Source organism: Procambarus clarkii, chromosome 83, assembly GCF_040958095.1.
Source record: "Procambarus clarkii isolate CNS0578487 chromosome 83, FALCON_Pclarkii_2.0, whole genome shotgun sequence".
Taxonomy (NCBI): Eukaryota; Metazoa; Arthropoda; class Malacostraca; order Decapoda; family Cambaridae; genus Procambarus; species Procambarus clarkii.
Window position 1 is genome coordinate 11,231,676 of NC_091232.1, and position 72,089 is coordinate 11,303,764.

The 72,089-nt window shown below is 37.1% G+C and overlaps 3 protein-coding genes across 8 annotated transcripts in view; 2 read left to right on the forward strand and 1 right to left on the reverse strand.

Moving 5' to 3' along the window:
- Positions 1-2,943: 2,943 nt before the first annotated feature.
- rump (heterogeneous nuclear ribonucleoprotein rumpelstiltskin) lies at positions 2,944-57,363 on the reverse strand. Of its 5 annotated transcripts, XR_011225397.1 has the most exons (12): positions 57,213-57,363; positions 48,345-48,458; positions 46,011-46,111; positions 45,624-45,778; positions 40,560-40,607; positions 36,879-37,091; positions 35,313-35,430; positions 34,309-34,503; positions 17,561-18,177; positions 16,483-16,618; positions 15,366-15,550; positions 2,944-4,790 (listed from the first exon to the last, which is right to left on the reverse strand). XR_011225397.1 is itself a non-coding variant. In XM_045759322.2 (11 exons), exons 1-11 carry the CDS (start codon positions 57,251-57,253, stop codon positions 15,495-15,497), a joined length of 1,794 nt encoding a protein of 597 aa, XP_045615278.1. In that variant the 5' UTR covers positions 57,254-57,363; the 3' UTR covers positions 14,737-15,494. The 5 variants fall into 5 exon arrangements, 4 of the variants coding, with proteins under 4 accessions (XP_045615278.1, XP_045615279.1, XP_045615280.1 ...); XM_045759322.2 differs by lacking the exon at positions 2,944-4,790 and having other exon boundaries at positions 14,737-15,550; XM_045759323.2 differs by lacking the exons at positions 2,944-4,790; positions 40,560-40,607 and having other exon boundaries at positions 14,737-15,550.
- On the forward strand, positions 6,547-7,131 carry LOC123768801 (proteoglycan 4-like). The gene has a single exon (XM_045759586.2). It carries the CDS (start codon positions 6,547-6,549, stop codon positions 7,129-7,131), a length of 585 nt encoding a protein of 194 aa, XP_045615542.2.
- A 4,783-nt stretch (positions 57,364-62,146) lies between the features above and the next one.
- Positions 62,147-72,089, forward strand: part of LOC123768661 (dimethyladenosine transferase) — a 9,952-nt gene continuing 9 nt past the window's right edge. Inside the window, exons 1-6 of one of the 2 annotated variants that reach the window (XM_045759321.2) lie at positions 62,147-62,245; positions 65,730-65,949; positions 66,247-66,456; positions 67,046-67,252; positions 69,309-69,452; positions 69,777-72,089. The exon at positions 69,777-72,089 is cut by the window's right edge and continues 9 nt beyond it. In XM_045759321.2, coding sequence (XP_045615277.1) covers positions 65,731-65,949; positions 66,247-66,456; positions 67,046-67,252; positions 69,309-69,452; positions 69,777-69,971 — 975 coding nt within the window. In that variant the 5' untranslated portion in view covers positions 62,147-62,245; position 65,730 and the 3' untranslated portion in view covers positions 69,972-72,089. Of the gene's footprint in view, positions 62,246-64,361; positions 64,499-65,729; positions 65,950-66,246; positions 66,457-67,045; positions 67,253-69,308; positions 69,453-69,776 lie in introns of those variants that run through there. The other variant, XM_045759320.2, reaches the window with a different exon arrangement.

The window sequence follows — 72,089 nt, forward strand, 5'->3', positions numbered from 1 at the left end:
ATTCGTTGCATAATACGTTGTGTATTTTTTTTCTCCTTTTCTGTTTAGGGTGTGCTGCTGAAACTTGGACCAGTTGCAGCCCTTTCTATAACCATTTCATAAATAAATTTATAAACAAATTGAACAATTTTTACGAAACCCGTAATAAGCCCCCTTAACTGCGTGTAACTGGGTTGTTTCTGGCCTAGTACTCACCTAGTTATGCTAGCGGGATGGGCTTTGGCTCTTTGGTCCCGCCTCTCAACCGCCAATCAACTGATGTACAGATTCCTGAGCCTACTGGGCTCTTAATATCATATCTACATTTGAAACTGTGTATGGAGTCAGCCTCCATCATAACACTTCCTAGTGCATTTCACTTACTTAGTACTCTGACACTGAAAAAGTTCTTTCTAATGTGTCTGACTCATTTGGGTACTCAGCTTCCACCTGTGTCCCCTTGTGAGTGTACCACCCGTGTTAAATAATCCATCCTTGTCCTGAGAATTTTGTATGTGGTGATTATGTCTCCCCTAGCTCTTCTGTCTTCCAGCGACGGATGGTCCTACGGGCCATTGCATTCGCCTTCCGAAACAAAATAAAAGACTGCTGTCTGCCGGTGTCGGTGTATCTTCCAGCCCGCACGTTTACAGCAGACAGCTCGAGCACAGCCTGCATTCCACCAGGTAACGCACTTCCGCGTGCCCCGGGAGGTAGAGCGAGGAATAGAGTGGAGGGCAGAGTCGAAAATGGTGTCATGAAAAAGGAGGACGAGTCGAGGAAGAGGCAGAGGGGAGAGGTCGGAAAGTGTAGCATCGAGGGGTTAATAGAGTGCAACCTTGGCAAATTGTCACATAGGGGAGGATGAAAAGAGAAAAAGGTGACAAGGATGGGGAAATGGTCACTTAGATCATCAAAAACCCGCCAAGTGAAATTTAAGTAAAGAGAAAGATCAAGACAGGAGAGGGTGCGAGTGCTGGAGTCCACATGAGTGGGTTCACCAGAATTCAGAAGACAAATGAGAGGACAAATGGTTCGAGAAGACGGTCCCGGGTGTTTATCAGAGCATCATCCCAGAGGGTATGCCGACAGTCGAAATCACCCAACAGGACAGGCTCTGGGGTAAGGAGTCCAACAAGTGCTTAATAAAATCAGGAAGAGAAAAGCAGGACATTTGGGGGGTAGATAAATGGAACAGACTGTATACCACTTACTCACAAAGATACGGGCCGCAGAACATTGAAAAAGTATGAGGGACGAAGGAAATATCAGTACGAATCAAGAGCAGTAGAGTTATGAGCCCCAGCCAAAGCTGGAGGGAGGGAGAGAAATTAATCCTCCCGCTCAAGGGAGCGGGAGGATGTACCAGGGGCAGACGGATAGGGGGTCCTGTGCTGGAGGAGGTAATGGAGAGGGGTGGTCAAGGGATTGGGGGAGGCAGGAACAGGGAAGCGCACCTCAGCAACGGAGAAGCGAGGGCTAAAGAAACCTCCATAGCCGAGACGGGGAGCTCGACTTCCGAAATGGGAGGGGAATACAGTGATAGTCGGCGTCAGAGGGTGGGGAAGAAAGCGACGCTTTCTTACCTGCCGGGAAAGGAAGGAAGAGGAGTTTTGCTTGCGTTTCTGACTTTAAAAGACAGGTGTGCCAGCAGTAATTTCGGACTGGGCGAGTCTCCATAGTCTCAACCCGAGGAGAACGGGAGTGACCAACAAGAATGTTGGGAGGCTGATGGACAACAGCCTGGACAGACAGGCAGTGTAGAGGGCCAAGCGACAGGGAAGAGATGGGAAGCATTGTTTAAGGCATATGCCATAATACTATATTATGCATACTTCTAGGAAAAAGATTTAGTTCAGAAACCTAGTATTTAGGGAGTGATCAACTTTCATACAATTTCCAGTGGTAAAAATTTCCGCAACTCAGAATTTTCATAGCATTGTCAGTTAATTGCGATGGACAGATAGATGTTGATGCAATGTATTTTTTTCTGCCCAGTGCTCTGAATGTCAAAGTGAATAAAGTCAATCAAGCGCGGGTAAACAGCAGGATTAACCGACAATTGCTGACCCGGGAATATACACCTAGTGGGAAATCTACCTGCCACAAGTAATTCTGGAAATAATTAATCACGCTTTTTGTCTTGTACTAATGTTTCAACAAAATTTATATTGCTAAAGCTATCAGACCTTCGTGCTTGTGGCCCCTCTCCAGTCAAGATCATATTTCATGGACCATTGTGGCTTTAACAATAAAGATGTGACTACCTAAATAATTTTTAAGACACCACTAGGCCAGGAATACATTTAACATCATCCATGAGTCTTAAGTCTGTTCAAGGGTAGAGAACCATCTACTTACTATTACATGTTCAACTATTTGACCCTCCCTCGACTTACTATGCAAGACGCTGTACTTGGATCTATAGCAATGCACAACTGCAGTCCCCATATATGCAAGCTGAATCACAACGTGGCTGAAGATATGATGACCAAGTAAGTAATTATCAATAGAAGGCACCAAACCGGGAAGGCTATGTAGCACCATCAAATATATATGATGACCAAACCACTTGCCAGAAAATGAGACAACGGCGACGTTACGGTTTGTCCTGGACCATTATTAAGTCGTATGTGACTTGTCCAGGATGGACCGAAACGTAGTCATCTCCTGGTGTGTAGTTTGATCATACATATATGCTATCAACAGCGATTGTTGATGACAGTTCAACAAATGTCAGTAGAACTGTCATATTACAGTATCTCCTGGGAGTTGGCCCAGCCCAAAAATTAAAGCCATCATCGACATGGTTGGATACCCAGCAAAACTGTCATCTGCTGAAGATCAGGCAGAACCAGTGTTGTACTTCAAATAAACAAATATTTAAGCTTAAAATCCAAATGATTTTTAAAGTAATTATCATAAGATGAACTTAAATTCGTAAAGGTGAAAAACATACACGTATAGTTCAAAATATTTATTATTTATACATTAGTCAACAAATCTATATAATACTAGTATTAAATACTGGTACTAATTAGTAAAGCTACAAAATTTCCCAAACTTAAATGCAGACGAAAAATATGTAGAAGTATTGTCATGCATTAACAAACGTTCTGTATTGTTAATTATTAAATTTTTCAGTGATCTCAATAGTTTCACCTTTCTGAAATCTCAAAGACACCTTATTCCAAGAACTTCCTCATATGTTCATCCTCCATAGATTTTCAATCTATTATAATTAAAAACCCCAAATTGTTTTCTAAATGCAATGTCTATAAATGTCCTAACACCCAATTAACAAATGTAAATACATGTAGTAATGTGGAGATTAAGGACTTCTAAATGTTGTCGCTTGTGCTACCATTTGTCGTATGCATTTATTGGTAAGAGACGGAAACACATTTTATCTGCCACCTCTAGACAAGAATTTGGATTAAGAAAAATACACACATGTATATATTCACACGCACTGTATTACACTATTATGTTATAAACCACATCAACTGCATTAAATCTCCACATTACTCATTGCATTTTGACTTGTTGATAAGGAATCATCAATGCATTGATGATTTGATAAAGTATTCTCAACTTTGAATTAAGAACTAAGTATTTATCAGCGTTGATAAAGAATTCTGAATGTGTTTGTGTAATTCTCAAATAATTCTCTAAAGTTTTATATTTAAGGCTTGAAGGGGTATCTATGAAATTATGATCACTTTCATTCAACAATCAAATAACCCACTTTTTAATCTAGCTTTTATTAGCCGATTGCTATTATAATTTTTCAAGAAACTGGATTTCTCTTTACCATCTCTCTCTGCTCATTCCCCAGACTTTAAAATAACAAAAGCAATACCGAGTTAACTATTTGACTACAAAATTAACCAAACAAGCTATAACGTACAAATATAATCTTTGTATTGCTTAATTCACCAGGTATAGCAAACTAAATTTTCTTATTCTCTGAATATATGGAAATGTATGTGCAAGGCACTTAACGAATTGGACTTAAAAGGTAGTGTTAGCTCCTAAAGCTATTATTGCACCTGTCAGCATAGGTATGCCTAATGCAGCAACTCCTGACCATACTGTTTCTTCCCTTACCTGCTTTTAAAACCTTATTGTATTAAAATCAGTAATTCAATTTCCGTATTTCCCTTTTCTCAATACTAAAAATGCACTTTACATTCAAGTGCCTAATCTGCACCCTGTTCTACAATGCCTAATAATAACTAGGTCGTCGTCACTTCAATTAGGTCCCTACTGGGATGTGAAGTGATCTAGCATCATCTACATCTCAATAATTGAACATTTCAAGTTCTGCTAAAGAACACTTCCTTACCCATTGACTTTTTTTTTGGAGATTCCAATTCAGGGTCATACCTCAGAATTGGCCTCTCGTACATAATATCAAGGCCTACTTGGCTAGCTTCTTGATGCAATTTTATTCTTGTCTTGATGGTTTTGGATTTGTGTACGTATATCTAAATGAGCTTATCTGTGTGTGCTGTTGACAAAATCTACCTATTAGAATTCATTTTTCCTGGTATTTACTGTAATAAGTGAATGTTTATGTGCATATGAGGAGCTTCAGGGACTGTGCTAGTGAAGCTTTAGGCATTACAGTACAAATATACAGTACCATTTCTGCTTTCATTTCCTTCTATTATAATAGATGTGTGGTTTTTGTTTTAGAAAAAGAACAGAAAGGAAAGTAGAGAAAAATTAGGTGTGTGTGTGTACATATGTATGTAACCTTTACTGTACTTTCCTGCTTACACTCACCTGTGTCATCCTGTGCTCACCTGAAATGATACCAAAGAATTAGTACAAGTTACAATAAAAAATGCAAGTACACACATAATTGACTAAAAATTATTGGCATGACAATTTTGCTAAAATCCTAACGGACCCCTTCACAATAATTATGAAAATAAACTGGATAAAAATAGACTTTAGCAACAATTTAGTCGGTAAACTGAAATTATTACCACCAATTTACAGGTGCATTTGATCTTTTATACTTTATATTACAACCCAATAAGGGGAAAAATTACACACAGTAAATAACTATGCCTTAGATATATGTTACAAGTTCACATAACCAATGTATGCACACTGTATTTTACTTTAACTTTCAAATTTGTTTTATTAAAAAATCTTTATTTAAAAACTTTCTTAAAAGTATACCACCACAACAGTACATTGGTGCTTGTTATATACAGAGTATATATATATAGTCTTTTTTTTAACAAAAGGTTCAGACCAGACAAAAGAAAGTATCGAATTGTATAAAAGAAACAAGATATACATTATACCAACAAAACGAGTTCCAAATATAAAATATAATTAGTGAATTTTCTTGTGTACAATAATTGAGCAAATACTGAAGCTATTAAGTGACCTCATCCAGCAAGCAGGTCCTGTCTAGAGAACTTTTAACCAAGTTTTGATCTACAAGAATTCACTTCAGAACTTTCCACTGCCTGAAAGCACCTCAACTAATGATTGATTGTTAAACAACATAATAGTTCATTTAAAGCTTGCCATTAGGAAACTTAGTCATGCCAATAAATACAGGGATACCATAAAACCACCTTCAAAAACTTGAAATCTAAAATAGTTGGGAAATCAAGATGGTAACGAAACACCAAATCCAGTTTCCATCACACAGGGACATCAACCACACATTATGAGTATCGCCACCACCAACTCATCCCAGGAGCCAATCAACAAGACATTAAGAGAAAAAAAATCCCCAGTCACATCACATTCTGGAAGACAGGAAGAAAAATGGTACATAAACCAGACATATCAATTGCTAATAGGCAATTTCAGTATTTCTCCTTTCCTATCTTTAACCATAGCAGTAAATTTTATTCAATTACTTACGAATATCAGTGCCAATTCTCAAAATCTATTGCACATTTGTAGAAAATGGAAAAAATATAGAAATGGTAGTTATTTGGCATTTTTAAGAAATGTCTTACCTCATGTAACTGAATCAAATATCAAAGATTGAAAAAAATAAGACTAAAGTAAATGTTCTTAACTGAAAGTTAGCAAGGAGAAGGTACAGTCAGGAATAATTCTTTTAAACTAAACTATGGCATGGTCAATATATCACATGAAAAGGGAGAACAAATGGCACGTGTACTTGGAAGGCCGAGGGGGGGGGGGGGCCCGGAGCGCACGGGGAAGGCCGAGGGGGTAAGGGCCAGAGCGCACGGGGAAGGCCGAGGGGGGAAGGGCCAGAGCGCACGGGGAAGGCCGAGGGGGGAAGGGCCAGAGCGCACGGGGAAGGCCGAGGGGGGAAGGGCCAGAGCGCACGGGAAAGGCCGAGGGGGGAAGGGCCAGAGCGCACGGGGAAGGCCGAGGGGGGAAGGGCCAGAGCGCACGGGGAAGGCCGAGGGGGAAAGGGCCAGAGCGCACGGGGAAGGCCGAGGGGGGGAAGGGCCAGAGCGCACGGGGAAGGCCGAGGGGGGAAGGGCCAGAGCGCACGGGGAAGGCCGAGGGGGGGGGGGGCGGAGGGCGCGGGCATGTGCACGCGGGAGGCCGAGGATGGGGGGGCCGGAGGACGCGGGCATGTGCACGCGGGAGGCCGAGGGGGGGGGGGGGGGGGCCGGAGGGCGGGAGGCCGAGGGCACGTGCACGCGGGAGGCCGAGGGCACGTGCACGCGGGAGGCCGAGGGCACGTGCACGCGGGAGGCCGAGGGCACGTGCACGCGGGAGGCCGAGGGCACGTGCACGCGGGAGGCCGAGGGCACGTGCACGCGGGAGGCCGAGGGCACGTGCACGCGGGAGGCCGAGGGCACGTGCACGCGGGAGGCCGAGGGCACGTGCACGCGGGAGGCCGAGGGCACGTGCACGCGGGAGGCCGAGGGCACGTGCACGCGGGAGGCCGAGGGCACGTGCACGCGGGAGGCCGAGGGCACGTGCACGCGGGAGGCCGAGGGCACGTGCACGCGGGAGGCCGAGGGCACGTGCACGCGGGAGGCCGAGGGCACGTGCACGCGGGAGGCCGAGGGCACGTGCACGCAGGAGGCCGTTCAACCAAGACTTAGCACATCAAATGGTACTTTAGATAACTTATCTTTTATTTTGCAAAATGGCCTACAGAGTAGACACTTCCCAATTCTAAAGTGAAGAAAGTTAATCCAAAGAAACATTTAGTATATAACAAAATTGGTATAAGATGTTTAAAAATAACCAATCATAGAGAAGATGCCTTAATAAAAAGAATTAAGCTAATTCATACAGTATAGAATTCCAAAAATGTACATATTGATCATGCCATAAAATAATGTTATATATAATGAACTTTTTCCAATAATTCATGAACCTTTCAGGAGCCATAAAACATATTACTTCATAATAATGAGATTGCAATATATGGAAAATAAACTATCAGTATATGATTTACTTTAAATTATATTTCATTCCTGCTATTTATCCATAAAAATTTAAATTTACTAAATATAACCCTACTTTCTTCATATGGTAAATTCTTGGCTGGAGGAAAAGATTACAAGAAATTAATACAGCTAACATACTTTACTAATGAATCGGAACATTTACCACCTTGCAACAAAATGCGTATGGATTACTTTGCTGTGCTGATATATATTCAAGATTTTTATAATTTGAAAAAGCACATGTTTATTCAAGGGAAGTAACTGGCCACTCATTAAAATGCTAGAACAGCATTTCCTTTATTAAATCATATCAGCATCCTCAATTCAAGCAGATATCCTGTCTGCTTGCAATCCTAAACACAAATCAGTGACATGTGTATTTAGAGTCTGGAATATGAAGCATGAGCACCTTATCATACCATACCCACAACACACTGTGGTCTTGCTTCTTTGGCAGATGATTAAATTTGACCAGTTTTGAAATTCACATCAAGAGTGGCCAAATCAGGTTAACACTAACAACCCCATTTTGGATAGGACATTCCAACTGGTCTTTCTAGCCATTTTGCTCAAAGTCAATTAATTATACATGCTAAGTTAAAGAGACTGCCAATTACTTAATACCATGTTTTTAGTTTAGCAGAATCTATAAAACTAAAGATGAAATAAATTAGATTTTTGTCTAAGGAAAACCACTTGAATGAACTTAAGCCTTTCTCAGACAACAGTCAAAATTCAGTCACTAGCAAGGGTTAACAAGAAGGTATTTCACCCCAATGCAAACGGCATCACAACAAAATCCAGCCCCCAATGCCAAAGGTTCGAGATTTCTTATTTTAACTCTCACTCAAGGCAAGTAAACATTCTAAACAATTTATAAATAAAAATATTGCATCCACTCTGCAACTTGAGGCTCCACTTTCCCCCAACAGACACGACCAAAGCTACAAAACATAGCATGGCTTACCAGTCGAAGTCCAACTTCTTCGAGGCGAGACCAACACCCCGACACCAATCTTGCTGGACCTGTCGAAGCCTCCAAGGAATGTGGCAGCAACCTTCAACACACAGCGGAAACACCACCATGCAATCTCGATGGGAGGCCACAGGGCCCTTGTTCATATATTAACTTGATTCACATTCTGACCACAGCAACATTCTATTTATCAACATGCACAGGAATTTCGAAGATTTGGAAAAATATCTTCAGGGATGGATGACAAAGGCTGCTATAAATTAGAATCTTCCCGATACATTTCTTTCAAAAAGATAATTTTCCAGCTGCTTCACTTGTTATAAGCAATAACCTTAACATGAAAATAGATAGTTTAGTAACTGAGTAGGATCCAAGGCAACAAACATCAGAAAAAATAATCAAACATTTCTTAAAGTACAAATCACCTCCAAGGAGACATTAGCAGTGCAGTATGCCAATAACACCAAAGTAACACCTCTAAACATATGAACACTTAACATAGAGAACAATATCTTTCAAAATTATAACTCCATCTAATACAATTGAATGGCCCTTCATTAAAATCTGGTGTCCTTAGCTACATCATGATTCATGCAACATATTAGTCCTACAAAATAGAAAAACATTATGACCTAAGAAGTGGCGTTTATAAAACTTTAATTTCCTTCCATTCTATATTTAACAACTTAGTTAACATACCAATTCCACTGTAGCCCACCTAACATCAAAATATTTAAATATTACCAAATTCGGAAATAAGTAAAAGCCTACAATAAGGACAGCCCTATATTTAACAAATTTGTAAGATTTTTTCTAGGATATTATTTTCTCCCATGACCCTCATAACTGCTAATTCTCATACATGCAAACATAACTTACCTAAACTCTCATTATCCAGATGGCCAACAAAAAATTCAAGAACCCATGTTTTCTTTACTGACACTTCAGATGTTTTCAGTATCAAATCAATTTTTTCATCACTTTCTAGACAAGAACAAGCACAAGAACAAAGACTGGCAAGCTAAGAACGTCCAGCAATAAATCCACAAGCAGCAGCAGCAGCAGGATTTTATCAAAGTGACTCCATGTTCAGTTCACTCTAGCATAAAGAAAAGTTATTTCTACCAAATTTCAGAATACGTTCAGTTGAAGCTGTAGATGTCCACATTCACACTACAAGCACACAAGCCATACAAACATTTCTCGCATTTCTTTTCTAGTCTCGGTAACTACGGTCAATCACTAAATATCACACCCAAAAGCATGCAGACTCCAATTTTAAAGTTTTACCGTCAAAGGTATTATTACTGTATATCTAATAGAATATTATGACAATCTGAGACGAACGTACAGCATTGAATTCTTAATGGCCAGGGTACGTGGCAAGAATGCCTAATAGAACAGTTTGAAGGAGAAAATAAGATAAACAAAGATAAACTAAAACACATTGGAGGAATGGGGTATGAACCACAGATGTGGAGGCGAGGTAACTGTACATGGGTAGCAACACATGACAAACACATCTACATGGATTGAAGAGCAATGAACAAAGGATAGAAAACAGGTAAATGTATTTTTTAATTATATAAGATTAAATTGTAATACAAACACACAGCTTTCACTTGTTCTCATAATATAATAAGTTGTCTAACTCCTCAAAAAATTATTTAACAATTAAGAATACTACAAGGAAATAAAGTTCTATCCAAAAATATGAAGAACTCGTATATATCCTTACTTCCATTCCTTTATTTTCTAGTAATCCATGAAATTATGAAATAGATGCTTCATAAATTAAGTGGCCATTATCTTTTAAAAGATTATGAATGCCAGGTTTCCTTTCAATTCACTTCTGAGATCAAAGACATGCATTAATACAGTAAAATATTTTAAAGTAATTGAATCATTTTGAACAGTTTGCGCAACACTGCCTAATAATTCAATTTGAACATATGAAAAAATCTTGTTACTTCAAAAGCTTTATTAAATTTATTTTCAGCATTTACTAAATAAATTACTACCCTTAAAACTCTTTTGTCCAGGAACAATTTACAAGATTTCTACACTGAATCAAATACACACGTTAGTCTTACACACATGTGCACGCGCACACATACTTGAATTACGAATACATCCAAAATGTTGTGTACACACAAAAGAAAGGCACAGGTAAAAAATTGAAACAAAAATGCAAGATGTATAGAAATACTATACTTTTTGATAGTGCACAAGGTAGGCCACCTCTATTCACAGCTTTAGAGCAGTTAGACGACAAAGCACTACAGGATTAACAGCTGAACAAGGTACCTGACAGCAGGAGGCAGATCAAGAGTAGAACTTCACTCCCAGCAGACACACAGGCAAAAACAGCATCTGCTAATGAGCAAATGCTCACACTAATGTAAATTGTGCACAAGCAAATGCATGCACACAAAACAAACCATTCAGTGATCTATTATGATTTCCATAGCTGTTGATGAATTTGGAATAAAGACAATGAAAATGTTCACACCAACTAAATTTTTAAGACAATGGTCTCCAATAATAACATCAGATATAATCAAATGCATCTTCAATGTCAAGATCCACTTGCAAATCTCCAAATTTCTTGTGGTGAAGACCTCCATTCACAAGCTTGCACAGCATAATTGCTTTATCTTTCATAGCACACTGGAAACTTTTATCAAAAGAATGAAGCATCCTACATGTAGCAATCACTAAACTGTCAATACGTGCTTGCACACAGTTTCCTCCATATTTGTTCATACCTTTGATAATATGTACAGTAACAAAGTACATATGAATAAAATAGCTAAGTACATTTTCACCTTTAATCACTTGATAAAAAGTAGAGGATGAATAAAATTGCCTGAAATTGCAATTTTCTAAATATTTAAATTTCTTCAAACAAGCAATTATTTCTTTTATCCTCTACCTGCAAACTGCACTTGTCAGCCCTTATGCAAATGAGCTATTAATACACGCAGCACAGACTTAGTGCACCTGTGACTTTGTTGATGACTTAAGAGGACAGTAGCAATCTTGAATCTATTATATGAAAACTTTTTTACAATATTTTAGGCATTGCTAGTGAAGTCCCAAGAGGCCTGGAAAATTTATGGCTGGATAAAGCAGCTGGAGTAAGCAGCATAAATTCACATTTTTTGGTAATTAAAAATCTCAAAATCCTTCTATTAATTACTCTAATAAACATTTGTATAAAGGCGCCATGAAAGGGTGCAAGCTTTTTCAATGCCAAGAAAGGTAGCCAAAGCATTTAGGATTTTTTTTCCCCATTATGGCAAATGACAGCTAGGTCTCCAGTGTACAAAGACAACTACATACTATTTAGTAACTTTGAATATTAACCCTGAAAAGGTCTGTCCCATCAGCAGGTTCTCTGCCATAAATGTTCATACCCTTTTTATACATTTACACAATTTTTAAGACCATTTCAAAATACCCAGTTTCAGCATTCAAATTCTTCCATAATTTTACAGAAGATAATTTTCAAATAAGTGAAAATATTCACACACGCAAACTAATTACCGTTTTGAGCAGTTGGCTATCGCAATCTTTACATGTTCCCCTAATACTTTGGGTGGTCCACTGGTATGTTATTCATGCACTGTACTTAAAAAAAATGTTTAGTGCAAAATGTGATTTTGGGTAATTTCGAAATGGATGATGCATTTTACCATCATCGGAACATTTACCGTTGATGCACAGATGATGCTACAACGCATCACTGGAATGGTAAAATTGTAGAGGCACATTAAATGGTTCCCAAATGACAGGAGCACAATGGCTCTATTTCTAAGAATAAGATAAGTTTAAGAATTAAGTGCGATAAGTTCTTGTTCCCTGTATGAGGGTTCGGCAAGTAGAAAGCACTGAAGGAAGAGGTTGAAACTAATTCCATCCACAAATATAAACATTAATGTTCATATTTAATTAGGTATTTAGGAAAGAGGTAATTAACAAGCCAGTTATAAACATCCAGGCTGCAGGGCATAGAGCTAGATCTCGCTTTCCTCAGTCACTGATTGGTAAACATTCCTTTCGTCCCCTCTATTATATATAAACAAAAAGCCATCGGAGCATGCAATATGATAAAAGCTCATCAATGATGGTGGCAAACCAAGAAACTGCTCACATTTATCTCCTCCTTGTATTGGTGGTTGTGAAACGTTCAAATTTTGCACCTTCTTTACCATTGATGAAATAGAAACTATGAATACAAATAAGACCTTATATATTAATGCAGAATAGCAACCAATGACAAGTCGATACCATACTGCCAGGAAATCCTACAAATTTATATGCTCAGTTTGAAACAATATAATAAAGACTTACCAAAACTACCTATGGATAACAAGAAAATTACACCAAGCATTACAAAACATCCAAATCAGAGATGCGGACGCATGGACGCATCAAACAACGGAGAACCAATAGTTTTGTCTTCATGTGTTTGGTGCACATTTTTCATTTTGGTGCATATTTTCTTTTTTTGATTCACAAACTAATTTGAACTTAAGTTTTCAGGACTGCTGGACTAATTTAAACAGATTTTAATCTGGTTAAAAATATTATAAATATTGAAGTGCAAATGACATTAATCACGTCAACTGTTAAATTAAAAATGTCAATTTGTTTTCTCTCTAAATAGCCATACTGAAAGCAATGAAAGATACTAACAAGATTGAGTGATTCATCATTTGCAAGACCAGAAAGACACACCGCCTTCATGTAATAATTGTCACTCTTATTTAAAGACAAATACTTGATCATTTTCACAATTTCAGAACGAAACAACCCAATCCATGCATTTGCAGTATAAAGGCAAAAAATGCTTTTAAAACTATGAAAGCACACTATAGATATACCAAAATCATATCTTCAGTAATGTCAACCTACCAATTAGTACACAATTAACATTTTAGTCAAAACAACCACAGCTTACCAATGACAGATTTAGGAAGGCAAATATGTTTCTGTATGGGTCCTGTGCTTAATGGAATGAACAAGACCCCCTAATATATAGACTACAAATTAACATATAGTATATTATGAGTACAAGATGCACAGTGCAGTGAATGCCTTTTGATTACAAGGTGTGCACCCTGTGCCTGTGAGGTGCACGTCCCATGAATGTGAAGTGCAGACCCAGTCAATGCGAGGAGCTTGTTTTTCATTTTTGGAAGCAAGATGGAGGGGTGATGGCATATGCAACTGTGTGAACACGTCCCACATGCACACACTGCTTCTACCAGCAGACAGAGTAACATTATTATTTCCCATCATAACATTGGGTAAGTAAAAGAATAGAAACTGGGTCAAAATCAACTGAAGCAAAACCTTTACCTTGCCTCAAGATCCTCACCTATACATTAGTTATTTGTATTAATCACCAACTAACCTACCTTGATATATTAATTATAATAATTTGTAAAATCTGTTTTAATCAAAGAATATACAGACTTCAGCCCTCATCGGTTCACACCCGAAAGGTCCCGGGTTTGATTTCCACAGGACACACTTGGAACATTTCCATTCACCTGATGCCTATTAACCTTCAAGAAAATAGGTACCCAAATTAAGCAACTGTTGTGGGTTGCATATCAGGGAAAGTCAGTCATTGGTTTATGGGAACCTAAGTAAAGCCAGATAGGCTTCCTGTCCCCGACAATGAAAAACCTACTGAGGCTCAAGTGAGGTAGAGTCTTGTATACAGTTAAATTGGTTTAAATCTAGAAATTGAATCATCTTTTCTAGTATCTACAATAGATTGTGAGTTACCCAATTCCAACTTCTCCAAGGCTATTTGACAATTTTGGAAACCATTTACGGTTTAAGCTAAACAAAACATCTAATTTAGGAAATAAACTTATTCTGGCTACTTTAACAGCAAGAGGTGTATTGAAAGGAAGCAAGAGCAAGTTATTACTTTTTTTTTTATTTTTGTGAAACAAATGTTGTAGACAAAACTACCGACAACATTGACATTGTTCAGGATTACAACACACTCGTACTAAAAGTGCTACATTAAAAATACCTGCTAAATTTTATCAATAATACCTACTACCTAAATTATTGACCTGATCTGAAACTAAACTAACCATCATAATTGTTTATATTTATCAAATATCATGAACCTAAAATACTGTAAATTCAAAGATTAAAGCTAAACTGTGCCCACACTGTGCTTGTGTTGCATAACTCACTTTTGTATATAAAAATTATTTTATTCATAATTTAACAAAACTGAAATGAGCCCTTGACAAAAATCAATACCCAGACAAAACATATCAGAACAAATGTAGAAAAATGTCAAAAGGACAACAAGAAAAAACAACAGCAAAGACGGCCCATTGCCCATTTATTGGCGAATTACATCTTATCTATAAACAGGTACAATGATCCAATTATACTACTCCAACTTCACTTCTATCAACTGTGAACTGAACACAATTCTCCTTCGACATTTACAACAACTAGTGTGTAGAACGCAAACATCCTCTCAAAGGACCAAATGATGAGCACTACTATCTAACCTTACTTAAAAAAAGGTATCGTCATTACATGCATATAGAAGAATGACAGCAAGGATGAAATCTTTCTTTACACTCTTTTAAAAGTTACATGAATATTTTAATACGACAATTTTCTATTCAGTATAGGGAGCAAATTACCAAGCCATCACTGCAGTTTGTCAACACCAGATCGAACTAATCTCGAACACAGCCACCGCCAGAGTTCAAAACTGTGATTAAACATTGCCACTTGGTGTGAGGTATACAAACACCTAAATTAGACTGCTATGTATAATCCATAAACTCAGCAATTCTCCAGCAAAGTCGTCAGTCTTCAAAACCATCTGCTTGGAAGCTTTCCAAACTAGGCATAATCCAATCCTCCATAACTGCCAACTCGAGAAACTGACGGGCCACCGAGATGACACAAGCCCTCATGTAAGCAGCCATTACCTTTGGAAGTTGTCATCGGCTGTCTCCACGGTACACTCGTCACGGCCCTCATCAGGTTTGAGCCGTTTTATTCTCAAAGATCGTTTCACTCTTGCTCCACCTAGAAATACTTCCTCCTGGTAATGAACATTACAGAAGAACCACATCAAGGATTCTTCCATCCAGACGTTGGCGATCCAACATTTCTAAAAAGCTTGGTTAAGGAAAACATACATTTTAATGAAAAAAAAAAATATTAATTACAAAACAATGATTACTACTACCACGCATTGATCATTGCTTGAAAAGTTAGTAATTAAAAACCAATATCAAGTGGGAATCTGCATGGGGTAGTCCTTCATACTTTGAATGATGCCTGTAATATTACCATGGATGGCATGTGTGGTTCATAGGCATAAATGCCAGTCCAGCTTTAAGACAACTGGATTAATTGGGCCCTGAACCAAGGGGCCAAATGCTAACGTAACTTACTCCTATTCTCGTTAAGTAAAACACTAACAGAGTAAAGGCTTGTCATAACCCAACACAAATTTGCAAGCAAATGTTTAAAACAAGTAGTTTTGCAACTTTTTTAAAAGTAATCTACACAGTTTGTTGCATTTTATATTTTCCACTTAATTGATGAACACAGCTGTCATCATAGGGTTGTAATTTGTTTACAAATTTGTTGTTTTAGATTCAGCTACTGTAAACAAAAAGTTCAAAGTAGCACGGGCTATGGTGAGCCCGTTGTGGACTTACCTGGCACACGAGTGAGGCTGTACAGTATGTGAATGTGTTATTCACTGGCCTTTTGAATATTCTTCACATACTATAAATAAAATAAATAAAATTAATGCTTTCTATAAATCATTTCACTAAAACTGACTGCTGCTGCAAACCTGGGGTGGGAGGGGAGGCACCAAATGTTTCCCCCAAACATCCTAAGGCTGGGGTCTGTGAAGTCATTCCTGTAATTCTTCCAGCCTTTTCTATACCCAATACAAAAGAAAGGTAGGGCCCAACAATTGTGCTGGCAATTAATAATGAAATTCTATGCATTTGTCTCAAATCATGAATGAATAAATGAGCATTGCTGAAAAATTATATATTAAAAGCCATTATCATAAAAGGATACCAACTGCTCTTCGAGCATCAGCCTCCGTCTGGAATCTGACAGTTCCAGTTCCCTTTGATCGAATTTCTGCAAATCTAATGTCTCCAAATTCACGACACAGGTCCCGAAGTGACTGCCATGTGTAGTCCACAGGAAGCTGCAGAAAAATTGGACAAAAAGAAAAGAATGACATTAACTTCAATGAAATGACAGGTTTCTCGCATATTAAACTTTTAACCCTCCGTCTATGATACCATACCTTGGCCTTATCCTTACTAGGGATGCAACGGAACTAAATTTTACAATTAAAATTTTTATCAATTTCTAATAGAAATAACATTTGTTTTTTATAGCTGTATTGTACCAAAAGAAATAAGAATTCAAGAAAAAGTATGAGCTAGTACAAATGTCTTTCATACAAGCAGTAATAACATTTACCAAACAAGCTTTTTTTTTCAATTTAGCACCCAAAACAAATCTCCTCAAAGTTTGTATGTCAGCTCCAAGATGATGAAATACATATATATCTTTTACACATTTTATTTGTTACAGTAGCTTGTAAAAAGAAAGGTGAAAGGTGTACGGTACGAAAGGTTTACGAGGTGAAATTTGATTTTATTGCTAAACATTGCAGCATTCAATGTTCAGGTACCTGCTTTAAAGATCAAAAACCTAGACAACATTACATGGCTTTGAAACATTTTTCTAGGCACAGGGATAAAGATCACATATTGCAGCTAACCCCAAGAGTTAAAACTTCTGCAATTAATGGGATATAGCTGCACGAATGGATAAGACCAAGGTCAGGTAATTTCTACAAGCCATAAAACACTATACCACTTTTTGAGATAAAAAGCCGTACAGTATATATAAATATACTGCATAAACTGGACTTGAACCCACTAAAAATTTAAACCATCAACAGTAATTCTATTGAGAAAACCCACAGGAACCGTGCTGAGGATTCGAACCTATGCACTGGGTATTTTCCCAGACTCTCGGGTTCAAATCCTCATCACAGTTCCTGTAAATTTTCATCAAATCACAATGTGATTTCTGTGAATTTTATTATTTTCATTTAAAACATCAAACTACTTACATTGCTCAGCTGGATGATGTTCCTGTATCCTCCAGAGTAACTGCTGTTAGAGGCACTGGTGCCGGTGCCGTGGTTGTAGTCACGGGACACTCCATATCCCGCACTGCTACCGAGGCTTCCACGGCTCATACTTGAACTCACTAGTCCACTGCCGCCGCCAAGGCCAGAGCCTACTCCCGTCAGACTGGACACCATGCTGGAGGACGTGCCCATGCCTGAACCCCCTATGCCACCCATTAATGATGAACCCATACCATTACCCATGCCAGTGCCCATTCCACTGCCCATGCCTCCTCCCATGCCACCACCCATGCCGCCTCCCATACCACCACCCATACCACCACCCATGCCTGTGCCCATACCCGTGCCCATGCCAGTGCCCATGTTACCCATGCCAGCACCCATATTACCCATGCCAGCTCCCATATTACCCATGCCAGTTCCCATACCAGCCCCCATTCCAGTTCCCATGCCAGCACCCATGCCAGCACCCATACCAGCACCCATGCCAGTTCCCATCATGCCCATGCCCTGACCACCCATGTTGCCCATATTTGTTGCCATTGCACCAACAGCAGGCATTGCTGTAACACCAGTGGCAACTGAATTAGGAAGAGCTGCAAAGGAAAAAAAGATTTAAGATTAGTTATGAACATCAACAAATTAAAAGTTTATTAGTAAAGAGACTTTCATACACAAGTAATAAATTTAATTTTAAGTTTAATCACAAGAAAACATTTTTATTTTAACTATGCAGCAAAACTCCATCTTAATGTTACAAAATTCTAATAAAAGATAAAGAAAAATTAACACTTGCCACAGAAAAGCATTATAAAAAAAAATTATATAAAAATTATAAAAAAAAATTATAAGCATTATAAAAAAAATTTAACTTGACAATCTACCTTCACCTCCCTTTAAAATTTATTCACTACAAGCATCTCATTCCCTCGGCACCACAATTGCCTTAGCTAATCAAACTATCCATTACTGTACATAATCTATATAGCAAAACACTTGATGTTACATTTAATATTCGATTCTTCCTAAATTGAGAATTTACATTTCCAAATCCTGACCCATGTTTAAATTCAGAACTCTATGAATACAACATTAATAATTATCAGGATTGGAGAGCGATGACATAAGGGGAAGCCTACATTTGCTAAAATATTTATCTGGATGAGAACTATTAATATCAATGTATCCAACAGCAAAAAATGGACGTCTCCATTCATTCATAAACATCTTAATGCTTCAATGGTAATATGTGAACATGCTTAATAACATTAAAGCTCTTTTGTGCTACAGGACAAATCTCGAACCCTATTAGTAAAAGCAGCTAAGTTTGACAGGGAGGCTTTGTTAATGCAATTAATATTTATTCATTGCTTTGGTCCCTCCAGAAATGCAAAAAAAATTCTTTAATATTTCAAAGCAAGCAATTTATTTCCTTTTTTATTGCTTAGTCCCACAAACTGTGGAAAATCCATCTATAAATTCTGAGATGGAAACTGTAAACACACAGGAGTCACTGAAAATAATGAGAATGAAAAAAAAAAGATAAAAAATATTCATAAAGATGTCAATGGATGAAACTGATACAAAACTTCAATTCGCCCTAAGTAATTCAATAGCCAACCAGGTCACTAGGAACTGCGCAGATTCAATAACCTTTCATCTGCATTGCAACAAGAAAAATCAGAACCCATTTAGGCTGCAAATATAATGACTCCTACATATAAATCCTACAACCAAAAAATATTAGTATATTTGTTCAGAAGAATGCCAAAAGAGACACATTTCTATGTAAGCTATGCATTTTAATAGTACAGTATTTAAATTTTTAACTTAGAATGTAACGCTCATTACACACAGAGATCACACTAACGTGATATATCAAATGAACAAATCCACAAGGGCAAATTTGTTCATTTGATGTATCACATTAGTGTGATCTGTGTGTAATGATGTAAGGGCGAAGAGGGAGAACGGCCTATTGACATAGCTCAGGTGCAGGGTGGAGTTGTGTAAAATCCTGGTTTGTGCCTCGGAGAGGCTACGGGAACCAGTAAGTTCAGTAGAACTTCGGTTTCAACTCTCTTTAACCCTGTCGTAGCTCAGTCGATAAAGGCAGTGTCTGGGATGCTCCCGGACGCAGGTTCGAATCCTCGTCACGGCCCTTGTGGATTTGTTCATGTAATGCTCACAAAACAATGGTTTGAGGCTGACAATTTCAATCACCCTATATTTCAGATTTTTTAATTTTATAAAAGGAGATGGGGGGGGAAGGAGAATGTGGGGGAGGAGACTGTGTGAAGAGAAAGAGGAGGAGAATGTGTGAAGAGAAAGAGGAGGAGAATGTGTGAAGGGGGAGAATGTGTGATAGGGAAGAGGGGGGACGAGGGGAGAGAACATGTGAGGGGGCAATAAATGACGAGGGGTAAGGTAAGGGAACTATCAGGATAAAGCATTACAACTATTACAGTATATAGGTGTAATTGCACCAAGCCATTACAACTATATAGCAGAGAAGGAATCAGGATAGGGATTTGGGATGGGACAGGAGGGATGGACTGGAGAGAATGCAAGGAGGGCACGAGAGAATGCAAAGGAGCCCAAAGAGAGAATGCAAATGCTGCTCATTCAAGAACTGATTTCATTCAGGCAGTGAAAATTCCTTAAAAAAAATCCTCCTTTAGGTGTTTTAAAAACTGCCCAATTTCATCAAAGTTACACCCATCACCAGTGTTAAAAAGTGTTGGTATCAGGTTTATTCCTAATTGGTGTATGTTCAGGTATGAGATGAATGCTTTAAAATCACACAAGTTAACACAAGCACAAGTTGAAAAGTTTTGTTGCCTGTATACAATGGATTGTTATAAGTTTCCTTGAATGTTTCTCCCTTTCCTCGATGCAAGTCACGATGTAATATTATTAAGTTTAGAACTCTACTTGTATTAAGTTCCAATGAAGTTATTATCAAAAGATGGCACCAAACCAGGAAGGCTATGTAGCACCATCAAATGTGCGGAATAATCAGAGGGCACTAAATATCACCAAGGATGCCAATACGAGAACAGAAACGCATAGGGCGAACGATATCAAAAGTATCCGATTCACCAAGAATTCTATCGAGGGACAAATGACCGGGAGGGACGGTCGGAAGGCAAGACACACGCTCTTCCTGGAAGCCCATCTCCCATTCCATACTGAATATAAAACCAGCGCTGCAGAGGATGACAATCTTCACAGCTTCGTAATCTTCAGCTTCATTAAATAAGTCAATTTACCAATTTATGTTACTGTATAGCATTACAATGTGTGTGTTTTTTTCAACTAGAGCTACATATTAGTCTGCAAATGTATATTCTATCATTAGCAGAGAAAAGTTGAACTCAAAAAATTTCGTCTTTGCAAGCTCTCAGTTAGTTACAAGGCTCGATTGCCATTGTATGGCATGGCCACCACAGCCTGTGTCGTAACATTAAAAATACATTACCTGCTCTGCACAGGGTAAAACAAAACACATCTCTAAAATTTTATTGAGAAAATATTAACACACACTGATTGATACATGAAATATTTTGCAATACAAAGTAATGAACCAATTTTTCCCCACCCATCTGGACTTTATCAGAGCGTGTTCACACGTCATCCATGCAGCAGTCAACAGCTGGCTTAATCGTCGGCACGCAATAAATTGGAACGCAATTACACAATGAATTTTATTAAATTTTAGTTATACAATATAAAATATATCTTGCCTAAAAGTTACTTGAAAAATTACCCGACCCGACTTAACTTCGGCAATAACGACCAGGGTACAGCCCCATATAGGCCGTTAAATTGAGTGGATACTGTCACACGAGTACCACTCAATATATGCCGCCACCAATTTGTTGGTTACACAGCAATGTGAGGTAGCTTCTTATATCAGCTGTCTCCACCGTCACCCTTACTCCTCATTATCCATTTTGGGTACAATAACATTTGACAAAACTGTTCATATGCATCGTCAGTAATTATCATTATACTTTTGTTGTGTAATGATTTGCCAATGACAAAAATAATTATAATACATAAATGTTATTAATTTATATATCTAGACTGGTGAAAGTAGTCCAAATCATGACCATTATGCTGTGTGCCACCAATAATTGTCTAGTTGTACTTCTAACAATGTAAGTTTGCCAAAGACTGCTTTATCATATCAGTCAAAATGAAGATTGTATTTGGTTTGATACAAGATTGTATGATCGTATTGCATAATGTATTTTATTTTTAAGAATTGGATTTGCACTTTCCTAAACTTGCCTGAGGATTATTATAAAGATACCTCATTATGCTTGTCTCTCCTCATAAGGCAAGTGAAAAATCTGAATATGAAGTGTAGTGGATGAAGCTACAATTTTTTTATGGGAGGGGGGGGCTGGAGGAAGGGACTTTTTGCCAAAGGCTTGATGGATTCAATAAAACCCCATCTGCATCAATTTGGCTATCCTTTTATGGGTCCCTCAAGGGAACTCTAATGTCTTTCCTGGAGAAACTCTAAAGGGTTTTGAAATGGTCAAAGGATTGGCAGATGCAGTTTAATGCTGATAAATGTAAAGTTCTGAGGTTAGGTAATGATGATAGAGTTACAAGATACGAGCTAGATGGTGTTGTGATTGCGAAGTCGGATTGCGAAAGGGATCTGGGAGTTATGATTAGTAAGAATTTAAAACAAAAGGATCAATGCATAAATTTTCGTAATAAGGCAAATCGGACACTTGGATTTATTAATCGCAGCGTTAGTAACAAGACACCTGGTGTGGTTCTCAAGCTATATCTTGCTCTAGTTAGGCCCCATTTAGATTATGCAGTTCAGTTTTGGTCGCCATATTATAGAATGGATATAAATTCACTTGAACGTGTCCAGCGTAGGATGACTAAGTTAATTCCCCAAATTAGAAATCTTTCATATGAAGAAAGATTAACAAAGCTTAAGTTGCATTCACTGGAAAGGCGAAGAGTTAGGGGTGACATGATAGAGGTTTACAAGTGGATGAATGGACATAACCGGGGGGATATTAATAGGGTATTAAAAGTATCAACACAGGACAGAACACGAAACAATGGGTATAAATTGGATAAGTTTAGATTTAGGAAAAACTTGGGTAAATACTGGTTCAGTAACAGGGTTGTTGATTTGTGGAACCAATTGCCGCGTAACATTGTGGAGGTGGGGTCCCTCGATTGTTTCAAGCACGGGTTGGACAAGTATATGAGTGGGATTGGGTGGTTATAGAATAGGAGCTGCCTCGCATGGGCCAATAGGCCTTCTGCAGTTACCTTTGTTCTTATGTTCTTATGTTCTTAAACATATCATTCAGTGCAAGTGAGATACCTGTTTAGGCCGTCCCATATTTTAACACTTTTGTCTGTCGATGACAGAGTCTGCGTCAATAAATTGACAGAAGTCCACTGGCGACACATGTTGCGTCAAAATTTAAAATGTTAAAATTCCATTTATTGTTTGATTATTATGGACTAGTTTTAAAATGCACGCCTTTGGATTGTGAACAATTTAATACCATAATGAGAGAGATTGCACAAAAGCTGAGGTCAGAACAATTAAAAATTATAAATACTAGTGGTGACGAGCGTCAAAACATAAAATGTTAAAATTCCGTTTACTGGTCGATTATTATGGTACTAGTTGTACAATGTGCGCCTTTAGATTGCGAACAATTTGATAAAGAGAACGACATAGCTCGAAAATTGATATCAGAACACTGTTAACAGTACAAATGTTAGTATGAGTGCATAGTATTGAGTAAAATTTAATTGCCGATTGTTAATTTTTTTTCATCAGAAGCAGGAAGAGTATTATGATTAGTGTGAGCAAGAATGCAAGAAATTCCAAGTAACAAATTAGAAGGAAAAATGTTGTCATCCAATCTGCAAACTTATTTTATATAAATCAGGGTAATTAAAGTTAAAGAGTTGGTAAAGCCAAGGCAGTAACTCTTGCAAGGGAAGTATTCTAGAAAGAAAATTAAATGAAAGTAACGAGCATTCAATAAGTATTATACTGCCAATCAGAGGTAAATTATAGGAACATCATAAAGGTAATTGGCAACAGAATATGTATCTGCACCAGGTGGTTCCCAAGAATCTTCCTTTGGATTAGTCAGTGGATTGTGGCCGATTAGTTAGATAACCCTCATCCATATCAGGAAAAAAAAAATGCTACTAAATTTTGCATAACCAGGTAGAGGAGACGCCAATATTCCTGCAAGGCATGAGAAAAATCCACACGAAAAATGATCCAATATACAAGCACGTTTAAAATGAGTTATTGTTGTAATATACCATAGAGCAACCTCAATCAGAATTTATGCATGCTAGCACTAATAATTCAGTCATTGGGTGTGTGTGGATGTACAAAAATTATCAACTTGTATCCACTTCTAGATTAGCAACCAAAAATCGATACGTAACTTCACATCTTAGATGAGTAGCTGCTTCAAACATCGACAAAAACTTTGAATGTAATGTTCAATTTCTTCATTAACTGAATAAAAACCTTTTCAGTGCTAAAATTACATACAACCCACAATTATTCGTAAAGAAAATTAAAATTGTCACACGAAGATTGCTATAATTCCCAACACCTACAAGGTCTCCATATATATACATATATACATATACACACACCTTCCAATCCCCCCCCCCTTTCGCACAAAAGCAATTTCATTGCATTTCTTTGTACTTAGATTGCTTCACTATAATTCACATGCGTGATTTCGTGATTCACATTCGAGATTTCACATGCATATTAACCGCTAATAGTTATTATCAGGTACTTGGCAACCAATTGCAAGTTAGAAGGCAAGTGCAAGCTCTCCTGTCACACCTACTCCACCCTTGACATGTACTCGTTAACAATGGGATGTAGTGATGAAGAATTGTCATGCATCTTCCCAAGATGCATGACAGTCAAAGCATTTTCCATTCTATAACACCAGTTGTCAATCAAAACCAGTGCAGCTAGAATTGGCATAGAAGTCACTGCATGACAGACCATCACACTCAGGAGGCAGAGGTTGCTCTCAGAGCATGCATGTTTAATAAACATGTCTTCCTGATGTCCCAATCACTATAAATCCCTAACCTACAGAAGCATTTCTCCATAATTCCAAATCTGCTTTTGGGTACTGGATTCCAAAGAAGAACAATGTAGTAAAATTTGTTAAATTGAAAATATTTTATGATCATTTAAACTAAGTTCAGCTAAGTTAAATTAAATTAAGTTAAATTAACTAAAATCTGTAAGATTAAGTAATTAAGTAAGTTAAATCTGAATATCATCTCCAAAAGTTAACTACCGTTAACATGCAGTACACCACCAGTTCAGGGAACTCGAGGGTTTTTATTAAAGTACTGAACATTGCTATCAGCTGAATAAATTTTAACCTTTAACAACATTGCAAGCAATTCCTTAAGTGTCAAGAATTGGTTTGCACATAACTTTCATGTCTCTTGGAAAGAAAATCAGCAACAGATTTTGGCCTTCCTATCAAGACTGCATTCTTACCATGTGGTGGTCAACACTTTCCCTGTGTAAAGTGACATAGGTCTGTGTTTTCTCAATGTTTTTGGTTTTCTCACAGTCTTTGTTTGTTTGTCTCATGTTTTCTCACAGCCTTTCTGTTTGTCTCATGTTTTCTCACAGCCTTTCTGCCAAAAATATAACAATGCTTTTGCATACAAGGTAATGCGAGCCAGTTACTGCACCATCCTTCCACCACTTTTTTAAAATCCTTCCAAAACTGCTGTACTCACTCTGGACACCTTAGTTCCTCCCCATCCATCTTTATGACATTCTTTCATTTCACCATACCTCCACTTCCATACACTATATTGTAAGTTAGCGTTTTTATAAATTCCTTTCTTGAGTGGGGTAAATATTTCTGTGTTGTAACAGTCCCCCCCCCCCCCTCCAAATCATTCTCTGACTTCCCACAGGGTTTTCCATGCCTTCCTATAGCCACTTACCTGTAGTTTAGAACATTTTTACAAAATTTTGTAGTCTTATTTCAGACTCCTTAATTCTTACAATATAAACAACACCTATAGTGCAGCTCGCTCACACTCTCTTCCTAGCCAGGACACTGCCTATGAGCATTTGTCTACCGAAGGTCCTTTGCTATCAAATCTTTTTCTGTGGTTAACTCCCTCCACCTCAAGCCCATTACTAAACCATGAAAAATTTCAAAAGCTTGTTATTAGGCTCGTCCCAGAACTACACTAGATTCAAACTAACAAATCCACAGGGGCCGTGATGAGGGTTCAAACCTACGAACCGTGCCACGACATGGTGCCACAACCATGTCATGGCAGTTGACTACGGAGCAGCTGGGAACATCCCGTGCATAGGTTCGAACCCTCATCACTACCATCGTGGATTTGTTCATTTGATATATCATGCTATTGTGATTTCTTTGTGTACACTAGATTTTCTTGCCTCATATAAATGATCCTGCATGTGTTGTCCCAAGCAATGGCAAATGATGCAGGTGCTGGTACCCCCCCCCCCACACTTTGTACATGTTCCAAGTGTAAAATCCAAATGGTTGTCATTCTCGGTTTTGATTTCTATTAAACTGGTTGCCTCACTCACCTGCACAGTTTAACAATTTGATCCACTTATGTCGTAGGTTTACTGATCCACTCCCACTAAATGCCAAACCTTTACTTGATTGACACCTTCAATGCCTTTGTTTGCTTTTCCTCTCCCTACCTTCAACCTTTTTTATTTTCCTCCAATTTCACGCACCATAATTTTTCCATCTTAACATTTCCAAAAAATATTCTATTTGTAAGTGTAATTGCCAACAGCTGCCTCCTACAAAATGATTTCAGGACAAATATTCTTGCACTATCCATTAATAGTTTCTCAATCTGGTCTCATAAATTTGACTAATAAATCCTGATCCCTCACCCACCACTATTTAATTGTTACATCTTTTATGCTATAGATGGGTTGGTGGTGGTATTACTGATTATTTCCAGTTTCTTATGTAATCCCAAATAAAGCCAAGCAGTTGTATAAAAAAAACAAAATGGTATGGCAATTTCTTCAGATTACCCCCTGCTTATCCAGATAATGCACTACTCTTTGCAAGAAGCTGCAAAAAGAAAGAATAATGCAATTTTGGTAGTTTAGATGCAATCTGTGTATTTTCCCCCCTTAAAATCTGTGTTCTATGTAGATAAATGATTATTCTCTATGGTACTTTACAAGGGGTACATGTTAGCAAGTCTTTAGTAATCTTATTGCATTAACAGGTTGTCATTCCTACTCTAACACCGAGTGTACCACTCAATGTTTCGTTACAAATCCCCTCTCCCCAGTTTTGTGGTGTTGGTGGATTCTCTTGAAATGCTTGACCTAATGTGCTACAGCATGTTGGGAAGGCGGTACGAGTTTGTGGTCGACACAAGACGGGATGGAAAGCAGCAGGGAATTGGGATTAATCAACTTAAGAATTGGCAGCCACACTAGCGATAAAACTCTCTAGGCTCATCTCTGACCATTTGCATAATTCTTTTAAAAGAAAAATTCAAGCCCCAAAACAGTGCCAATTTTGAAACAATTACTTTCTTTAAAAGCATTCTCAGAAGTATACAAAATCAAATAGGTTTATGGAATTTATAGGATTAAGTTCTATGCATTCCAAAATTCCATTTTTTCCACTTAACAAAAACAACCTATTTCAACATTTTTAAAATTCCTTCAAATTTCTAGCAACAAATACAGCACATTATAAAGTCCAAAAAAAATTCGATCATTGTAATGACAATTTTTTTATACGTATTCTAGTACAACAATGTCAAGAACATCATACCGTATTGGCAATATAAGTAATTATCAAAAGAAGGCACCAAGCCAGAGAGATTGTAGCAGTGTTTTGGCAGAAAATTTGCTATATTTATGCAAAACCCAAGGTCTGTCAAAGTTCACCTACACTCTTCAAAACTTTTATTCAAAGTTTACACAAAGGCATTCTAGAAATAGAAACTAGTTTGAAGGAAAAACAAAAATTAGTTTTCCCAGAAAGCCATCCCAACCAATGATACCTAATAAAGGCTTCTAAAAATCTGAGTGGAGAAAGTGGACTTTAAAGGTTTCTAGAACTCAAAACATTGTCCAACATACCTTCTGTTGGGTATAGGCAGTTCCAATTTGCATGACGTTTCCCTGGAACACACGTCTCACACAAATCAGGAGACTGCTCGAACCTTGCTATTTTTTAGATTTCCTAGGAACACATCCCTTTCAAATATTGACAAATTGTTTTCAATGAACAATAGCAATTTCAGAGAGTTTTATCTTCAAGGTACTGAACAAACTCAATGAGTTGTGAAGGAAACAAAGTGCAGAGGAGGGACCTCAATTTATTAAACGTATAGCCGATGTGGCATCTTCAGGAATAACAGGGAATGGGTACAGTGGGACTTATGTATTGCCAGCCAGCAGTTTGCTGGTGAACAAAATTAAAAAAATCGACAAGACGAACAACAATTGTCACAAAGAGGCTTATTGCCAACCAACAGTTGAGAAAATAGTTTGGCCAATACAAAGAAACCTTTATTCTGATTAAAAATTTGAACGGCAACGTAAGCGGATTCTACGTTTCTATGTACTGTATCTACATTTCATATAATGTTAATCTAATTTAGCTTCATGAAAGTTGATGCAATGAGCAGTTTCAGACAAATGTTTCACATTACTATTTTATTCAAAGATTCTCTCTAAACAAAGCGGGTATGGCAATAGGGTCTCCCCTCAATATTGTTTTGGCCAGTTTGTCCTTGAAACACATCAAGTTCCTGCATTTAATGCTCTGCTACCTAGTGTGAAATGGAATTATGTTGATGATGTATTGGTAATAGCTCCTCGGAGGTTTGACTTGGATGTTCTGAGAGTTAGACTAAATAAAGTTGAAAGACGCATTCAAACCTGAAATAGAGAATAATTTGCCTTACTTACATATTCCTGTAACTAGATGAAAATAGTTTGAAATTTATTGTGTTAAGGATATAAACTGATAAATGATTTTTTTACATTACTTCTAAGCTCACGAGAAGAACAAACCTATATCAACTTGACCATACGACTGATCGAAAACTATTCCCGGCAAGATATACACTAAGAGTACAGTACCTTCAAATACAGATGTTCAACCCATTATTTCCTTCAGAGCATAATCTATCATGGACTAAATTTTCTCGCCATTTGTAACTGGTCCATTTGAGTCATCTGCAACAAGTGCTCTCGAAGCTGTTAATTGGGATGGCTTTCCATAAATTCAATCGGTACCTCCCTCTTGACTACACGAAGGAAGAAATGGGTGTGGAGAAAGAGGATTGGATGCTTTCCTAACAATTACTACTTCACTACAGGAGACCATCTCTATGCCAAACCTATTAGCTTTAATTTATATCAATTTTTTGTTTACTTTTCTGTTCTATTTCTGTTCCAGTGGTCATACTTTGCTCTGAATTTATCAATGCAGCTTTGTCAGTGCATTCAGAAGGAAATGCGTCTTATCCTTCTGTGCTTATCTCCCACCCTTGGAGATGGAGTACAGACTTAAAAAATGGTCTCCCATATGAAGTTCACCTCCAACACTTCTCTGTGCATTTCACTACTATTGGAGGTGAACTACTAGACCACAAGCCAGAGTGCACGGGGACAGTGTATGAAACCCTAGCATTGGCCTTCAGTTGGGAGCCACAGGGTCTTAGTGGATTCAGTAGATTCCCAGGTCGTATTGCTTTTTTTTTTTTTTACCATATCATGTAGTGGTCTAGGACTCTAGCTTGGGAGTACCAAGTGAATGGATTCGTCAAGGAATCTCCTAATTTTCTCATGAATACATCACGTTAATGTGATTTCAGTGTGTATCATACCATCTCTCTCTCCATTATTTTGTAATATAATTGACGATGTTTAATTCATGACCTTCCAGTATTTCTCATTATCTATGAAGAGGTATTTCTTGCCAATATTAATGAGTAATATTCGAGTGATTTCAAGCAGTCTTGATAGTTCAAGTGTTTCACTGATCAATGAAAAATCTATGAAATATTTTCATCTTTACAATTTTGATGGTCTTTTACGGGAATGCAAGGGCAGAGCAATATTTTATTTAAAGTTTCTCTTTCATGGTGGTAAACAACGCTTCATACTGTTCTTTCATAATACGTATGAACTCTGCAATTAGTATTAGTTCAATACTAGTTTATTATGATTTTGCATGTGACAAAAGCATTTTGGACTTTATTTCATCACATTTGTTCTAATTTTGCTCAATTTCTTTAAATTACCATTTAATTTTTCTTTGGTGAGAATTCCATGCATGATTGAGCATTTCAGATATCTGAATACCACCCACCTCTGATGACACCACAACAAAATAACTCTGCGGAGGTCCGGCGAGATGCATGTGGCATCCAAAATTAAAATGTTAAAATTTTCTTTTTTACTTGATCATTATTGGAGTGATCCTAAAAAATGTGATCTAAAATGCGCACCTTTAGATTACGAAGTATTTGATACCAGAATGAACATCACACCATTAACATTGAGGTGAGAACTAAAAAGAATAACCATTTTAATTGTTGTCGCACACTCACGGTTAACGCTCGACCGATTTTTGGGTTTGGTGCAGGCGGCACATTGGGCTTTTGGACCTTATATACATACACCCCTGTAGGGAATTAATTCTATTGCAAACAATTTGATACCAAAATGAACCATGTACAACGAAAAATGAGGAGAGAAAACTTAAATGAGTAAAGACATTTGTGTGTGACCACCCGCTCACACAAAACGCTCAGCCCACCTTGGGGTAGGCTGGGGGAGCGCACGCTGGGAATGCGAAAGTGTTAAAAGACCATTCACCACCACCAGCAACCTGACAACAACCGACCATTTATAAAATGTACCTGACCAAAGACACCATCGGCAATCCTCGACACCGCCACCCACTTTGGACCAACAACAAAAGTACCCCAATCCCTCACCACCTCCGAGATGAGACATAAGACTGGAAAACATGGGAACATGACTTGCATTAGTTTTTACTAGTCATTTCTTCAAGCAGAAATACATTTCATCAGCAGACTGCTAGTTAAAAATTTGGCCAAGACATTACCAGATGTTTCATGAGAACACTGAAGAAGGATGTCGAAATCATGCACTAATTCTAGGCACTGCTGACTAACTGTAGCAGAGGCAAAATACACCGGGTCATTCATCCTTCTCCCCCTTAGGCCAGATGATAGGGATGGGGGGGGGGGTGAAATTAGTCACATCCGGATAACTGAACTGGACAAATTATAGCCCAAATAATAGCGCTAAAACAAAACAAATAACAGCAAAAGTGCTATCTTTGCTTTTATATCATTTGAATGTATTGCCATTTAATAATATAACAATAAAAATAAAGTTTCTTTGCATTTGCCAAATCACCAAGTTTAACAGTTGGGAGGGAAGGTGCCCACCCAGAAATCAGGTACTACATAAAAAAATACCTGCAACCACATTTTTTATAATAAAAAAAATTGCTGTCAATTTCACTTTGGATTTTCTTTGACGGCTTTAATCAAAAACTATATGTGCATGAACTGAACTATGCACATACAGTAATAATTTTAAATCAGGTATTTTCAGTACATTAAATAACAGATGTCCTAGTATTTTGTAAAGGATTTTATGGGGTTGATACCAGTTGCCCATAGAATACAGAACTATATAGACCATAGTGGCCCACAGAGTACTAGTACAGAACAGTGAAAGGCTGGATTTCACACAATGAAGACCTTCAATGCATGTATTAATTATGATGTATCCTAACACCCTGAATATGGAAAGACCGGAGATAGTGGTAGTATTAACTTTTTAAGTAATGTGAAAGAAAACACGCACACAACCAGAAACCACCCACAAATAAATTTCACCATTATATTTAATTGCAATTTTGTTGTAATCAAGCTAACATGAATAGATTTTTAATATTTAAATTTAATATTTCAAGCCCGTACTACAAAAATTTTATTCCCAGGCAATTTATAATTTGTATTTACAAGCATAAAGTCTTCGAGAAAACAAGGACGGTAACTATCAGTGACAACCTTCCAGCACGCAAATTTGTGGCAGTGTTGATACAATGTCTTATTATTGGTCCAACCATTATCGTATTAACCCACTCACAGTCTGCCCCCCCCCCCCTCTTCCCGAGCATAACCATTCTGGGCTCCTTGTGCCACTCACAGGCCACTCAGCGATGACAAGTGTTTTTTGTTTTTAATAATAATTTCATTAATGTTTCCTCAATTATTTGTTGGTTTACAGCTATATATTTGGTGTCAAAATATTCTCAAATTGTAGAGAGAACAGATGAATAAGAAGTATATTTATAATAGTTTATGCTCCTCTGCACATTCCCAAATGTGCAAATAGGGCACTTGGTAGTCCCGCTCAGAAATGCACAAAAACACCTACAATCACGTCAGCTTTTTAGTTACTCATTTGGTTATAACTATAAATTGGTGTTAAAAAAGGTCCACAAACCTGTTATAAGAGAACAGATGCAAAATAACATGTACTTGTAATAAATATGCACGACAGCAACGAATACATGAATGTTTTGTTAATTTAAATTAACAGTAATCTGATGACGTGTTTTAGCATCATAGGAATGCATAAGTGATTAGATTTAGCACGTTCCAGCAAGAAGGAGCTAGTACATGATCTGGTGTTATTTATTAGAGGATAAAAACACATGGTTTAATGCAAAACCATAACCAGAACTCAATCAAGAAGTTCAGAGAATAAAGAGTAGCTAATATAAATGAAAATGTCATAAAAGCAGACTGAATAAGAAATATATAGATAAAAAATTAAAGATGCTCGAATTCTCAACGTGACTACTCAATGTTTTGACAATTCCGAGTTCTGCTCGATTTTTTAGATTATCATAATAAGGATTAAAGTTCACTATTGTACTAAGGAATTCACACATTTTATCAAAATTTCTTACCACTTGAAAAATAGATTTCCTCCATCCCTACCTTCCCCTCTCCCTCCCCATCCATCCCTTTTCATTGCAAAGGCAATCAAGAATGGTATTCCCTGGCCCACGTATCTTAGAAAAAGTGTGGCATAAAGATTGCAGTTAAATTTCCGTACAAGCTGCAACACATGCAGGCTGTTCAGCAGCACACAACCTTGTGACTGCAGAAAAGTGTATTAAACCAAGCAATTTGGATGGTTGCATTCACATTGTTACAAAGGTGGTGGGTATAACAACTATGTTAAATGAATATATCTACAAAATTCATTATAACAGAATACAGTATATTAAAATAATTGTAACTGAATAGCTATGGGCTGAGACCATGTATAGGCCTTTGAATCTGCTAGTTATAGCATTTCTTGAACCTTTGCACCCAAAAATAGTGACTATGCATCCAGGCGTGCTTTATATTCCAAATTTTCCTAATAAAAGAAAAATCAAACAATGATTAACTGTGCTGCAAGATCAGCAGAAGTTAAAGACAAGAAAAAGATTAGGGCAAGCAAGTCAGTCCATATCTCAAATTCACCAGCAGACCCAGCAAATATCAAAAGCCTCCCTATCATACACAAAACTGCCTAAGAGTAAAAACAGTATGTATACAATTTCCAACAAGCCTACAGAACTTTATGCCTACTAACACAATCCCAAAACATGAAGGATACACCTAACTCACAAGTTTAATCTTTGTATATTTTCCTCCATTTTGGACAATCTACCAAAATACGAGGAAAACTAATACAGTATATAAAGCATTTTACAAAGTTAAAACATGAGTTAGTCTGAGCATAAGTGATTAGCTATTACACTTTCCCATAATCCTACACCAACTTCACAAAGACCAAAACTAGGAGGGTTTTACATATACCAACACCAGACAAAACTAACTATAGCATCGACCTAATCAAAACCAGTGAGGATCAAGAGCACCAAAAAATCCCAACCACACGGTCCACCTTACCTCCAGTGATACGTGTATTAAGGGAGGGAACATTATCTGCAAGAAGAAAGTAGTCATCATGTCACCCAATGATGTCGTAACGATTAGAAGAGTACAATATCCTGTCAACTGAAATACCTACACTAGTTTGCAGGTTAAACAAAAATTAACAATTCATAGTAAACATCAAATGAGCAAAAAAACATTCATAGAGAACTGAGCTCAAGATAAAACATTCTAGTGCTGTAGTTTATCAACACTTGTTTCCCAGATTTATCAAAGTAAGTTGCCTATAGAATACCCAAGAAAACTCAAACTTGCTTTTCTTTTTTTGAAGCGGAAACAAGTCCTCTAACCACAATCGACACGACACCAACCTTTACCACGTGTTTATGCCAAGGACTAATCAAAATTCCCCCTAATTCAAGAAACACTAATACCAGAACTCCCATGCTATATAAATTTTCCAGGTGTGCTACCCACACACACATGCACTACAGTATGTATATTGTATTCCAATACCTCTACAAGCCTGCATTTTAATATTAGCCTATTTCCAGAGTAAGAAAATTGAATTTCTAATCTGAACATTTTAATACAACCAAGCAATAAAATGCAGACATTTTATCTCCACATTCCTCCACAAAAATTAATGAAAACAAAAAGGCACCTACTGGCCACATCCGTCAGTGCAGATCCATTAACACCAAGCCCCATTCCAAGACTCTTTAACCCAGGAGGCAATTTTGCAGAAGACGATTCTTGTTTCTCAGTAACTCTGTCCATCCGAACACTCATCTTACGATCATAGTAATTCTGATTGTGGAACATTGAAATTGCTTGTACTGCTTCCACTGGATGCTCAAATTCTGAAAGAAAACAAATTTAAAATAAACAAATGCCCCATAATACATGATATATTAGCCAGGGTTATCAAAATCAGATAGTACGAATACTTGAACATCAAATTGGTCAGAAGTATTTTAGTCATCATACTTAAAGAACAAGAACAGCAATTTAAAACTAAAATTTGCCTAATATCATACAAACTAAACTTTCATGAGATAATCACACCAATTTCAAATATTGTATGTAGAAACTGAAGTTAATCTAATTGTGTATGGTACAGATTATTCAGGAAGCATCAAATATAATGCTTATAAAAATTTAGTGAATTTCTAAAATTAAAACTGACGATTCAATACTAAATATAGTAAATTCTTAAATATGCAATTCTTAAAATATTGCAAGTTTCTACTTTGTAAGTTAATAACATCAATACACAGAACTTTGTTGTCAATACAAAATTCTTCTAATTGAGGCTTTCCTAATTAAAAGAAGGTTTAAGATTTAAAGGAAATAGCCAGATATAAAATTTAGGTAATCATTGGAATTTATATGCAATCCTTATTTTCTTAAATTTCTAGTGGAAAAATGGCTAGTCACCCCAAAGGCATCAAAATGCCAAAACATAAACTATGGTGTCACAATAATGTGCCTGAAGACATGATTTTTTTTGTTCTGCTGTTGGATGCTCTGGTGCAAGTGATAGTGAAAAGTGATAAAAGTTGATGACTACACCCCATGAAAGTGGAAAACAAAAATGTACTGTGGAGGAATACTATCAGCCTCACATTCATACATTGCAATAGCAAACTAAATCAATTTGACAACATACCAACAACTCCAAATCCACGGCTCTTTCCGTCTTGGTCTTTACTGATTTCCACGCAGCTAACCTTGCCAGCAATCTTGAAAACATCTTTTAGCATTTTATCGTCAACTTTGTAGTCAAGCTGCAAATACAAATAGAAAGCTATTAAATACCCTATTTATTGCATTAATAAAATCATGACTACACTTATGTATTAATCATTAAATTTAAATTATAACCAACGATATGTAAAATTAAAATACAATAGTAGTATACAGTACAATACAATAGTACGACAAAATAGTACAATTTCCAAATCAATGATACTGTGTAAACTAGTGAAACATTTAGAACAAGAACTTTTAGAACTTTTCATTGCATCAAATTCAGACATATGAAATTACATTTTAATAAATATTTTAAACCATTTCTTAGTCGACTACATATGTTCACCCTCGCATATCTTCCTTCTAGGCAGTTCATGAAACTTTAAAAATTCATATCCAAACTAGTCTATTTTCACTGATAGATTTGTCCTACCTACTGTAGTTTCCTATTTTCTCTGTACATAATGTACATAATATCCCTGTACAACACATAACCAAGGTCATATCTACAATACACCTGACATGGCAATATCAATGCAAAAAAAGTAATACTGCATACTTATAGCTGCCATTTGAAAGAATTAGCACAGCAAATCTTGCTCAAGCAACATTCATGACTGGAACCTGACAACTTTTCAACTGCATCCAAACTATTATATTATACTAATTATTATTTTTACTAGCTCAAACAATACAACACTAATTTCATTCTTGTAATCATTATGTGCCATCATATTTAAAAAAAAAATTATAATGGACAAATGAGTGAACTATTGAATGAAGCAAATCTTTTCATTGCATCAAATTCTGAAATACATTATATGCTTCAAAATGAAATGAAGTCTCATTCAGAATTTGACTTCTCAACTCCCCAAAATATGAAACATTTACAAAATAAAGATGCAAATTCAATTTTTTTTTTTAGTTCTGGACATTTTCAGTAAAAATTCAGCCAATTAGAAAGTTCAAATAACTTGAATAAGTGTGAGCCCCCATATAATTTGGATGAGTGTAGACAGCATTTAAACTAGTACCATATTTATAAAAATTTGCCAATTTTTTTAAATATCTACAAATTTATTTGATAAACCAACAACTTCAGTCATTTCTTCTGTAACTCTTCTTGTCTCGTCCCGAGCCCGTTCAACAACCCGTTGTCTTACTCCCACCTCCCGCTGTAAATATCCTACAATTCCTACCACCATAGTTAACTAACTATACAATTTACCAAAACTTGCATTCTTTAGGAATAAAGATTAAAACATTAGCGGAAAATACTAACAACTCGCAGAAATCACAATGGCCACATCCAGACAAATCAAAACAATGAAACCGGATTGTCATTATAAGTAAATATATAATGTTCTTCAAAATCACTCGAGAAAAAATAGCCATAACCATATGAACTTTGTGCCACACACATTCATGAATATGGAAACAAAATGATAAAAGTTTTATAAATGTCAATACTGTATATACTTACATTTGCCACAAAAACTTTGCTGACTAGAGGTCCAGTAATTCCAAGTGATTCCAAAAACACAGTAGACAGACCATAGGTGTTTCCGTATTTATTTGCAGGAGGTCCACCTAAATCTGCACCGCGAGCAAAGTCACGTCCTCCTCTCATATCCGATTTCATCAGACCTCTATGGCGGTCTCTATCTGATTCAAACTCCTGGCGAGCAGCCCCACCCTGCAAAATTAAAATAATTAATATTAACATTTAACAGTGTACAGAAAATTACCAGGAACTTTTCAGATCTTCACTTAAAAAACAATATTCAAGGTAGCAGTAGCTCATTATTGAAGAATTCCATTCCATACATACTTGAACCTTATAATGCTTTCATATTTTCATATGCTTTTAAGACTTCTACCAAACATGGGCATTATTTTCACAAAATTGCCACACACCTTAATTGAACACAGACTTTTAAAAGCTTAAAATTTATCTACAACTATTTCTAGACTTTTCTTTGTTAATGTAATACAGTACTTACCAGCTGACTCCAAACCATCCAAATATCTCTCTTCCCCCTCACCCCCCCCCCCCCTCTAAGCCTCAAAACAATAAATAAAAAAAATTACTTCATGAATAATTGTTCTTTAACCACTTACCTCATCAGTATAAAGTATTTTGGAAAATTATGGAACATGCACCTAAATATTCCAAAGAACCATGAACATAATGGCTAACCAATCCAAGAAAGTATCAGACAATTCATTGAGTATTTATTCATTGCTTAACTCGAACGTAAAGAAATTCAACATGAATTAGATTACGTCTGTCCTGATGGGTTACACAAAATGGTAAGATATTGAAAGCAAGTTTATAGCAGTTTATGATACAAAGAGAAAATTGATAACTAGGTAAAGTATAGTATTTGAAATGTTAAGCAATTTTTGTCAGGTTGGTAGAGAAACAGCCAACCCAAACATGACCAAAACTAAAAACAAAAGGAACAATTTTCCAAAGGCCCCCACTACTAGCCACCATGTGTCTGCTGACAAATGAGAAAAATGCCATTTAAGCAACTCCATGTATACCATTTAAGGGTGGGAGCAAACACTGGAAGTAAATGGTGAAACCCTTGGTAAGGGCTCAAGACCACCTTGAAAACAACATACAAGCCACAGGAAATGCATATAATTGAGAAAACTACATATTCCCAACCACAGCAGCAATAGCCAAAGTACTCAGAAGCACAACTCTTCCAAACCTTATGAAGTAATGTCATCTCAGCCAGAATGCATCAACCTCTAAAAAGAGGGGGATACCTCACTATATCCAAAGCTGAGAAGGTCCACTATTTTTTTAGCACACAAGCCTGAAGTCCAAAAGGGATTATGGGATAAAGGGCCTGTATACAATTGACTCAATGGGGTAGAAACCCAGAAAAGGCATGCCTTACAGAGCCCAATAGGCTCAGGAACCTGTACATCAGTTGATTGACAGTTGAGAGACAGGATTGAAGTGCCGACACGTTTAGGACAACTGGAGAAATGTGCTTTATTCATGATTAAACAATTAGGAATAAAGCTTCTATCTAGTAAAAACACATCTGATATACTACTACTATGGATTGTTACCAGAATTATTTGTATAATTTTGGATGTAACGAATTTCTATGAAATGCATTCCTATATTATCCAACTGATTTGTGGATAAGACTTTATTAGTCTTTTTGGCATCTCACTTTCCAGGATCACATTCCAGATGTAAATGGAGCATAAAATTGAAATATGTATGCCCAACTACTTGGACTGGCCGATCTCGCTTCTTGCAGGTCGGTGTTCAATCCCCAACCGTCCGAGTGGTTGGGCACCATTCCTTCTCCCGTCCCGTCCCAAATCCTTATCTTGACCCTCTTCCCAGTGCTATATAGTCGTAATGGCTTGGTGCTTTTCCCTCTGATAGTTCCCTTCCCTTCAATGTTGTACAATTTGTATTAGTCAAAATCATCTATGCAAAAATAGTTTGCTGCTTATTTTATTCATCATTATAAAGTGATGCTGTGGCCCAGACTTTCACAGCTGTGCTGTAAGCTCCTACATATGTCAGCCTTGATTGCTCTGGCAGTACCGTGATTCTCACAGCTGGAAAGGATGCCGCAGTTTTTTATGGCTAATGTGTACTGGAGTCCTGATAAACACAATGTGAGCTGCGTGCACCTCCCCTTCCCCATGATATCAGTGTGTACAGTAGTTAAATAATTTCACATAAATGTTAATAATTCATTAACTCCTGCACCATGAAGTTGTCACATGAAACAGCCAACTAGGTAAGAACGCAATTTGGTATAAGTCACAAGTAATGCATCACTCACGTCTACCGACCAAATGCTCCCTCCCCCCCCTATTCTTCCAGCATCCTAAAAATTAAGCATAGTGTAGCAGAGCTTATGAGGGAACCAAAGATAACAGGGCAACAACCCATTACTTAGAAGATATTTGCCGACTAAATATTTTGATGCGTTGCCAATTTTGAATAAAAAAACTTGTCTTTTTATGCCAATCTGCCCCAAGCAATAAGTCAGCTAGGCCAATGCATGCCAACATCCTAACCCCCACCACTCACCAGCTAGCTAAGCTAATACCTGTCAATGCCCCCTGCCCTAACCTGCCAGACTGTGTATGCTTGCCAGCCCCTCCCCACCCCACCAGCCTCATGGCCAATGCTCACCCACCCCACCAGCCACATGGCCAATGCTCACCCACCCCACCAGCCACATGGCCAATGCTCACCCACCCCACCAGCCACATGGCCAATGCTCACCCACCCCACCAGCCACATGGCCAATGCTCACCCACCCCACCAGCCACATGGCCAATGCTCACCCACCCCACCAGCCACATGGCCAATGCTCACCCACCCCACCAGCCACATGGCCAATGCTCACCCACCCCACCAGCCACATGGCCAATGCATGTTAACACACTCGCTAGGCACACGAAGTAAAAAAACCCACCCACATTCCCCTCATCAGTTTAAGTAGGAACAAAAATTTATACCTCATGTAAAATTTGGGAAGAATACATTTTCTATACAATACTGACAATTTTAATTTATATTTTCTTAAAAATAGCACTATTTAAAATTTTGATTTACCTAACATGAAATGTCAAGATTATTACTCATGTTAAAAACTCTCCTTAACCACAATATCCCCTTTTGTAAGATTAAATTTGTAAACTGCATGCCTGTCTTCCTTCAATGCCTAAATATTAGAATAGATAACACCCAATGCAGTTTTTGCTTCCTTCACATCAGCTTCAGCTTTTATTATTATTACTGCCAACTGAGGCAGGCATCCATCATAAACCAGCCATCAGGAAGAAAAACTGCTTTGAAGTATGAGAGAAACTTTTCTTCCTCACATTTACTGGTGTATGATGGGACATAACCTACACTTCGTTTAAGTTTGTTTGTTGGTGATGCCTCTGAAGTTTCTGTGCACTGGCTAAATGGACTGGGGTAGCATGCTTTAGAGTACTCGGTACTCTTAGTTCCTGCATGCAAATACCGTATTTTCAATCCTTTGTGTTTCCACATATCCAAAAGGAGCCCTACATAAATATAATAGGAACAAGTCATATACCAGCTATTGTGAGGAAGATATTAAAAGGTCTCATACTCCAAATCATTTCTCTTCTTCCTTACCCTTCTGTTTCCAGGCCGATTCTGCGAGAGTGGTAAGTCATCTGCTTTCTGCAAAGATTTAGATGTGTTACACTTAGAAACTCACTGGTTATAGTTATTGCACTACAATACCGACTAAAACCTCAGATTTAGGTGTCCTATTAGGTACTTTGGGTTTGAAAATTACCATCCCTTATCCTACCAATTTCTCAAAAGGACAAAGGAAAAGTACCACAAGTATTACAAAAATAAATTTTACTCCCAGAATGAATTAACTTTCCATTGAACAAATTTATGCAATCTTAAACTTTCACAATCACACAATTACATTCACTTCTACATAAAATAATCCCCAAAGTAAAAAAAAAAACACGTTACTTTAAAATGAATAACAAGGACAAAATATATATATAATTTCAAGACTACTAACCCCAAGACATGCAAGCTAAGTATATCCACACACACCCACCTACCTACCTCATGACACCCTTTATGTCTGCCACAACACCAACACCCCTACTTCTACACCAGTAGCCTAACCCCACCTCAACCATCTACAAAAACATAACCCACCACCAAAACATACCCATTGCAACCATCTCTAACACCATCCTAACCCAGGGGATGTTTTAGTAAATGTGTGTTGCAGATGAACCTTCTTGGGTTGGGGGTTATGAATGCAAGAGTGGGGAATAAAGTAGGAATAATAATAGTAATTAATAATTAAAAATAATAATAATATAATTAATAATAATTAATAATAATGATAATTAATGATGATAATAAAAAATTAGAAATATGGAGAGGGTGTGGTAGATGTAGGCACATTCGTGGGACTGTGATCTTCCTGCAGCACTTTCCAGTTTTCTGTTGTTGCATTAATTTTATCTTCAAACTTTGGCATACTCAAGCTCATGCCCTACTTTGAATAATGGAACTTTCTTTCCTTCTTCCCGATTTCAAAGAGCTCAGTGAGGAGTGGCTATGGTCATTTGTGCTTGACTATCAGTGACTAGTGAGGAATATTCCTCTATACTGCCTCCTAGCCTTTGGCACCTAGGGTATATTTTTAATTGACACAGTTCAGTTTTCATACAGTATGGCACCCAAGAATACCTTAACATTCTTGAAAACATTTCCAGCACCGACTGATGTTATCTTATTCCATTACTAGAATGAAGAGGCTCATACCAGCCATTGTCATGGTCCACACAATATCATTCCCCTCTCAATATCATCATTTACATTCCAACATACAATGCTTTGAAACAACTTACAGTTTTAGCACCCACCACCACCTCACTTGTTACAGCTGTGTACAACTGTTTGCAAAAGAGAACCTTCTAATATTTTTTGGCAGCTTTGCCCGAATATATCTGAATACAACCTTAAGGTTGCATTTTTCACGAATTCCCATCAATTTTGTTAATTCCTGTTACTATTTGCATGTAGTGATCAAATGTCCTCTTTTTCTTATATCTTCCAGCTTTGGCAAATTTAACACCTCTAGCTTCTCATAGGTCCTGTTCTAAGTTCTGTAAGCCTTTTAGTAGCACGTCCGCACCTTTTCCAGTTTATATGAATCTTGAGATATATGGGGCACCATACAACCCCTCCATTTTCCAATTTTGGTCTCGAGTAATGAACAATTTTAGTATTTCACTGTACATATAATTCTAAGTGATTCTGAAGTTGGGAAAATGGTGTATGGGCACCTAAGAATGTTCTTCACGTGGTTCTCTAGTAATAGTTAACTATCCTGAACTACACCTAGATCTCATTCTTTGTTCAAAGCCTTTACACAATTTGTAGGTTGTGGCACCTATTTTCTCCTTTTCCACATTCAACATGTGGAATTCAATCATGTTGAATACCATCAACCAAGTGACCTATGCACTTATTCTGTCCAGATCATGAAGGGCACTGTAATTGTGTCTTATCTTCCTTAGTAGAATAGCATCATCAGCAGACCTGTCCATATTCCCTTTGTTAGACCATGTATATATTTGGACAATGAGCATTACACATGCTAGACTCTAATAGAACCCTGTGGTACTCTACTATTAACATTTCTCCAATCTGATACACTGCCTCTGATTAGTACCCCTTATTTGTCAAAACCTTTCAACATCAAAAGTTTTCCCTTCACCCCTCCATAATGTTCTAGCATCCATAAACTCTTGTTTGGGACTGTCAAAGCCATTTTTTTGGTCCAGATAATTGCAGTCAACCCAACCATATTTTTCAGCAAGATCTGTGGCCTAATAAAAACTAAGCTGTTACACAGGATCTTCCAGTTCAAACGCCATACAGGTAGCCTAATTACCTAATTTTTCAGGTATTCTACCAATTTCATTTTAATGATTTTTTCTACTATTTTAATTACCATACTTGTCAATGATACAGGTGATTCAGAGGGATTCCTTTCTTTCTATTTTTGTAGACGAATGATCTTTGTTTTTTTTTCATATTTTAAGATTCCTGTACATAAAGATGTCCGAGAACTTGATGGAAGTGGAAGGCTCAGCTCCGGTGCACATTTGCTCAGCACCCAAGGCGAGACTCCATCTGCACTATCTAAATTTCTTTCTACCTAGCTAATTCAGCATTTTTCTACTTTACCTCTATAGTCGACACTATGTACCATCAACCATCTATGGTTGATGGTACATAGTACATCAAGCAACTATGTTGTTTTCTGCAATCAATATGTGCAAGTGTGCGTGCACCTGCGTTTTTAACAAGGTGCAGATCCCATACCAGTGCTGTATACTTCAGTAATGGTCTCACATAGGCTAAAAGCCTTTCCTTGAATTTTTAAGCGACAATTTCCAGCATGTTACCAGACAGACTTTGCAGCACATCAGAGGATCAACATCCCAGCAACCCAGTCTCTTGAACAGGCCTCCTAGTTGGTGATTTTCAAAATCTGGTCAACCAGACAACCATTTTAAAGACTTGGGAGGTGTTGTAGATTCCTCATGCACTTTTTTGTTGCTCTCCAGTATTATACCTCAAGTCGCTAGCTCTGAATGAATGACCAATTACTCATTTCCTCTGAATGCAGCCACAACAGCTTCACAATTGGTCCCTGTATCTTGTTGCAATATCTTTCAAATAGCTGTTGTTACTACTGTGATGAACTAGTTCCTCATCCTTTACTGCTTACATTTATCAATTGCCAGTACCCTGCACTTCAACCTGCACTATTCTTTTTTTGCAAATTTCCTTGCTATAAATTCCAATATTGCTTTCACTATCTTGCCTCCCAGTTCATTCTACCACTGAATTATCTTGAAGTATGCAGAAGAGAATGGATGATAGGTGGAGGTATTGCTTATGGCAATGATTAATGAATACAAAAATTTGCATGGTACTGAATATACTTGAGCATGATTCCAAGACTTCCAATTATAAATAATAACCTGAACAATTTTTGCTGGAAAAAAAATTAAACTATCACAAAACTGTATTGAACTTAAGGCGAAATACATAACACAGATTATCTCTTGGTATCGGCAGAAATTTTAATGCAACTGCACTCGCTTGTTTATTAGATCTAATCCCTCCCGCCCCCTCTCAAGCCCATTATTAAAACTTCCAAAATCTGACCACAACTATACACAAACCTTTAAAGTTTAGGGCTGATATGCAAAACCATTTACCAAATATAGCATAAATTACAAAAAATTAATTAGGGGGATACCTAACGATGAAATCATAGGGGTATCCACATCCCCCCTTCCCCCCCTGGGGATACCTATAAAAGAGTTACTGTATTAAAAGGCTCTCTTTACTAACCACTGCATTTCTTTATGCAAGTTTACCAACTTGACTTCTATTTCTTATTACTAAAATTGGCTGAAGTCATAATAAGCCTCATTAAAAAACTGATAACATTAAGAAAACCACATTCCAACTGAAGACGATGACAAAATAAATGAAACATTTCCAAGATCTGAAAAGCGTTTAGGATTTATTCCAGATTTGCAAACTGATGTACAGTAGATATCCTGTAAATATCACTGCATAATCAAGGTAAATGCCAGAATATTGGATAACTCAAGCAGACTTGACAACTTGCTACAAATTAAAAAAACAGCTTAAAAGGCTCTCGAGTATTATAACAAATGAACCCAACAAAATGTTACTCATAAAGGTAACATTTTCTTACTGGGTGTAGGCAGGTTATATGCCGGAAATACCAAATGGAAAGCATCTAAATTAGATGCCCATATATTCAACTTCACCACTGAATATCTGAACAATGACAAACTGAAGAATGCACAGCAAATACCATTCCAGATACAGTATTTAACTTTAAAAGACATTTAAACTTTTTCACAAGTGTTACCAAAGCTAATCAATACAACCCAAACAAAATAAGATCTCTACATGCACAACAAAAAGGCACATGTTGCAGGTTGCTCCAAGCAACAGCCTACTGGACCAAGCGCTCATACGTCAAACCTTGCCGGGCTTAGGGAGTAAAACTCACAGAACCCCATCCAGGTACAATCTAAGTGAATATTCAAGCTGTCCTCACACAATGCACTGCAATTGCAGGATTATAGAAAAGCCTCACAATGAGATGAATGCAAGATATATGGGACAAGTCCTGCATTCACTGACCTGTTCTGAATGCACAAGAAAAAATAAAACAAATTCAAAAAAGATTTACCAAAGACATCAGGTACACCGCAAAACCGAGTGAAGAAACTGCTCCCACAGCAGGGAACTATTAATTACAATCAGCTGTTTCACTAGTTTGTAAATTAAGGAAATTTTCAGTTCAAAGTCTTTCCATGAATAAACACTCAACTAAATGAAATTTAATAAATTTAATCAAATTGGAAATAATTTTTTAACACCTTAAAGAACTTCTACAGTACTTTCCTAGCAGCTCCTGAAGGCTAATTTTTCTCAAGAGGCATTATCATTTCTAATCTTTATTATTATTGGGATTTAGACCTTTAGCCAGGTAAATGAACCTGTTAGGATATTCAGTACCGTGTGTTATGCATGCCACACTTTGCAACCAAAAAATATTTATTATAAAAAAATAACCGTGAAGTTAAGCCTTACCTCTTTCACAACTAGCTTGCGGCCCTTCAGCTCATATCTGTGCATGATCTCCACAGCCTTTGCCACAAGGTCAACAGATTCAAATTCAATTACGGCACATCCTCGAGGGCGGTTGTTTTCATCATTAAACATTTCTACGTATGCCACTTCACCGACTGTCAAAAGAATAAATTTAATTACTCAATTCAAAACAATAATAGTTGTACAATCAAGTTAATTTGCCCTTTTTACACATTAAATATATCATTGCAGAATTCATTTAAAAATAAATGAGAAATTGCTGATGAAATTTGAAAACTACACATTAACACAAAAATGCAAAACATTAAAAATCATCCACAACATTCTCAGAACTAAAAATCAAAATTAATGAACTTAAAACTTTACCTTCTTTGCGGAAAAGATCTTTTAGGTCTTGCCACTTGTACTCGTAAGGAATATTGGAGACATATATGCGAGTCTCTGCTGACCCACGCTTTGAACCACCCCTAAATACAAACAAAAACATTATTAAATCACACATTTTTATCCTAAGATAGATAGATTTGTATCCCTAGGTCAGGGAACAGCAAAATACTAGACCCTGCATAATACTAAGACATAGTACAACATAAGGGTGGGAGGTGGTGGTCCTGTATTTTGCAGGGAGGGTAGAGGCAGTGCTATGTATTTATTAACCAAAACATGTTTAATATACTAATACAGTACACACAAAAAAACACAGCCGTAGTAGGAACATCAAGAGTGATGTCACCATAGATCACCACCACCTGCATGACACTCCAAACAAATAGCATTTTCCATTATAATTTGTAATTACATATCAAACTAAATAACAGGTGTTAATAATGTCTAATTTATAATAACAGCAATACCCAAGTAAGTTACATTTTCTGTTTAAAGGTATTAAATAGCATGATGCCAATAGAAGAACAAAAGGAAGCAAGGCAAGCTTCAGCGATTTCCCCAAAGCTTCCCTACATTTGAGAATGAAGCCCACCATGTCATGTATACGAAGTTAGAAGAAAATACTAACTACCACTTTGTGTACTGGTGGCATAATCGATTCAATTTTTCTCAAAAGAACAATTTATTTTGGTTACTCATGAACCAATTTTCATGACCTTTACACACGTTCTTCGTATTGAGGTACAATTTAAATTCATTAAATTCAATCTTTTTAAACCCCGCCTACCTCGTTTCCTTTTGAGTTACAATGCTGAAATGAGCTGGAGGTTCATGTTATAGGTTAGATTTTGTAGATAAAGTTTCATAAAAATCTTAACTTTTCGAAAGTTAGTCAAAGAATGAAGAAATTTAGATCGCTTAAGAAAACATCTTTGTTATGTTGCTGGAAATTTGCTGTTAGCAGATTGAGATTTTGGAGTTCTATACACAGCTTAGGCTTCTCTTAAGAATACTTTCAGGTCAATATAAAAATAAACCAAAGACAACAATGGCAGTAAGCGAGTAGACCACCACTTTCCAGGTCAACCAGCACTCATTCAGGCTGGAAGGCCCCTTTACTTTCTGGATCAGTGAGTGATGAGGCATAACCCTTTTGTCATATCTAGCCCCCCCCCCTCCCTCAAGCAATACTTTTATGCCATTCTTTGATCCTCTTTCAGTTTACATTAAAACTTTGTCCAACATGATTTTTTTTCAATTTTACATTTTTGAACACTGCTAGTACAGCAAATTTATTTATATTTAATACCAAATGTGCAGTTAGTGATGTGGAAAAACTTGCCAACTCTTTAGTGCTGCACTATAACAGTAATTTAACTGCATTTTGCTACCAAGATCAGCCCTAGCTAAACAAAAAATTAAAAACACGGAGGTTTTGTATTTCAGGATAAAGTACATTATATATACAAATATTTTATATATTGCTCTAAATATGCAAAACATTGTTATCATTTGCTATAAGAAAACTTGACATTTCACTCAAATCCAAATCTACTTCAAAACATGATCTGGATTCTGAAGGTGCCTTTGAACATTGTTTTGGAACACTTTTATGGCCTGGCAGAGTTAATTGGAGCCCATGTATAGAAAATGGACTCAAGCTTATAATATTCTTCCAAATGAAAATTATAAATGTTTAATGGTGCCCCTATAAAAAGGTCAACATGTTTATAAATGTAACAGAAAATAATATTTGGCTTAGACCAAAAGGAGAACACCTGGATCACAAGTGAAAGAGTAATAGTTATTGAAAGGCAAGTACAGTATGTGCAGATAATTTATTGTTCTTTGCAGAGAGAAAGCATATTAAACTGTATAAAAAGGGAAGAGGGCTGAATAGTGCAAGCAGTGAGAAAAAGTTGCTTAAAGTTTGTGGGATGTGTATGCTGAAGTGACACTGAAGTATTTCAGTGTATGAGAGGTGTTATGAGTAATGGGGGATGAGGGAATGTCATGCAGTGGTACAAATAGTAAAGCTCAATGAACGCAGGTGACAAGACATATGCCCAAGACGGTCTAGTATTTCCAAAGTGAAGGATCTTACCATGAGAAAGCAGTATGAGGAACAATATGAAAAGGATGAGATGTTAAGGGGGCTTCCAAAAAAAAATTAAAGGTTTGTGTGATGATAGCCTGATAAATAATTCTACTGTGGTCATGCCCTGATGGGAGTTCACAAGGAAGTTAATAGCATTTTAATAAGCTAATTAACTATTGCAGTTGTAAATTTGTTTAATTTTATATATTTCCTACCTCGATCTTTCTGGTCTTCTACTGCGATCCATGCGACGACTGCGGTCACGATCGCCACTACGATCATTTTCCCCATCCATGTCACGGCTGTCATCATCAGCAGGGGAACGAGACCTGTAAAAACACATTAACGATTGCAATCACTCCAACCTGATATTAATATTCTGTGCAGTTTGGAATAATGAACCCTTACCTAACCAATGGGTTGTGGATATGCTGGACAAAGGCCTATGACATACTGCACTACTATACTAGAATACATACAGCCAAGCTATTTAGCTACAGCATTGCCTTTATATTCGTATCAAACAGTAGTGCAGCAGTGCTCCAACAGCCAGTACCCAACACAGGACACGCAGTCTTATGTTAGATAAGGGTAAATGATCCAGACAAATTCAAGAAAACCCAGCTTTCAAAACAAAGTGAATCATATCCCTCCCCTAAGGGAGAATAATGTCAGATCCAGTGAATTACAATGCAAAATAAACGAGACAACCAAGCAAAAAAAGAAACCTATTGAAGTTTTGGCACCAGATACCAGTGTGGAGCCAATATGAATTTAGTAGTCAGACCAAGGGCAACAATGCAATGCAGAACCTGCCAAAAATATGCATAGGGTATGTCAAAAGGAGCACAGTTATGGCCACCAAACAATACAGAATTATTCCAATTACAGTACTGGTAAATGTGTCCAAAATTAGGAAATTTCTCCACCCACAACAAACAGCTCACTAAAGAGAAAAGGCATTAAGGCAAGACTGTCAAGCATTTTGTATCAAACAGGCAAATACAAACCAAATGGCTATTCTGGAAATGGCCACAACCCTACTCATGTTTGTTTAGCAAGTGGAAGACTGGCAAGAAATATAAAGGTCTTATACCAACACCATGGTACCCCCACTACGAACGTAACACCACAACAAAAATGTCAACAATTATAATATTCATATTTACCAACACAAGACATTAACACATGCAGAATAAAATCCACTTATAAGTGCCTTCCTTCATGAGGCAAATGCAGTGTTTGCAGCATTGATTAAAACTTAAGCAAAGGACTATCACAGTTTAACATGGATAACAATACAATCGTTTTAGACGTGATGGAAAACACAGGTTACAGAGTGGGGTCAGCCTATACACTAAAGACATACTCATCTGCACTGAGCTGCTAAACACCATAAATATGGTGGAACTACAGATAATCAAAACCCAAAATATAGTTATTAACTTTATATATACTGGCAAGTCATCAGACAAAAGTCTTCAAGCATTTAAAAATAAAAGAAAGTTTAATACTACTTAGAAACCGTGCAAATCCATCTCCCAACATGATCATGTGCAATGACTCCACTTTACAGCGCCTAAATTAGAAAATGTATCTAGTACCAATAAATCAAGAGAATCCCAGTACAGGGTAGTTAAAATGAAGTTACAGTACTTTATCAAAGTATAAAAGACATTAAACTCTCAGAACCTTATCCAGGTACAATTCAGTGCCTTAAATGGCTATTAAGGCTGCTAAACTTTTCTTGCTCTAGAAAGAGTAAAAACCAACCAGAAAATATCCTAGACATTTTCACAAATAATGTTTAATAATGATTAACTGATAAACAATAAGGAATTCGTGTTATTCAAATTACAACCTAATCGAAGTTTAGACATGCACAGGCAAAGATCTGCTCAGCGTGTCTCCAATTCACAAAAACAATTTACCAATTAAATTCAATAACTTAACTGGGAACTAATTAACTATGACCTCACAAACAAGCTGGAGCAATTGGATAATGCAAACCCAAGTCAGTAAAGTGAATAGGTAGTGACAATATGCTTAACAAAGACATGTACCACTAAGGAGAGAAATAGATGCAAATTGGCATCAGAACAGCCTTCACTTTGAAGGCAAAGAAAAATAACTACTCAATCACCCATCCCCCCCCCTCTTCCAAGAACAAGAAAGGCAATTTAGGGAAAGAACACATCAAACTAAAACTAAGAATTGCACATTTCTTCTATGCAGAGCCAGAGCAAAACCCACATACAGTATTAGACCAATGCATAAGGGAGAACATGGCAGAATGACTCGCTTAACACACTGAAGACTGAAAACCAAAATAAATTCAAGTACTGTACATAACAACCGAAACTTTTATCGCCCTAAACCCTACATAAGGGAAAGGGACATGTACTTCATTAGTAGGTACAGACAGCATGCCTATGGACTTTCAGGCAAACTCTTCGAATACTACATTTATCAATACAAAAATCTAATATCACACACTTTATACTTTGTATGGGAGAAGCCTAGATACCCATATCATTCCCAAAACTTAAAGCAGCCGCTGTGCGCCGCTCGACACGCACGCCGGCAGCCGCTGTGCACCGCTCGACACGCACGCCTGGCAGCCGAGACGCGCCGCTCGACACGCACGCCTGGCAGCCGAGACGCGCCGCTCGACACACACGCCTGGCAGCCGAGACGCGCCGCTCGACACACACGCCTGGCAGCCGAGACGCGCCGCTCGACACACACGCCTGGCAGCCGAGACGCGCCGCTCGACACACACGCCAGGCAGCAGACGAGAGCCGCTCGACACACACGCCAGGCAGCAGACGAGAGCCGCTCGACACACACGCCAGGCAGCAGACGAGAGCCGCTCGACACACACGCCAGGCAGCAGACGAGAGCCGCTCGACACACGCGCCAGGCAGCAGACGAGAGCCGCTCGACACACGCGCCAGGCAGCAGACGAGAGCCGCTCGACACACGCGCCAGGCAGCAGACGAGAGCCGCTCGACACACCAGGCAGCAGACGAGAGCCGCTCGACACACCAGGCAGCAGAGACGCACCGCTCGACATACCAGGCAGCAGAGACGCACCGCTCAACACACCAGGCAGCAGAGACGCACTGCTCATCACACCAGGCAGCAGAGATGCGCCACCCAACACACCAGGCAGCAGAGATGCGCCACCCAACAAACCAGGCAGCAGAGATGCGCCACCCAACAAACCAGGCAGCAGAGATGCGCCACTCAACAAACCAGGCAGCAGAGATGCGCCACTCAACAAACCAGGCAGCAGAGATGCGCCACCCAACACACCAGGCAGCAGAGACGCACTGCTCATCACACCAGGCAGCAGAGATGCGCCACCCAACACACCAGGCAGCAGAGATGCGCCACCCAACAAACCAGGCAGCAGAGATGCGCCACCCAACAAACCAGGCAGCAGAGTTGCGCCACTCAACAAACCAGGCAGCAGAGATGCGCCACCCAACAAACCAGGCAGCAGAGATGCGCCACTCAACAAACCAGGCAGCAGAGATGCGCCACCCAACAAACCAGGCAGCAGAGATGCGCCACTCAACAAACCAGGCAGCAGAGATGCGCCACTCAACAAACCAGGCAGCAGAGATGCGCCACTCAACAAACCAGGCAGCAGAGAAAAATATTTTACTGAGCACTATTACAAATATCTTTGTGCTAAAAAGTTAGTCCAAATCACATGTTAATCTAAATCTACAAAGCCCTGTCAACATTGGTTTAAAGATCGCTCATGCCCCTCTTTAAGTGTTACATGACAACCTTGATTGGAAAAACAAGATGCTGTTGTAACATACAATGACTGCAAAATCTTTTATCAAATGTTAACAGTAATTATATACTTAACCCTTACACTGCTCCAACCACTGTATGCACTTTCCACTTGTGCACATATCACGTGATTCCACACCCACCAATTGGTTAACTTTTTAACACCACAATGTATTACTTTTAAATAGCTGAGCAGTCTAAGGTTAATGTGCACAAGAAAAAGAAAGAATAACTGGCAAACCAGGAAGAGTGCCCTTCTCATTTATTGAAGAACCAAAAAATAAAAAAAGTAAAATATGAGTCATCCACTGACTAAATGAGTTCTGGACTTGCTCTCAGTATTTTTGTAATATTGACAGACAAATTGTACAAATCCTATTGTACCATAAGCAGCTTTTGTACCATACCAGCTCTTGCCTAGAGCTTGTACCATACCAGCTCTTGCAGATAGCACTGAATTTTTAGGAATAGAAACTAGACACTGCAAACCTTTAAATTTATGTAAACCAGGTTTTTCAAGGGGCCACCCAAAACAATATACGTATCTAAAAAAAACACATGCAAGACTCAATACAGCCACACCATTAGAAGAAAAATATGCCAAATAAATGTTTGAAACCAAGATACCAAACCAGGTATTGTGTTTTTAAATCACTTGTGCAATGCAATGTTGAGTGGATTATTATTGCACACTAACAACTCCATTCAGAGCTGGAAAAATTGCTGAAGAATGTGCCAAAAACATTTACTGCCCAAATACCTTCAACATAAATCATTTCAAATTGTACACCCAAAGCATAGGCGAGATACAGTATGTTGCAATTTGCAAAAAACAAGACTAGATGGTCTTTTTTTTTCTTTCTTTTTTAACACCAGCATTTATTGGCATATGCTCGCCTTCCTCATATCAGCTCAATAAAATGCTGTCTAGTGTATTTATCAGTTTCACTATCACCCATGATTGCCACTATTACCAAACATTTCCTCCTGATTAAAAATACCCAAAAAAAAGCAATCTTGGCTCCAACTTCTATTATATCATATTCATCCCTAGAAATTCTGGTGTTTGGTTGGGCATTGCAATGGACCGTTACCACTATTTTTATGTCCCCCACCTGTTGCCTGAAAAATGAAGCAGGAAGAAGAAGCAGAAAGTAAGTAGATGAAGATAAATAATTACTTTAACATGAAATTCTAGGGACCACTAGTAGCCAAGCCTTGGCATCAAAGCAGAGTTTGTCAAATATCATTAGGTTAGGAAAAGTTTTAATCACTTTTGTTGCTACTTGCTAACGGGCACATTTTAAAATTCTGATTTAATGTTAAATATTTTATGTACAATATTAAGTCCTCCATTTCAATGCGTTTTACACTACAGTACACACTCAAAAAGCCAGATCACGGTTCCACATCTGATACAGATTTCCAATTGCCTCATTTTTGGCAATCAATAAATTTACAATTTTTCTTATAGCAAATGATACAATGTGTATGCATATTTAGACAAATATACAAAAACCGATTTCGGTATATTTGTAATGAGTAATGTACTTTATTTTCTGTAACTTACCTTTTCTTTGTAGCACAACAGGCTGGTCTTGGTAACCCATAGGCAAGTGCAGCCACCCTCCACTAGCTTTGAAGCCTTAAATGCCTATGATATGTGAGCCACTTTCTGGTACAGAGTGAACGTGTGGGCAACCACCTGATGCCTCCACATTGTACAATGTTGCGTGAACCTTACACAGCATCATGCAGCTGCTTATATTTAATTGGTATTCTTTGCATTGCTATTCTTCCTACCACCACTATTCTCCTTGCTAACTCACTTCCTATTTTTTTTACATGTAAGTACTTAAGCCAAAGCCATAATCCTCTCCGAATCACTTGCTTTCTACTTTACAATTTATGTTCTCCGTTAACTGAATTTTTATACTGTACACAAGTTCTTTTTACCCTCAACTGCTCCACCCTCACTGGATGTAATCATTTCAACTTATAAACTAATTACATATTCAAAGTAATTGGTGAAAATATGTAGCAAGAGGTCAGACTATGAACGGCGCAGAAAACACATAGGTGGATTACGCATGCATTCTCAATAGGTTCACAAAATGCAAAACTAAATTTATATTACAAAATTAGTAATTACACACACACACACACACACACAAAAACACACACACACACAAAAACACACACACACAAAAACACACACACACAAAAACACTTCAGATATGAACAAAATAATGAGCAAGACATGTACAAAAAATATCAAAATTATTTAATGAAAATTTGTTTAGAAATATAAATTTAGAGTTAGCAGATTTTTTTTGTTTAAAGTGAATTATATAGAAAATTGAAAAATGTGAAAGATCTATGCACAGCCACACCTTATTTAACCCAACTGGTATGTTCATGCTTCACCAGTATGTTGGAACTATCAGGGTAATGTCCATTTACAATATCAATGTTAGTTAACATCAATAATTTAGCCAAATAACTTATGATCAGTCAAGTCAACCTCATAGATACAATGAGGTAGCAGAATTTGCTGCAGCTGAACAATATTTTTTGGGCCATTATATGCACACAGACCTGGCACCAGATTCACGAAGCAGTTACGCAAGTACTTACGAACCTGTACATCTTTTCTCAATCTTAGGCGGCTTTGTTTACAATTATCAAACAGTTAATGAGCCCCAAAGCACCCGGAGGCTGTTTATAACAATAACAACTGTTGATTGGGAAGTTTTCAAGCTTGTAAACCATTTAATAAAATGTAACCAAAGCCGTCAAAGATTGAGGCATGATGTACATGTTTGTAAGTGCCTGTGTTAACTGCTTCGTGAATCTGGCGCCTGTACACCTATCCCTATTTCATAGGGTTATAGGTGCTGAACTTATAGTTCAGCACCTATAACAAAATATAAAGCTATATCAGGGACACTGCTGTACAGAATAATGTAGCAAACCATGTGCTTTTCACCTGAAAAAGAAAAATTAATGAAAGTGTACAGAACACCTCGAGCAATGCTGCCTAGCACACCAGATTGTTTAATACTAGAAATATACTAGTTACGCAACTAAACTAAACAACCAATCACCACCTATCTGATCAGTACCATAGATTTACAGTACAATATATAGTAAAGCTTGTTATAATTAGTGTACAAATACAAACATGCACCCACCATGACTTTTATATGTATTTTACTTTTATATGTATTAAACCTACGAATATTATATCTGAAGGCGCCTCCCCCCCCCCCCCTTTTTTTTTGTTTTAGAGGATCCCAGCAGAGCGACCTTTAATGCCACAGTTAATAGGTCATACGACAAAACCAAAATATAGAAATGCTCGTGGGTTGCAGTTTTGCGAACCAGAGTTTTGAACATTTCGTCACAAATTATATTTTATAGAAAACCCATTATGTAGGAACCAATTACCGCGTTAACAAAAGTAGGACCCCTCGATTGTTTCAAGATAAGTTAAGATATATATATGGACGAGATTGGGTGGATATAAATGAGCTGCCTCGTATGGGCCAATAGGCCTTCTGCACGTACCGTCATTTTTATTTCTTATATTTTTATAACTGTTAGTACACCCCACACACCATATAATACTTCAAACAGCCTAATGCTTATCAATGGTCAGACACTGACCAAACTATGAAAGCTGCATGAAAGCCTTCTTGTCCCCGTGTGAAGGATTGTATGAAAAAATTGTTGCCGATGATACGAAAATCGGTAGGGAAATTAATTCGGAGGAGGACTCACTATCACTTCAAGTTGATCTAGATAGGGTTTTGAAATGGTCAAAGGATTGGCAGATGCAGTTTAATGCTGATAAATGTAAAGTTCTGAGGTTAGGTAATGATGATAGAGTTACAAGATACGAGCTAGATGGTGTTGTGATTGCGAAGTCGGATTGCGAAAGGGATCTGGGAGTTATGATTAGTAAGAATTTAAAACAAAAGGATCAATGCATAAATGTTCGTAATAAGGCAAATCGGACACTTGGATTTATTAATCGCAGCGTTAGTAACAAGACACCTGGTGTGGTTCTCAAGCTATATCTTGCTCTAGTTAGGCCCCATTTAGATTATGCAGTTCAGTTTTGGTCGCCATATTATAGAATGGATATAAATTCACTTGAACGTGTCCAGCGTAGGATGACTAAGTTAATTCCCCAAATTAGAAATCTTTCATATGAAGAAAGATTAACAAAGCTTAAGTTGCACTCACTGGAAAGGCGAAGAGTTAGGGGTGACATGATAGAGGTTTACAAGTGGATGAATGGACATAACCGGGGGGATATTAATAGGGTATTAAAAGTATCAACACAGGACAGAACACGAAACAATGGGTATAAATTGGATAAGTTTAGATTTAGGAAAGACTTGGGTAAATACTGGTTCAGTAACAGGGTTGTTGATTTGTGGAACCAATTGCCGCGTAACATTGTGGAGGTGGGGTCCCTCGATTGTTTCAAGCACGGGTTGGACAAGTATATGAGTGGGATTGGGTGGTTATAGAATAGGAGCTGCCTCGCATGGGCCAATAGGCCTTCTGCAGTTACCTTTGTTCTTATGTTCTTATGTTCTTATGCAAAGGGTCACAGTTCTGCCGGGGAGGGGAATGTTGTACTCCTTCATTAAGATCAGCCTTGGGCCTATACCGCAGTACTTAGCTGCAGATACTACTGGGGTCTTCTCTACCCGAATATGACATTAATGTACCAGTGTATCAATACAGCATTTACATGTACTTTTAGTACATACAACCCACACCCCTATAGGAGCCGATATTACACTATATCATGGGGGAGAGGGGGGGAATGTTTCATTAAACACAAGCGTCACCTCAAGCACCCATAACAAAGTAAACATTGGAGAAAACATTCCCACCAGCACTCGAAATTGTCTTAATTTGTAAAAAAAAAAGGACATTTTGTGCGGACCAACGCCGTGGGCCTCAAGCCTCACCGCCCCTTTGTCCTACTACACTTATATTTAAACCATTCTCCTCAAAAATCTTTCCTATACACTATTTACATCTAAGTTCAGCCCATATTAATACAACATGTGATTAATTAATAACACCAACCCGTCCGAACTCAATGAGTCACGCTTGGCATCCATTGCACCCGTACCTACGCCGCCGCCATTCAGCTACGAAAACCCGGTTAAATTCCGCCCAAGTTTTCCTGCCATACACTACGAAACTTAAACCCTGCACAAAGCTTGACACAATCTTCACAGCCTCACCTGTCACGCCCGTCAGATTTGAATCCTGAATCTTCAGCCATGGTCACGATGTTTGGAGATGAAATTTTTTGAAGCAGCTTCAACCCTCCAACAGATCAAGTATGGCGGCGTATGCTGGCGTTAGCAAGCATGTAGCCGTCGTGTCCCGATCTCTGCGCTGACTTCCCCACACTTTTTCAGATTTTGTGTTATATACTCCTATCGTCTTAATTATTCAACATATTTCGATAATTTGTAGATGACTGCAGTTGTCTCTAATGTATATTTATATACTAATCGACGAATAGGTTAGTTATATATTAATATACTTGAAATCAAAATAGATTCAATGCATACGAACAGGACTCATTGCCAAATGCGTGTAGCCGGTAAATAAATTTCAAATAAAAACTTAGTAAATTCATCATAAATCCATGTTTTGTAGCATAATATGTACATTTCAAACTGTAGCAAATATAACTACGTTAAAATAACTATAACCATTGAGTGTAGATAATTTATCACGTGCTCTGTAAGCATAATCTATTGGCGTCATACGGTTCTCACATTCCATACTTGCAAACATTTAAACAAATTTTATTGTTTTTTTATATCTCTTTTAACATTACAAACACTTTGTTTTATATATTAGTTATAATTGTAATTAATAACGTCTAATCAGCTAACATGTTTTAAGAATGACTAGAAAAAAAGCTAAAGTATTTTATTGTTGTATATACAAAACTCTTGCGGCTACTTTGCCGCGTTTGTCGATATCCGATATATAAAGTTACTATTATATTTATTTCACCTTTTTATTTATAAAACTCAAATTATTTTGTCAAAATTAATTGTATTCAATGTTTGCGCACGTTTATTGTTTCAATATTTCTGCAAATTAACGGTTGTAACCGAACTTGGTCTAATATTATAAGTAACCTCCCTATGAAACAAATGGCAGGAATATATGATTACATAAACTTATTTCTAAATTGTAATGGAATATTGAGAGAGGGAATGATAAGCTCGTTGTTTATGTGATGTGCCATACTGTTTGGCGTTAGCTTCCTCTATGAAGTGATTCCACCATGAATAATGATGGATTGTATATAATAATTAACTGGGTGTGTGATCGCTTGGCTTAGACTTTCCCTTGATTTCTTATTCTGTGTGCCACAGAATTTCGCGTGTGTACTAAATTATTAGTATTTTCTAAACTTGGCGAAACCAGGTTTTATAGAGATATGAACTATATATTGGCACACATCCACATCGTATTTTTTTAAGTTTAGTTCATTTATTATGTACCCCATACCCATCCTGTGGGCGGTAGTGGAAAAGGTTACAGAGGCACATCATAAAATCAGAGGCACATTGCAAAATCAGAAAATCATAATTTAGATGAATAGTTTTAAATAATTCAAATAGTAAGGTCATTTCTCTTTCTCGTAGTGTTGGTTCATTGGGGACAATACAGCTTCTCTCCCGTCTTGTATTGATCGATCAACTCTACGATCTGCTACTGCTATTCGCCACCTCGGAAATCAATATAAGGCAAGGAAACTACAATTAAGTAATTTTTTATTTATTGAGACGGTCGATGGTTTCAACCGCCTATCATATAAACTACATTAGTTTATATGATGAGCTTTGCAAGTTCAAGTTCAAGTGTGTTTATTGAGACAAGAAAAAGATACATCTCAAAGGAATAGCGTAGCTTAGGCTATTTCTACCCCCCCCCCCTCTACTTCAAGTCCTTCATTCAACAGTATTCCCACATTTCGTTAGTGGCTCTCATGTAAATTCAGGTGTTGCGTAATATGCTGCTCGACTGCGCTGACGTTGGAAATGTTGCAAACTTAACTATTAAGCTAAGATCTTGGCGATAAGTCTAATTTAATACGTTTATTATGGACCCCATGCGTATACTCATTCTGAGTACTCCCCTAAATATTCATCCTCTCGGACATATTACATAAGGTTACATATTGAGTTCAAGGAACCTTGGGGCCGTATTCTTTAACCTATACTATTTATAATTGTCGGGAGCTAATTACATACGGTTTACATTTTTATTAATAAGTACATTTATATACATTCATCATAATTGTAAGTTATTCGCTTCTCATAAATATATTTAGTTATTTATTTACCCGAAACGCTATGCGTGCTAGTGGCTTTACAAGAATGTCAAATCAACTTCATTTCTATGTTCTCTCTTAACCTCCAATTTACCTTCTTGTATATAAATAAATAAATAAATAAATAAATACAGCACGAGCTGTAGACGTGTGATGCAGAGTTGCCAGATCAAAGTAGCGAGAGCTGATGGTGCAAATGTCGCGAATTTGTATTAAAAGGAGCCCAATATTTCGTTTACCGACTGATACGGTTGTCAACGTATTTAATATATAAAAATGTGATGATTGGATAACGTATCAATACTGGCTGCATGAAACATAATTATGGGTGTGCATAATTTGTTGTTGTGAGGACATATGAACAATGTTCACATGTCTTCACAGTTGAACAATATTTATTATTATTGTCAAAAAAGGTATTCTTCTGCATCTACAGCCTCATTCTTATACAATGTACAATCATATTTTAGCATGCAGGCGATGAGTCACAATAACGTGGCTGAAGTATGTTGACCAGACCACACACTAGAAAGTGAAGGGACGACGACGTTTCGGTCCGTCCTGGACCACTTGAGAATGGTCCAGGACAGACCGAAACGTCGTCGTCCCTTCACTTTCTAGTGTGTGGTCTGGTCAACATATTTTAGCATCTTAGGCTCTCCATTAGCGTTCTTGACAGTTATTGCTCTGGTCCAAAATGACGATCCAAATGTTAGAATCAATCCCTCACAAATGTTGAACCAGTCAATGGTTAACAGTAGACGCCATTGGCTTTCAATTTTACTAAGCTTAAATTGGTTACCTAGAACTAATGGAAGTTCTGAAAATGAAATGTGCGTGCAGCTAAGCCATGTTCTTCACCTTTTTTTAAAGTTTAAAAAATAATGGGAATGCAATAAAGAAGCTCTTCGCAAGCTCTCACTAAAAATATATAGCATCTTTGTTCAACACTTTGAAGCTTTTCCTGTACTACTCACTAATCTATCACTATCAAGTTCAAGTTCAATTATGTTTATTGAGACAAGACAAAATACATCTCAAAGGAATAGAGTAGCTTAGGATATATCTACCCAAGGTGTACAAATACACAAATCACCATACAAGAATCTTACGGGCTATTCATGCCCGTGCCACCTCTTGGATGACTTAATCTATATCAGTCATCTTACAAGAATTCCATTTAACATTGCAGGTTAATATAAGAAGCACAGCATATAAGTGTTTCACTCTTGGGGCAAAATTCTTGTAGCTCCTAAGTATAATTACTACATCTTCATTACAATCCTCCCATGGTGGTGTGAATTGTCTCTTAGGTAGAGCAATACACTCTGTAATAATATCATACTTTATAACATTAGAACATAAGGTACTCATATATACTCTGTTCTTTATTATACATTGTTCTTTACTTCCCACCTTTTGATCTGAGAGGATTGTCATTAGCTCCCCCACCTCTCATTAATCTAATGGAAGAGGCTACATTTATCTCTGAAATTATATCCCCAATACTCTGCAGATTCAACTACATCCTCATTATCTCATTCATAGTATTTCTTGGGCATCCTAAGATAATTCTTATGGCTTCATTTTATACCTTCTCCAACTTGCCCATCCTACCTTTACCAAAACAAGAAATGACAGGCGCAGCATAATCAATAAGAGGTATACCTTTCTAACATAGTATCTGTGCATGGGGGTTTAGCCATTGTAAATTATCTTAAGCCCATCATCATCATGTAAATTATCTTAAGCCCAGCAAAAATCTGTTATCCTATATAACAAACTCTTTCTTCAGACAAAACACAGCCTCTGTGTTTAAATCCCAAAATATGCTTAATATATCCTCACTCCACACATTCTCGTGTGGTATTTACATGTACAAAACCTTGTTCCTACATGCCAATCCTGATCGGAAACTCTTCCTTGATAGGTGTAACAGAACCAGACATAAATATATCTTTGATATCCCCAGAGTCAGACTAAATCTGTCCAAACACATCATGAAAATAAAAGGACCCAGTCTATGGAACTCACTCCCTAATAAATTAAACAAAATTGCCCAACCCATGTTGACCAGACCACACACTAGAAGGTGAAGGGACGACGACGTTTCGGTCCGCCCTCAAGTCGATTGTCATGCTTCCCAACCCATGCTTCATTCAAAAGTAAAATCAAAAAGTACCTAATTACCTCCTCATAGTTTCATACTTTGAGCTTGAAACTCACACTGTATCTTTATTATGCACCCCACTGTATGGGGGTGAATAATAAATGAACTAAACTGAACTGTGCCTTCTAATTACTTTTTAATTAAGGACCTACCCGAAACGCTATATGCGTGTTATATATAGTGACTTTGTTATGAACTTTCACAACCTAATGTACCCTCTTGTATATAAATAAATGTATAAATAGAAGTGTTCGTGGTCCTCGGGTAAATTATTTTTTAATTAGCCCAAAAAGTCGCAAGTAGCGAGATTAAAAATTTAGGAGCGCCGGGCATTTAAAAGTAGCCCAATCAGCTACATTTAGCTTATTCTGAAGCATCACTTAGTGGGCCAGCCAGAGGCTTAGGGCCCGCGCAGGATTATCCCTGCTAAAAAGAAAAAAAAAAAAAAAAAAAAAAAGCTTAATCTGGCAGCACTGGTATGATGTGGCGTCTGCGACATTGTAATTCATATTTAGAAAAAAATAATATAAATGAATAAAGTTTCTTTTTAGCTTTCCTCAAAATAATTTTAGTAATTGAACTAAAATAATAGAGGGACAAATATAAGTATCTAGTTTGCTGTTGTATTTTTATAGATGAATCGCAAACAGGCGAGGTAAACAAGTCCACATGTGCAGCTAAAGTGAGGCCGTGTGGTGGTCCTGGTCATCTCTGCCGGCTATCACACCAGATTGTCAAGCCACGTACGTTTTCTCTCTATTTCTATATATAAGGAGTTCTCGGATCGAAGTATTTTTGCGGAGTTGATATATTTAGGTGGTTTGTGAGCTGGATTTGACGAGGGAAGTGGGAGAACGCGAGCGTGTTACTCGCCCCCCAAAATAGGTATTCTGTGGTTGGTCGAATAGGTATTCTGGTCTTGTATAAGGAATGTTTGAACTTGTTAGGAGCATAAATAATTTGCACAGTTATGGTATTTAGTTCATTAGACACTGGGTGATAAAGTGTAGATACATATACTATCCAGATGTTCTTAGCACTAACATTACTAGTTTTGCGCACTTATCCCAAAGCGATATGGAAAACTTTGAAAACATACAAAATGAAGCAATGACAATAATTCTTGGAGTCCCAAGAACTGCCAAAACATCTAATCTACAAGAGGAGTTGTCCTTCCCCAGTGTTAAGAGCAGAATTAAGGCACTGAATGCAAAGCTTGCAATTAAGATAGTCAGAGATCCCCATTACACTGATATTGCCAAGCAAAAACTGAGTTACAGGAGGAAATAGGAGAAGCAAAAAATGGCTTCACAGATCAGTGCTATCCTCAAAGAACTTCACCTGCTTGAACAACCCCATGAGCTCATGCTTGTAGAGAGGTTACCTCCCAGGGAGGATGACCTATGCAGGATTATCATCAATGAGATGACAATGAAAAAGTCCAACATGATACCACAGAAATGAGGCACAGGTATTTTGAGGAAATTTATAAAGCTAGAAATGAATTGGATCAAATCTACACTGATGGGTCATCGAATCCTGTCAATGGCAGGGCTGGTGCAGCATTCACTGTAATTAGGAATAATGCCTTTCAACGTGGAAATGAAGTAAAAGCTTGTATTGAAAACTATGCTTCTTCAGCTTGAGCAAACTGCCATTGTTATGGCATTAAGATTTCTGGAATGAAACACTAATGGTGCAGTGATCTGCACTTATTCAAAAGCAGCGTTATAAAGCCTTAATAAAAATCGGGCAGAATATTTTGCGATAGTTGCTGAAATCAAGAGAGCTGTGAGAGTACTAACTAATCAGGGAAGAGTCGTCAAACTTTGTGGATCCCCTAGTAAAGTCTCTACTTATTGTAATTTAGAAGTAATGACTGAGTTGTATTATTTCAGTCATAAAGTGAAGATTATTTCAGTCATAAAGTGAGGTATGACATGCTATTAACTTGGTCCATTTATTCATGGCTACCCTGCATGTTCAGTCACTGGATGGTATTGTATCAGACATAATCCACATTTATTTCCTAAGGTCCAGGAAGGGAAATAAGGGACTTGGGATTTTTTCAAAATACCTGTCCCTGTACTGTACAGTATATCAAACGAGCGATAGAAGTCTTTAGTGTCGATGACATACCCCTCGAAAGGGTGGGGCTTTTAAATCAAATCAAACATCTAAATCATCTCCAGGTGATTGGAGTAGTGAAATTATATACATTTTTCATACCCTTTTCCTATTGTTTATGAATTATTTGTGTGAAAATAAAAAATTTGCTAAAAATGTACAAGAGTATGAGGAAAATTCTTGCTAGTAATATTTGTGAAAAAGAAATTGTATACAAATATTGGTTTCTATTCAAATTTCAATACAATATAATACTAGTTGCTAATAATTAATACTTTCATTTTAAATTTGCTCTAAACTTAGAATAAGAGATTAAATTAGGGAGTGTGCATTAAGATATTGGGTCACAAAAACTGTACAGTATTGTAGGCTAGTGCATTGGCAAAAATATGACCACTTAATGAAAAAGTGAAAATATTTTTGAAGAATTATTTTATATACAGTAGTTATTTATTTTATCATCCCCTTGATGAGGAATTTGCAACAGATTAAACTTTGATGATCTAACTTTATTTGGCTATACTGTATACATTTCTGTATTCAGATAATTAACATTTACCAAAGTCTTCAGATCATGTTCATTTATTGAGAGAAATGATTGCTCCTAAATACAGTACTATATATCTTGTTGTGAATGTTCTTATCTGTAAAGGGACAAGTCTGGTGATAATAGACAAGATATTTATACAGATAACACTTTGACTACTGTGTTTACTCTTAAATACCCAAATAGATAAAGTAAATATAAGATTTCAGGTACTAATAGTCATATTAATCAGTTTAAGAAAGATTGTGCTCAAGTTTGGTCACACTCCCTAGCATCTCCCTAGACTGAAGGCACAGTACAATACTGTATTTATATAATTAAGGTAAAGTATTAATCTTTAATTTAAACTTGTGTGAAATAATGTCCTTTGGCTTTGGAAGAAGCTAAGGAACCATTCGGAAAGGAGCTTTTCATTGAACTTGAATGAACTAAAAAAAAATTTGAGTGTCCAAAGATCGCTGATATTAACCCAGCTAGAATTTCTGATGCAGAGACAGTTGGATTTTAGTGATCAAAATTCTGGTCCTCTACTGAGAGTTTTGGTGAATTATTCTGTTAGCAAACTTTTTCTGGCATTTTCAGATTTTTGTTATTTTGAGAAATATCTACTACCTTAATACAAAACAGGGTGGCAGCACCACAGCAAGGCATGCAGATCCTCAGCCCAAAATTTCTTGCATACACCCTGATATAAAAAAAATTATCCCAAAAGCATAAGCCAGAAAATTGCAAACAAACTTTGCTTTGAAAGGGTTTTTCTCAAGCTCGGTGCATAATTATTAAACTATATTATGTTGTTACTCTCAAAGTTATAGTCATAAATTTGTAGTTGATTTAATTAAATCGCCTATGAATGATTTGCAAAATCGAACCCTTGAAACAGGGTACCATCCACGGCATATCCTCCCTGCCTTTACCCCATTTTGGGCCTAATCAGATGTGAATTGATGGGTGGGGAGGCACAGAATACTGTACATGGTTACTGTACTGTACATGATTAAAAGGTATTAAGCACTCAGGAGTGTTCTAGAGCTGTGTAAGGATGTAACTGAAAGAAACGAGACTGCCGGTCCACTGGGAAATATAACTTGACGTATTGGGTATTGGTAGTGAACTAAGGGCTGACAACAGTACAATTACAAGATGGGAGTGGACTTTAGTTAGTAAATGATGTTTTACCTGTAAAGGCTTCATTAGATCTAACATAGGTAAACAAGGCTTTTGTATAAATGGGGAAAAAAAGAGGTTTTGCCCCTTTTACAAGCGTCAGTTCTGTGTATTACATTTATTAAAACCCCTATAGGTAAAAATGTTATCTGCAAATAAAAGTCTACACTTGTCATGATGGTTCTCTACATATTGATTATTGTTAGAAGAGCTTGCAATTGGCTGGTTTCTCATGCTATCTTGGTATGGGTCATTCGAGGAGTTTCCAGGCTCGTGTAATTTTGTTTACGAAAAAGCTTGAAAATAATTGCCTTGCATGGGTTGATATGTCCAGTTCATGTTATGTGCTCATTTATTCTAGTCTAAGAGATTGAATGTCTTTTCAGAATGCCGAAGGCTCCAGTACAAAAAAAATGCCGTGTGCACAAGGAGGTGAGCCGAGTATGCACGAAGGCAGGCGTGAAAGGAGCTAAACCAGCATCAGGTGTGCTTTCACAGGGGCTTGTTTTCAATACAGATTTAGGTCAACATATCCTTAAGAATCCACTTGTCATCACCTCCATGGTTGAAAAGGCTGGATTAAAGACAACGGACATTGTACTTGAGGTCAGTATTTAGTGGAGCTTTTATGTCTAGATTTGAAATACAGTATTCCAAATACATTTTTTTTTTAAGTGTAAGAATAAACAGTAAAGAGTTTAGATAATGGGACTGAAACTTGAAACTTCAACAGAACCGTAGTATATTTGTTTTCTCATATTTGAAGATATTATATGCACATATGTATCGCTCTTCTAATTGTGTAATTATCATTTGTAATAAATCTTAATTAAAGTTGAAAAATACTTTTTAGAAATATTGCTAACTATAATATTTTATACAAACAAAATTCACATACAATAGGTTGGTCCAGGAACAGGAAACATGACTGTAAAACTTTTGGAACGAGTCAAGCGAGTGATAGCATGTGAAGTGGACTCGCGAATGGTAGCAGAGTTACACAAGAGATTTCTTTCTACCCCCCTGCACTCCAAGCTGGATATTAGGATTGGTGATGTGTTGAAGGCAGATCTGCCTACGTTTGATGTGTGTGTGGCAAATTTGCCTTACCAGGTTTGTATATACAACTCTTGTTATTAGGTTTTTGGAGTCTAATGTTCAAGCCACAAATAAGGCATTAGTTATCTATTTAATGCATTTTTAAACCTTATCATTATTTTGTGAGAAAATTCAAGGTCATTTCAGTTCAGAAAAAAGATGAAGATCAGGGGTGTTGCCAATCAGCGTTAGGCATTTGATTTAGAGCTGAATTCGACCAAATTATTACATATGATTCACCGCCAAATAAGATTTCCTAACTTCATAGATAACATATAGGACTTCTTTTTAAAGGTTCAGTTGTACCAGAGTGATGTACAATTTGTTGAGGAGGAGGAATATGTTAAGTAGCAGACGTGGATTGAGAATAAATAAATTCAAATCGATATCTAACTTAACTGCAGACTATATGCAGAGATTATATACCTTCACTTAAAGGCATATATTTTTTATTAAATATCTAACTACAAATTAAGTATAATTGTATTAGATATCTTGTTTATTACTTAATCCAACTATCTTTGCCCTAAAGTACATGATTTGTATTAATATTATGAATGGTTATAAAATAAAAAAAAGTGTACCGTGTAATCATTCCTTACAGATTTCATCACCATTCGTCTTCAAGCTGCTACTTCATCGGCCGATCTTCAGATGTGCCATACTTATGTTTCAGCAGGAATTTGCTGAGCGTTTAATTGCCAGGCCTGGTGACAAGTTGTACTGCAGACTAACTGTCAATACTCAACTGTTGGCAAAAGTTGATCATCTAATGAAAGTTGGCAAGAACAACTTCAGACCACCTCCTAAGGTATAGATTTACATAGGAATATATTGTGATAATTAAATTTAGTTCCTTAGACTGACAGTGCCTTTACTCCTTAATCTCTAATTCATTTATGTAATTTGTATAGTTCAATCTGTTGAAAGTAATGGTTGCTTCCTAGGCTGTTGCAGTATGATAAGATATTGAGATGGTTGCGTTAAATCTTATGTTCCTTTGTGTATGTCTGTTACATACCATGGCTTGTCTCATGTTGCTGATAATACTTGCTACTTTGCTGTAACTATTAAATTTTGTTTATTTTAAATGCACTGTCATCATTTGGTAATTGGATTATTTTGCAGATACAGTAATGCATGCCTTGGCATAATTTACTTGAGAATACACCAGACAATTATCATACTGTAATTCATTGAATGTACCTCCAACTCAAAATATGTAGTTTTATATAAATGATTACAGTTTCAGATTGGCAACTAGTAATTTGATCCATAACTACTTTTTTATGTATTCAAGTCATGTTATTGCATAAGCTGCTAATGTAATATTCCAAATTGTTCATGATGCCATTCACCTCACACTCATTGTCTTTCTTAAACATTATTATTATTATCATCTTTTTCCCATTTGAATGAGAGGTAAGAATGCATAAATTGCATGGCAGTAGTAGTCCTGGCTGGCAAAAAATGTGAACATATCTGCCAGGCTGGTGCTTTCCCAAAGGTTGCTGCAATTAAATAATAAAGCTATAATAATGATATAATAAATATTATAATAAAGAAGAAATCCAGGCATGGAGCTGTAAGAAAACCTAACAAATTGGATTAGCTAGAAAAGAAAGATCCTTCCCTGCCAATGCCACATTGAAGATTGAAGAAACCTCCTCCTTGTCAAGCAGGGACCTTCAGTATGACTGCTATTTTCCCATGGAAAAAATGAGGATTGTATGTCAGGAGGAAGCAGGACACTGGAATGTCTGCCAGGAAGCAGATGTAAAACCAAATTTGAAAAGAACTGGGTTTAATTTTGACACATTTCCTCATCTCAAGCGAGCCTTCCATGTGACTGTGGAATCTTTGCTTGCATTGAATACCTTTATTTGTAAATAAACGAATATGCCAGCATTCTGCCATGTATGAAAACTTTTATGATTTTTTTTGTTGTTGCTGTAAAAACCTGGCAAAATTATGGTTTGGCTGTGGAAATGGTGATGGTAAGAGAATACCACAGCTGGTGCACAGCCAATCCAGTACAGAAATGACTGAACAGAGTCTGGAGGCACATAAATGACTGTAATGTGCAAACACTCATAGACATGGAATGGTATGAATGGCTGTCATTGTACCTGTGTTAAGCCACGATGTTAATTTTTGAAGTTTTCCAATTTTCTCCTCCTCTGCAGCTCTCTTCCTTCTCTGTGCTCCACTCAAAACATTACATTTCATTTCTGCTGAAAGGGTTATTCACCTGGAAATGTATATCTTAAATATATAGTCCTACACCCAGGATGTAGGGTTATATTATACAAGTGTGCTTGCAACAAGGCCTAAATATTTAAACATTCTGCTTCCATAATGAACATGTCTTATGCTCGTGGGGCCCATGCGGTAAAATGGCTCTGCTTGCACCAGTATGACTTGGACGGTTATTTAAAACGATCCTTGCTGTGCCTTTGTTAAATGTTGAATTGTCCTAGATGTACATGATGCTAATCATGGAGCTAGCAAGGTCTTGCTTTAGGGACTAGATGAGTTTTAGTAATCGGAAATATCTTCCATTAAGGTATCATCTCGTGCATAAGCAGTCTAGTTTGAACAATAGCACTGTGAAGACAGTAAGTCACAGTAACGTGGTTGAAAGCTAGACACCCAACCCACCCATCTGAAAAGAAAGTGATAAGGTTTCATTCCGTCTTGGACCATTATAAAGTTCTGTATCTCTGACTTAAAAGTGCCTTCCATCTATTGCCACTAGCACAACCATATCAAGTAAACCTATTTACCTGGTGGTTGTGTTTCATGTTAATTGAATACACAAATTGATTTTACATTTTAAATTTTTCATTACTTTTCTCTAATTTTAGGTCGAGTCATCAGTCGTGAGGATTGAGCCAAAGAATCCAGTGCCAAAGATAAATTTTTCAGAATGGGATGGACTCCTGCGGGTTGCTTTTGTTAGAAAGAACAAAACACTAGCTGCTGCATTCAAACAATCTTCTGTACTGCAGGTCAGTTTTTAAATTAGTTTAGTTATACCACGAATAAGTATTTTTGCAGGTACATTTTAGTTTTGAAGATTCATTTAAGGTGTTCAAGTTAGTCATAATAATTATTATTATTATTATTACCCCATTTCCCATTTTTATAGGGTGGGGAGGGTCACCAGCCTGGAAGAATTAGGAAAGTAGTACAAAAAAAGATTAAAGATACTCAAAAAGACATTCCATCCCATCCATAGAGATTAGGATACTGATATATAAGAGTTGTTATTACAGTAGAAGTTAGTTCATATTTGGCAAGTGTTAATTAATGTACTGTACTCTCCTTTTCAGACATTAGAAAAAAATTACAAAACTTGGTGTTCACTGCATGAGAAAAAGATTCCTGAAGATTTTGTTATGAAAGAAAAAGTAGAAGACATTCTGATTGATGGAAAATTTGACAAGAAACGTGCAAGGCATATGGATCAAGATGATTTCTTATCTTTGTTACATGCTTTTAATAAAGAAGGAATACATTTTGTATAGGTATTTAAATAGTACAGTATTGTGTAGGGAATATATTTTTCATACTATTTGCAAGGTCAACAGTTCAGGGCCCCTTGTCTAAAGGATACCTGCTTTGTTCAGACAGCCTCTAACTTGCATTAAGAATGGGGGTTGAATGTATATTTTTGTAAGCTTACAGATATTAAACGTCAAACTTGATGTTAATTGAATGTACAACATGATATCCAAGTGACAAGTTGACATACATGAAAACCTGTTTCCTGTACATTATCTAGATATTGCCATATCTTCATTATATGAAGCTTGGCACTCTTCTTATTTATTTATTTAGGTATATTATTTTTCAAATTATATTTATTCTGTATGCCCTTCCTCTTTCATGGCAACATGGAAGGTGGTGGAGGTGGGGAGGGAAGATTGCATGTTCCAATGGTCTGAAGGACAGTTGAGTTTGTCTTGTTGATGTCTGTCTTCTGGTCAAAGGAAAAGAAACAAGCTGTTTTCCATCCATCAGGGATGAGCTGTGTGGTCATGTTTGGCTGTAAGGCTGTGTCCCCTGTGTCTTGATTCTTCCTGTTGAGGAATAGAGCCAAGTTGTGTATCTAACCCACATTTTATGAGATTATTTGTTATATGGTGGCACTGATCTTTGTTGCAATGCCAGAGAAATTGTCAGTTGTATGTATCATGGTACCTTCCAATTTCTAAAAAAAAAAAAAGTAATACATTAAATACTGTTGCCAAAGACCTAAAACGAATGTTCTCATAATTACCATATTTTACTTCCTCCACATAGTAAGTCCTGAGGTGAATAGCCACAATACCCTTGCCTGAGTCAAGGTATATGTATTTCTGTGGTGAGCCCCAAAAGCTCCGTGGAGCCTCTGTGACTCTCCCAGAAAATGGCGTTTCATTACATTCAACGCTGTTTTTTTTTTTTTGAAGCATTAATTTTGCTTGCATCCAGATAAACTCCTAAAGTCACCTTTTGTAACAAACCTATAAAAGACATTACAGTTATATGTGTTTTTTCCAGTGGAGAAATGTTTTGTGTTTTACTATTACACTATTACAATCCCACAGACATTGCAGGGTAATAATGAAATTCCACATTACTTGCATTGTTTAAGGGGGGAAGAATAGAGGGCTAAGGTTTGGTATGCAGTGCTAGAATTTTGTTGTAACGTTTTAAACCTATTAAGTTTGGCAGGATTATATATCCTGTGTTGTTGGTATTTATTTAAAACATTGATATTGGTGCTAGTCAGAATGGAAGTCAGTTCTGTGACTTTACATATGTTAGTTCTTTGCCATCAAATAACTGGGTTGCTAATAAATGTATCAAATTTCATAAATACCCGGTACTGTATATATATTGTCATTTGATAATGTGTTTGTTGTCAACAGAAAAATGTTGAAGCTTGATTATTTGATGACAAGGAATAATGGATTAATGGCTCATGGTGGTAATATATCTGCAAATGTAGATATGTTCACCTTTTGTAGATAGCTAGCAATAGGAAGAATTCTCATAGTTATTGTAATTTTTTTAAACGTTTGACTAGTTTGTGTTGCTTGCAATTTGCATTAGTGTTATATGCCAAACTTTCCACAGTGTAATATTTATTTATATTTTGTAATACAATATAAGATTTTTGCCATATTTGAAGTTTTATATTATAGAGAGGGAACATATAAAAAGTAAAACAATTTAGATGAAACAAATTGAAAATGTTTTATTCCTTCGTTTGTTTTTCATGGTTAAACAAAACTGTTGTCATAAACTACAGAATGCTTTTAATCTTTCACTGAACCATAACGTGTTGTTTTTCCTATTACAGGAGTTGAGCTTGATATTTGTACTGTACTGTATTAGGAATTTTGGTTAGGATGAAACAAATTGTGCTGCAACAAGCTGGCTTATATCCTTAGAATTTACAGTTATTTTTCATTGTTTATAAGCCAAACTACTCTTATCTATATATTTCAGACAAAAGCTTGAAGCTTTAAAAGAAGGAACAATTAAAAAGGGTTTAGATGACAAAATAAATTAATTAGCAATTTACAAATTAATGTGAAATAGATCAATTTTGAAATTATTAATGCTATATGTAACTAAGAAAATAAAAGTTAATC

What these genes read in the sequence shown, in the direction of transcription:
- LOC123768801 (XM_045759586.2), top strand. Translation starts at nt 6,547, where the DNA reads ATGGGGGGGCCGGAGGACGCGGGCATGTGCACGCGGGAGGCCGAGGGG.
- rump (XM_045759322.2), bottom strand. Translation starts at nt 57,253, where the DNA reads ATGGCTGAAGATTCAGGATTCAAATCTGACGGGCGTGACAG. An exon ending in GCAAGCTAGTTGTGAAAGAG is followed by an intron (nt 40,608 to 45,623) that starts GTAAGGCTTAAC and finishes AAATCTTTGCAG; the next exon opens with AAAGCAGATGACTTACCACT. An exon ending in TGCACTGACGGATGTGGCCA is followed by an intron (nt 18,178 to 34,308) that starts GTAGGTGCCTTT and finishes TTTCCTTTGCAG; the next exon opens with CTCTTCCTAATTCAGTTGCC.